This window comes from Phasianus colchicus, chromosome 17 (assembly GCF_987193195.1).
Source record: "Phasianus colchicus chromosome 17, bPhaCol1.hap1.1, whole genome shotgun sequence".
Taxonomy (NCBI): Eukaryota; Metazoa; Chordata; class Aves; order Galliformes; family Phasianidae; genus Phasianus; species Phasianus colchicus.
Genome location: NC_143452.1, coordinates 377,789 through 438,642, shown reverse-complemented (window position 1 = coordinate 438,642; position 60,854 = coordinate 377,789). Strand labels below are relative to the sequence as shown.

The window sequence follows — 60,854 nt, the reverse complement described above, 5'->3', positions numbered from 1 at the left end:
GAAAATTGCTAATGGGGTCCAACATTACTGCAGCTCATTTCTTATGCACTCCAGGGTAAATTTTATCATATCCTGTCAATTTCAAGATGTCCATGTTTTGTTATTCTTTTTTTCCCCAGTCTCTTGTTGATGGAAGTACTTTGGTCATAGTTAATGCTTCTGTAAATATTTAAAATATGAAAGATGTTGGGCAATTCAGCCTTCTCAAATATCATCTAGTATTTGCTTTACTGTCTGGCTTCAGAGTGGACCTAAAATTCCCTGTTCATACAGACTCTTTTCTTCTAGGTTTATAGATCCAGGCAGAACCAATTTTCTGCCTTAGTCTGTTTGATTTTTTTGTCTCTCTGTAGTTGATCTTTCCTTTCATAGAATCACAGAATGGCCTGGGTTGGAAGGGACCTCAAGGATCATCAGTCTCCAACCCCCTGCCACAGGCAGGGCCACAAACCTCCCCATTTAATACTAGACCAGGTTGCCCAGGGCCCCATCCAACTTGTCCTTTATATTCATCTATATATATATATACATACATCCTTGTATAACGGTGCTGCCCTAATCCTTTTCCCATCCTGAACAGGTTCTGCCTTCCTTAATGATGTACCCAGTCAGTGTTGTCCTACCAAGCCCCTGTGATGTTCAGTTGCCAGGTGACACTCCCAGGTCTTCCACTTAGTCCCCCTTTCTGGTGGGTTTTGCATCTATCCCACTCATACCTCAGGATATCTGCACCATGCTCTGTATTTCAGCCCTGCTCAGGCTTCACAGAGCCTTCCCACCCTTCCTGGGGCTCCAGGCTTTGGTCCAACTTGCTTGTGTCTACCCCTTGTTTCTCATCTCTCATCCTTTCAGATGGAAAATAAATCTTTCCTCACAGGATAGGTGCATTGGAGTTCTTGGATGCTCTTCATTCTTCATAAGGGAGGGTTCAGCTCTGGCCTGCATACTCTGAAGTGAACCAAGCCTTCCTTTCTGCACCATTTGCACAAGCTCATACATTCACCTCTGCTGTGTGAATAGCCTGCAGCAGTACCAGCAGAGCAAGAGGGTGGTGGTCATCCCACCGCTCATCCTGGGGTATGTGAAGTGCAGCACAGGTCTGTGGATGGGTAGGCGATCAGCCCAGAATAGAGTACATTACATCAGTGCTGCCATGCAGGATCACATGGGAGTATTCAGAAGCCTGCAAAGACTTGATCTGAGCAGCATTTGCATTTTCCAGATTTAAAAAAGAAAAATCTCATTTGCATCTAGATATGGAGTCCTCAGCACAAGAGAGACAGGGACCCTTTAGAGTGCATCCAGAGAAGGGCCACAAAAGTGATCCCAGGGATGGAACACCTCTCCTATGAGGGCAGGCTGAGAGAGCTGGGGCTATGCAGCATGGAGAGGAGAAGGCTGTGGGGAGAGCTGAGATGCTGCAGGGCAGCACTGAAAAGAGAGCAATAGGAAAGGGACAGGATCTGTTGTGACAGGAAAAGTGGAAATGACTTCAAACTAAAAGAGAGGAGACTTAGATTGGATTTAAGGAAGAAAACTTATTACAGTAGGAGTGGTGAGACACTGGAACAGATTGCACAGAGATGTGGATGCCCTATCCCTGGAGACTTTCAAGGCCAGGCTGGATCAGGCCTTGGGCAACCTGATTGAGCGTGTCCCTATTCATTGCAGAGGAGTTGGGCTAGATGACTTCTAAAGGTCCCTTCCAACACTAGGGATTTCATGATTCTATTCTATGATTCTGTGGTTCTAAGTTTTCATTAAGTGGAACACTGCAAGAAACAAAACAAACGTAAACAAGACAAAATAAAGTAACGCTTTCAAAAAACAATAACACTTTTTTAAAAGGCATAGTCAGCAAGGATCTCTGAAGTTGAAGGAACTGCTGATGAACAGATCCCAAACATTTACCATGAGACAGTTAAACATGAAAATTAGGTTTCTCCAGTGCAGTATCTGCTTCACTGGGGCTGGGGATCAGACGAAAAACAACCTCAGCTTACTCCTGTGATCTTCTGCATCTACTGGATGGTGCAGGGGAAGGATGTGAGAGATGCCAGGCAGAGAGTATAACTGTGGCCATCAGGAGTACATCAAGGACTGCTGTGGCAGAGGTGAGCACACAGGCTCTGCAGGCAGCATACAAGCTCTTGACAGGGACACACAGCACACTGCCTGCAGCCTGCTGGAGGGATGAGCAGGGCTAGGGAATGTTGTGCTGGGAGAAAAGTATCCCAATTTCTCCACAACATCCATCACTGAGGGAAGACCTCCCTTTGGCACTGAGGAGGGTCTGCTCAGTAAGGTCCCTCATTTCTCCAGGGCACTAGCAGCAATTTTTGAAGACAATCAGGCAGGGAAGGCACAGAGCAAGTAGCATCAGTTATGGTGTTCCCCAGATACAGTCAGCACACCAGAATCTCTGTCCCTGGGCTACAGTGCTGATCACCATTAGCCTTAAAGCTATGAGCAGGACTCACAGGAAAGGTCTTTAACCAGAGTCAGTGTCTGGTCCTATTGCAAAAATTTTCTCTCCATCTTTCTTATCAACCACCTTAAAGTACTGAAAGGCCACAGTGAAGTTTCCCTTGAGCCTTTTCTTCTCCAGGCTGAATAACCTCTACTCTCTGAGCCTCTCCTCACAGGAGAAGTACTGCAGCCCTCTGAGCATCTTTGTGACCTCTGGACTCTCTCCAACAGTTCTACATCCTCATTACATTTAGTTGAATGCAGAACATCAGGTAGGATGGAGTAGAGAATCATCTCCCAGTATAGACCCTGAGGAACACACTTGTTAATGACTCTACCTAGACATTCAGGAATTGACTGCAGCTGTCTGGATGCAACCAGTCAGTCAACATTTCACCCCCTGACTAGTCATCCATTCATCAAATCCATCTCTCTCCAGTTCAGAGACAAAGATATTGTGTGGGACTTCGTAAAATGCTTTATGGAAATTCATGCAGATGACATCTGTTGCCTTTCCCTTGTCCACTTATACAGTCACTTCATCATCCACAAGGCCACTAGACTAGTCAGGCATGAGTTGCACTTGGTGAAGCTATGTTGGTTGTCCCAAATCACCTCCCTGTTATCCATATGCCCTAGCACAGCTTCAAGGAGGACCTGCTCTTTCCAGGCATGGAGGTCCCAGGGAGCTGGTGCAATGCTCCAGGGCTGGAGAGTGGAAGAGACCATGAGCTGCTTTTCTAGGATTCAGCTAGACGTATGACTTGAGATTTAGCTGCATAGACTGCAGAGACCCAAGGAATGAGTTCTCTGCCTGTCTCTTGGAGGGCTGCAGTGTGGGTGGGAGCTCCAAAGCTGTCTGTGTTAGCACCTGCTCTTTTTGCAGTGATGCTTCTTTGTTGTTGTGGTTTTGTTTTTTTTTTCCTGAAGTGATTGCACCAGCATAACAACACTGACAAGGCTTTTTGACAGTGCTTCCTGCACGTGCTTAAGGCTCTCCACCCCCTCAGTGCAGATGGATTTAGGCTATAAAGGAATGAGCATGATGCCTGGGAGGAATCCCTGGATGTGCTACACTCAGCCTGTCAGCTACAGCCCTAAAATGCCCTGATCCCTGCTGGGGCTGCCTTTGCTGGGCACAAAAAGCACAGCAGAGGTTTCTACATGGTTCTTTTGTCCTCAGCACCAGAATTAAAAACCCTTTTCAGCTCCTATCCCTTCTCTACTTGCTGCTCATTAACATTGATGCACAGTCTGAGCCCTGGTGCTGGTTGGTTGGCACTGCTATGTCCACGTGGTGGTCCTGGCTCATGTGCCTGGCTGTGCAGCAATATCCCAATACAGAGGAACTTCTTCAGTGGTACTGAACTTCCTCTGGGGATACTCAGAGATTGCCTGTGTCAATAAGGCACCCCAGTGTACTAAAGTGTGTGTATGTTCCAGCAACTGGGGTAAAGAAGGCTGTGAGGTACCAGTGCAGCTTTGCTGTTTATTAGCACATAAGCAAGTGCTGCTACTGCAACACAGCACTGAGGGCTGATCTCCCACAGCCAAAGTTTCTGGCACCTGGGCACAGTGTAGGAGGCTGCTCAAATGGAGCTGGACATATTTTCTGCTTCCCTAAAAATGAATAGAAAAAAATGGGGCAGCAGCAACCCTGTCCCCACTGCACTGCTCATCAGCTGAACTCATCCCACATGCCATGAGTGGCTGCTAGCTGGGGAGCTGCTGCCAGATGAAGTGGGGAGATCTCCCCTGGGAACTGGAGAAGAGCATTGTCCCCTGCAGACCCTTAGGAAGGCTGCATCAAGCTAACGATGCCAGGAGGCTACCTGATGGCTCAGGCTGGCCTGGATCTGCTCATGTCTTGGCTTCTGTGGTATTCGAGGCTGGATGTACAGCTGAGCTGTGCAGCTCCCACCTGCTTCCCTGCTGCATCAGTCAGGAGGAGAGCAGTTTGCTCAGCAGCTGAACATCCAGTGAGTCATTCCTTCTGCAGGCGCCTCTCCTGATCCACTGAAGGTAGCTATAACATGCAGGGTAGCAAGAGTAAAGGCCATCTTCAGGGTATGTGGGCCATCCGGAGAGAGGTGACGTTGCAAGGAAGGACAGATGTTAGATAGCACATCAGACTTCACAGGACTCACTCTTTTGCTGTTTTCCCACAGCCTTCACTTCCTCATTTTGCTGCCAGCTTGCAGGATGCAGAGGCTGACACTGTAAGACCCTCCTAGTCCAGAGAGCTCCCGTGGGTGGATGTGGCTGTCTGGTCTGCCTGACAGCGCATCATCTGCTAGCCATCACATCTGGCCCAATGGGATCAGGAACAGTGATACAGATATAACATGGATCGGAGGATAGTTTAGAGCAGGAGAAACAGATTCCTTTGCTCTGTGACCATCCTTCCTATGCTCCATCTGAAAACTCAGTAGCCACCTCTGTTCTGTATCCAACATTGGCATGGGAATAAAAGTAACACATAACAAATAGAATCTACTCTGAGGCCATGGAAGCTAGGGAATTCAGGAGAGGGTCACTATCATTTTGCAGACATCATTTCTCTTCTGGTTTTGCCTTAGCAGCTTGTACTTCCACTGTTATTATGTCTCTGCTTCAACCTCTTGTTCCTTGAAGGCTGTTTTAGTACTGTTAGCCTGTCCTCTCTGCCTCCTTCCTTTCTGTCATTTCTGCTTATTCTTGTGTACTTGTGGTTATCAACACTATCTGCAAACACCTGACATTTACAAATGGGTCTTACAAGCTTTAGTCTTTCAAAATAGAGTTTTTTTGTTGCTGTGATTTCTCATTCTTTACCCTGGAATTTATTGCTGAGTATGATGGTATAGGATAACCCTTCAGTCAGTTTAGGAAAGAGCAAGAAATATATTGGGATGGTGACAGATGAGGAACACTCAAAAACACCTTGTCTAACCTTTCCTATAAAGTTTCATAGGAAACACATTTCCTTCTCCTTTTTAGCTAGACCTAGTTCTGCTGTGCCTGGGTTAGACCCTCCACCCTCAGCATCAGGTGGATACAGACAGAGGCAGCAGCTAGGACAGTGGGACATCTCACTGGGGCCAAGGAAATATATGACTTATTTAGAAACCTTGGAGCTTCTCCACCATACTGCTCTGTCACCAGGCCCACCAGTGCTGAAGGAAGGCAGGGAAAGGAGAACTGGGGGGGAGCCGTCCAAAGCCCTGGATAATGTCCCACAGCACCTTCATGGTGTGATGAGAGCCACAGGCTGCAGCCACCTCGTGTGGAGTAGTATCAACAGCAGTTCAGTGGTGTCAGCTCTGGGTCATGGCTCCCAAATGTACCTCCTGGGCACTGCAAAGCATTCCTTAAACTGTCGTCAACTCCTGTGGGCTGGGAAAGCACTGCTAGTGAGAATTTGGAGGCTGGAGGGTGCCAGCAGTCATGCAGTGAGCTAGGGGAATGCAGGATCCAGGGATCAAATCGCCCATTTTATGACACATCACTGAAAGGGGCTGACCTCTGATCCCCAGTGTGCTGCAGCAGCACTGTTCATCTTGAGCATGCCTTGATCCTGGAGGCTATTGACGGATACAGACAAAGTGGCTGAAGACCTCCAGCTTGAGGACTAGAGACATTTGCCACCTGAGACAGCCCTACCTTGCGCAGCTCCTGTAAGCCTGGGCCAGTCTCAGAATGGCTCTCTTTCCCCACCTTGAATCTGGTTCCAGTTTTCTCTGCATCCCAGAGCTGCTTGCTGACACTGCAGAAAGATATTCTGCTTTTAACTCCATAGTTTATTTTCACAACCTGCCCTGCCAGTGCAATGCAAAAAGTTTTCCATGATATGGAGTGCCCACTGCCCCTGGCTAAAAGAAAGCCTCGCTGACCACCCTGCTCACTGCATAATCCCCTCACATGGGCAGCAGAATGAAAGCCTCTAGTAAACTGCAGGAAACAGCAGCCTGTCGTCATTGTTTGTCATGTGTGGCCCAGGTTCTCCTACACATCAGCAGCACAGCATCTGAACTGTATGGCTGTGCCTCATGTAATCTATGCATGAGCATGTCTAAAGGTATGAATTAGTCTGTGACATTTAAATAGCTACTGTACCAGCTTTGCAATTTTAAGAACTTTGTTACTACCTTTCAACCCTTCCCAAAGCTCAGGTGAGAAGGCCTATCTGTTATTCACTGCAACAGAAGTGGGCATTACTCCCTGCTTTGCTGTGGATAGTATGTGTATAAATGCTCACAGGGCAGTTGAGGTTCTGGCAAATCAACATTTGTACATTTTTCAGAACCCACATTCTTACAGAAGGCAGGATCCAGCCACTCCCAAACCCCAGATGCAATAGGGTTACCTCCTGGGCACCTTTCTAAGCTCCACAGCACAGATCAGGGTACCTCCCCATTCTTTACTCTCCACCTCCACTGCTGCCAAGGGATATGAAATCTCACTGCATTCACAGCACTGCATTTCTGCTTACATTTTGCCAAGCAGCCAGAAACCCCTGCATACTTGACTATCCCTTGCTCCTTTCTGATAACTGAGCAGCCTGCCCTGGGTCTGCCTGGCCATCATTCACCACACTGTATGCCATGATTACAGTGAGGGAAGAGAAAGCAGCACAGATGGCACAAAGAAACAGGGAAAAGCTGATATGACTTGAACCTTTGGGAGAGCTGAGCAGAGCAGAAGGTGCAGGTCCTTGCACCCAAGGGGGTGAGAGAGAAATGGTCTCCAGCTAGGAAGACCCCACAGTACATACCCTGCTCATATATCTCCAGCCTCCTTGATGAGTCTGGCTCTGTGAAAACGACTGTAGTAGAGCCAAGAGTTTTAATGTTCTAGCATTCACTGAGTGTAAATATGAGCGTATAACCAGGTCTGCTTGGGGCTGAAAGCCTCTGGTCTGATCTATGGCTTAGCCAAATCTCTTCTGCAGTCTGTGAATTGATCTTTCATCAGTACAACAGCACAGGAGACATGCCTCTGACCTCCATCTTAAATATCAATGGAAAACACCCTATCTATGTATACACTGTGTACTCACAGGCCACAGTTCTTTTCCTTTCTAGGATATGTGCTAAAACCAGGTGCCTGGGGGTGGACTGGGCAATGGTCACAGCCATCAAAATGGAGACAGAACAGTGCAGCACCCTCAGCGTAAAGCTGCATCCTACTTAGAGAAGGCAAAATCTTGCAGGAAAGCACAGCATTGCACAAATGGACATGACATTTGGAATATGGCCATGTTCAGGAGGCTTTCAAAACTGTCAGAAAACAAGGGGGGGTGGTAAATACAAGACTTGAATGAGAGTCCATAGAAACAAAGAGAAGAGAAAAGAAGGAGATGGGAGAGAAACTGAGAGCCAGCGTCAGCTGTCAAGCTTGATATCTCTGTAACATGAAATGCAATTTCCTGCAAATAGAGACTGCAAGGCTGTAAGGCTGCAAGGTGTAGTGCCAACTCTGGGGAGCGGGTGTTAGATGTGTCCATTTGTCCCTTTTGCCACATTTTTAATTTCTCTTGTGACCCTTTTTCCCTGTAAATTTCTTCCTTACTCCATGGATGAAGTGGGACGCTCTTGGTGTTTTGTTACCCAGAAGAAGCAAAAGAGAGGGAGTTGACCATTGTGTGAGGGAGCAGGAAGAATGCATAGAGCTCTGCCATCAGATAAATAAAAAGGTAGTCAAAAGTATGTGGGTCAGGAGAAGTGGGCAGACTAATATGGATGTTGTGGGTGTCTCCCACAGATCATCTGATCAGGAAGAAGATAAGGGGAAGGCCTCAGGCAACTTCGGTCATTTGGAAGCAGCCTTTTACTTGCAAGCCCTGGTGCTCATGATGGACTTTAACCACTGAAACATCTGCTGGAGGGGCACAAGTGATCTAGAAGGCTTCTGAAGTGCAAATGCCAACTTCCAAAGATCAAGTAGCCAGTGAGGGAAAATTCTCTGATGGATCTGATTCCCATAACAAGAAAGAGCTGTCTGAGAATGTGAGAGCTGAGTGCATTCTTGGCTGCAGTGACTATGAGATGGTGGAGTTCAGCATCCTAAAAGTAGCAGGATCACTAACCTGGACTCAGGAAGTACAACTTCGCCATCTTAAGGAATCTGCTTGGAAGAATCCTGTGGGATGCAGTCCCAGACTGGAAAGGGATCCAGGAGAAGGATCCAGAGGCTAATTTCCAAGGATCAACTCCTCCAAGCTCAAGAACAGTCTGCCCTGTCAAGCAGAGAATCATGAGAAGACAACATGGTACTTGAACACAGCACTCTTGACAAGCCCAAGCATAAGGAAGTTTGTAGGACATGGAAGTGGGGAAGACAGTGCTAGAAGAATGTAGTGGATATACCCACAATTGCTGGGGGATCTGTCTGATGTCATTCACTGCAAGGTCACAGTAAAGATTACCTTTGAAAGATCATGTCAATTTGGATTGGTTTCTGAAGACTGGAAGAAAGAAAATCATCCCTATCTTCAAGAAGAGCAAGAAAGAAGGACCAGGGAACAACAGACTTGTCAGCTTCACGTTGATTCCTGGGAAGGTGATAGGACAAATCTTCCTTGAAGTCATTTCCAAACACATGAAGAACAAGAAAGTGATTCAGAAGAGTCAGTATGGATTTACAAAGGGAAAACCACAGCCAATGAACTCGATAGCCTTCTGCAGCAAAGTGACTATCTTTGTGGATGAGGAGACTGCAGAGGATATTTTTTATCTTGATTTTAGAAAGGCTTCCAACACCATGTCCCATGACATCCCCACAGGCAAACTAATGAAATACAATCTTGGTAAGCAGGCAGAGGTGCAGACTGAAAACCAGCTGAACTGCTGGGCTCAGGGAGTTGTGAGTAGTGGTGCAAAGTCCAGCTGGAGGCCTGTAACTGGTGGTATTCTCCAGGGCTCAGTAATAGGGCTGTCTGTTTAGCATTTTCATTAATGACCTGGGCAGGATTCTGGTGGATAAGGTGAACATTAGACAACAACGTGCTCTTGCAGCAGGGTCCAACAGCATTATGAGCAGGCTAAGTTAGGAAATTCTCCTGAGTGAGACCATACCTGGAAAATTATGTCAATTTCTGATTTCCTCATAAAGACTAGAGAAATAGGCAAAGTTCAGCAAAGTGTTACAAGGATGATTAAGTGCCCACAGCATCCATTATATAAGCCAAGGCTGAGAAAGATGGAAATGTGTAGTCTGGAGAGGAGAAATCTCAGGACAATCTTACTAATGTGTAAAAATATCTGATAGGGAAAAAATGAAGATGATGGAACCAGCCCCTTCTCAGTGTTTCTGAGTGACAGAACAAAAGGAAATGGGCAAAGATTGATGTAAATAACTGACATTTTTACTTTGAACCTAAGAAAGTCTGTTTTACTTTGAAGGTGGTTGAACACAGGAACTGGATTCCCAGTAAGGTTGTAAAGTCTCCATCTTTGGAGCTACTCAAAGCATCTCAGGTGCTTCCATATGCACTGAAACACAGAGGCTGCCAGAGGCAAGCCTTGGGAAACTGTCCTCTCCCTGAAGGAGAGGTGCAGGAAGCAACAGTAGCCCTTGGCAGGAAGGTGGGCTAACTGATGCTCTGGCTGACAGTGTGGATAGAAGTGGAAAATAACCAAACAGACAGAGGCTAGCCTGCTCAGATATGCTAGACCTCCAAGCTGGGAGAACAGAAAATGTGTAAGTAATTGAAGTCTATAAAAAAAAAAAAACATCCAAAAAGTCAGATCCACTTAAAGTGAGGGCAAAGAAGGTTAACTGCAGTCATTAATGAGTATACTGATGAGAAATCCAGGGAACTCTGCTAATACCAGAGTTTTAATCATTACGTGTAAATGAGATCTGCTTACTCACCATCCCTGAGCACAATGACAGTGTGTACCAACAACATGGCAGTGATATGGCAATTTGGTTTCACACACTGAGGCACAGACAGAAGTTGTGCACACTTTGCAATGGTGCCTTTAAAACACAGGTAGTTCTCCATGTCCTACCAATAGGGTCTTGCTGTCTTGCTCCAGAATTCAGTATAAGAATCTCTATTACAAAGGTTTGGCCTTCTGATTATTATATATTTCTGGTAGTTCAGGTTGCAATGAGAATGTGGGGAGAAACCTGAAGGCTATCATGAGGGTCTTCAGGGCATTAGTTGACAGTTTTCAATAGCAAGGAAACACACTGAGAGGAGCAGGAAAAGCCATCGGATCAATATATGACTAAGAGGCTGGTGCCACTGGAGGAATTTTGTTGTTGTTTTTTTTTATCATGAGGCAGTTTATTCAGCTCCAGGCCTGCTGATAACAAATGGAGGAGAAGGATACTGGCCCAGGAGCTGGCAGACCTTGTTGAGACGGCTTTAAACTAGGTTTGAAGAGGAAAGGGGATAAAACCAGGTTTGCTAGAGATGAGCCTAAGGGCAGCATGGTTGGGGGTGAAACTGATACTCCAGCTTCTTTTTGCCTGAGCTCAGTCTGAGCCTTTGGTCAGTTCTGATAAAACCATCCACTACTACAGTCAGATGAGATTGCTTGTAGAGCTCCAACTCTCGTGGATTCGCACGTCAGAGTCCAGGCCATCAAAGCCATGAATTATTTTAAGCTGAGTTGTTTAGGGACTTTTTTATTCCTTGCTATATTTCCAAGTCTGCAGTTTTAAAGTTCAAGACCACAAGCATCAGAGTGACTCTAACTAAGGGAAAATCCTCAGGAAGTTGACAGGTATTCTCCATTCCAGCAACATAACCCTTGAGAAAAAACAACAAACATCTTCAGTGGGAAACACTACTCCTTTTTCTCACTTTTCAAGAGTTTTATCTGCATTCACAACCAAAGCTGCTTCACCCATCCCTGGTTTTGAGGGATGAAGCAGTGATAAATGTCCTCTTCTGAGCAAAGCCATGAGGATCGGAGCTGGTGCTTTCAAGTGCCCTGAGCAGCAGCACATCCAGAGGACAGCTTATCAAATCAGGCAGGCAGGTCAAGTCTGAACATTAACTCCTTTTGGCAGTATCCCATCAATCTAAATAACAGATCACAACTTCCTTGCTAATTGCCTGCATTAAGGATTATTGTGAATCACTCAGCCAACTGAAGTGTTGGGTTTAATGTGGAAGAGAGGTGTGTTGTGCACATAAACATCTCCAATGTCAAAATCAACTAACAACCCCAACCTCATGTTTTCCATCTTGGGGGCCCCCACGCTCAGGAGGAAACTGGTATTTCTCCCCATGCCAAAGGAAACACCCCAGACAAGCAGGGTGCAACTCAGTGTGCACCGAGAATCCACGTGCACATAAACTTCTGCGTTAATACCAGTTTATAAAATGTCCTCAAAGAGGTCAGCGCTCCACTTCGGAGGGCAGTGACTGCAGCCCACATCATGACAATGTTCTGTGTAAGAATTTCAGCTCTGCAAAGCACATATTTTGTGTTGATTTGATGAACATGCCCTGCATTCTGTGCTGGTAGCACCCTTTGCTCTAAGCAAGATGATGAGGAGGAAGGAAGACCCGAAGCCATTTTGCCTTTTTTTAATGAATTCCATTCTAAATCAGTAAAACACTGGAAGACTGTGATGGTCTTTTTAGTAGTAACATGGGGTTAAAATGCTGATGGCACAGAGTTACAGAGAACATAAGAGCTCTTTGAAACAGCTGGACTGATGAGGTGGTACGGCAGGAGAGTCACAGACTCTTGCTGGTGCAGAACGAAGACCTTTATTGTATGCGCTCAGAACTTTTTATACCCACACAACAACCCTGTGCTCACATGGACCAACCAGGCGCCTCGTGTGTGTTTATGTCTGGCACAAGTAGCTACCAAGCTTGTTTACTCATTTACAAGGCAATGGCTTTCTTTGTCCCACAAGGTGGTATTCATTAAGGAGTCTGAAAATATTCCTTGCTCTTGAAAGCTCTGTGTTCTTGCTCCCTCTGCTTTCACTAGCAATACCTTTACCATTTGCACTTGTACTTGTTCTCTAGCTATGATGCTCATAACTGAAAGAGACCTGGGGCTGCATCCAAATTTTCTCAATAGCTTATCTGTGGTGCCCTCAATTTTCTCTGGTGCACCTGATAATGGCCAGTGCCAGTGTCAGGTTTCTGGGCTCTCCAGATCCAGTTCCTCAGAAAACTGAATTTGTGCTTGAACATTGGGGAACTTTATCAGTATTCTTTTTACAGCAAGCCCCATGCCAGTCTTACCCCTGTGGTGCTGGCAGCCCATGGAGCAGTGTGCAGTGCTGCTGCCCACAGGTGGCTATCCTCCTCCCAGCCTTCCACATGGTGCCAGCACCCATTCCTGTTCTGGGAGAAGGGAGCTTGCCTTGCACCCAGCTGAGATCAATGGATGCTGGCAGAGAGGAGGGACTTTCCCATTTGAAGAACCTGTTGCTAAAGGCAGGGGGTTAAAAAAACATTCCAATTTCATATCCCCAGGCTGCTCTACCGTACATTTCTGTACCCCTTGTCTGGGTGTCCAGCAGGAAATTCTCACCACAGATGTACTAATGAGCAGATAGATGCTTGTCCCACACAGACTTAGTAGTACTCTGAAAGGAAATTGTGCCTTAGAAAAAATAAGATTGGGAGATAGCATCCATCAGTGTATAATCAATGAAAATTATTTAAAGGAATATTATATAATCAAATAATATTAAGATGCTATAATAATGAAACGAGGGTGAGCCTCACCTGGAGACAGACAGGTCGAGCGCTCCCCGTTCTCATCCCCAGAAAATGAAAAGGACGGCTCTGCAACCACGTGCAGGGGTTCTGCTGGGTGTGCAGGGTGCCTTTGCCTGGCAGTCCCTCTTGATCAACCTGGGAATCCCCCAGCCGAGTTAGCACCACGAGGGCAGAACAGAGCAAAGACAGGCTATGAAAAGGAGCGCTGGATGGAGGTGGTGCACTGAGAACTAGTGCCTTGGGGTAGCCATCCCATGGTCCTTAGTGCAGGTTTTAGACATGCTAGGAGCAAAACTCTGGCTTTGCTAGGGTGGTACAAGCTCTGCAGCTGGATGTCAGAGCTGGGCTCCACCCAGCACCCCTCAAATGTAGCCCCAGAGGCTGTTCTGGCTCTGCAGGTATCTACAAGGGCCATCTCTGTGTATTGCTGCTCCTCTGGGTGCTGACTTGCAGAAGCAGAACTGTATTTGGGGGCTGCCTTGATCTTTTCAGCACTTTCCCAAGGCCTTACAGGCACAGTGCTGCTGTCTGTGTGAAGAATTGGAATTTCCTGTGTTTACCACTGCTGTTGCCCAGCCCAGGCTGAAACAGATCCCATGCTCCCTAGGGAATGCATCACTGAGCTCTATGCTCCCAGAGCTGCCTTCTGCCCTTCAGTCATGCCAGGACAATGTCTGTGCAAAGACTCTGTGCAGGTCTGGGTCACACAGGTTTGTAAGACATCTCATGTCAGCCTGAGTATGTCTCTCATCTGGGGACACTCCGAGTGATCTTGAGGCACCAGGATCACTGTGACACAGCACACTCACTTGCTGCCATGGCCCTGCCAAGCTACCTACCCCTGCTGCTAGAGACCATCCTGGTGATCTGCAAGCAACTGCCGCTCATAGAAATGAGAGCTAGGGAAATGCTGGAATAACTCAGGGCCTGTATGAGGAATGGTTCCCTGGGCCCCTTTGGTGTTCCCTTCCCCAAGAAGGATAGAATTGTAGAATCATAGATCCTTAATGTTGGAAGAGACCGCGAAGATCACCTAGCCCAACCATCAGCCCATCAACACCATGTCCACTAAACCATGTGCCTCATGGCCACATCTTTAACTCCACTACCTCTCTGGGCAACCTGTGCTAGTGTCAAACCTTCTTCAGAGAAGAAATTTTTCCTAATCTCCAACCTGAACCTCCACTAGTGCAACTAAGGCCATTACCTCTTGTTCTATCACAAGTTACCTGAGAGGAGAGGCCAAGCCCCACCTTGCCAAAACCTCCTTTCAGGGAGTTGCAGAGAGCAATGAGGTCTCTCCTGAGCCTCCTCTTCTCCAGACAGAACCATCCCAGTTCCCTCAACTGCTCCCTATAACACTTGTGCTCCATGCAGACCTCTCACAGATTCATTGCCCTTCTCCGATCACACTCCTGGGCCTCCATATCTTTCTTGTAATGAGGGACCAAATAGAGCACAGCATTCGAGGTGCAGCCTCACCAGAGCTGATTATAGGGGGCCCAATCACCTCCTGCTCTTTCTGACAACCCCAGTCCTGACACAAGCCAGGATGCCATTGGCCTTCTTGGTCATCTGGGAACACTACCAGCTGGCTGTCAATTAAAAGACTCAAGCCAAGCAGCTTAGACGTGTGTATAATCAATGAAGATTATATAAAGGAATATTATATAATCAAATAATATTAAGATGCTATAATAATGAAATAAGCAAGAGAGTTAGGCACAGCAAGACAAAGAGAATAAACAGGATGCTTACCCATGTCATGGACTCACTCAGGAAACTCCAGTGGCATGGATCTTCCAAAGAGAGAGAGAGATCCCTCCCCACTGGTAGTCAGCTCTTAAATGGGTCTAGGAGAGGTGGAGCCAGGCTCCACCCCTTCCTGCAGCACAGGTGAATTGCTTTCACCTGTGCTCCCAGGGCTGCCTCATTGCTCGCCTCAGGTGACTAATCAGAGGTTCAGGCCGTGACTCAGCAGTTCCCATACACTCCACCCCTTCACGGCGTGAACCAATGATCAGGTTGACTAATGGGTAAGCTTTTCCCAATACAGAGACCCACTATATCATGACGTTTATACAATTTCCATCGCGACGCATGTTGGTACAATTCAAGACAAGTGACGATTGGTGAGCATTGATATTCTTGTATGGGCCAGTGCTCGATGACGTTACTAGAGGCATGCGGTCGTCAGGTGCAGGTCCATCTTATGCTCCATCAGTCCCATATAGGCCATCACCAGGTGTCGCACGTGATCTGACTGTAACACTGGAACGCTTTGATGGCATTTTGTTCCTTCCAGTGATCCTGAAGGCTCGAAGACTCATGGGGAGTAATACAGATGTTTCAAGGGTACCAGGAGGGGAAGGTCTGCTCTCCAGGGCAAGATACAGGCCGTATTTCTATCCTGGGTCAACATTTGGGCTTGTACTGGGGATGTCCTGGCCGCTTGTACCACACCTTCTGGCCAGATACCTGTGGCTGCATAACTATGTCAGGCACCACAGGAGGTGTCCTGATCTGCCATAGGGACATGATGGGGGTCCCTTTAGCAATGAAGATCGGAGTGTTGACCACAATATCAGTAGGCCATGTACCTATTACTGGAGGAACTACTGAGCCTCCCACCTCCAACAATCTCCCCCAAGGTGCAAGTAGGCCACACCACTTGGGTCCTACCTGCACCTTCCAAGGCCATTTTATTCTATGGGTGCCTGGTTCTAAATTCTCAGGGGCAGGGAACAGAACATTATTTTCATTGCCAATCTGGGGTCTTACCTGATAATCAGTGCCCGTAATTTGGATCCTAAGCGGGGTGGCCCATGTTGTCTGCAGCATTCTCAGGGCACTGGGTCTGCCGTCTCGGGGTCTTTCATTCAGGTCCCGCAAGGTTTCATACAGTCTTTTCGTCCACCCCTGCAGGGACTGGGAGCCTGTCTTCAGGGCAGCCTTAAGAATACCATTATAACGTTCAATGAGGCCTGCCCCCGTTGGATTATATGGCAGGTGGAATCGCCATTCGATGTTGTTTTCTTCTGCCCAGCGCTGTATCGTTGCACCAGTAAAATGAGTCCCTTGGTCGCTCTCGATGACTTGAGGTGTCCCGGAGGCAGACATCAGTTTAGTCAGTGCCTTGATGGTATATGCCTGGTTTGCTTTCGGTACTGGATAGGCCTGCAGTAGCCCACTTGCAGTGGCAACGCAGGTCAGAGCATATCTCGCCCCCTCAGACTGAGGAAGGGGCCCAATGTAATCGACCTGCCATCGCTGGAGAGGGTTGTGTCCTCTAGCAAGATGGGCTGTTGTTTCCGGCAATGATTTCAGTCTCATCTTAGAGCAAGCGTCGCAATCCTGGCATGCCTGGACGATGTCAGGTAGCTGTATGGGCAGCCCCCATGCTTTAGCAGCTGCCCACATTGTCTTTTGTCCCACATGACGTAGCTTTGATGTAACCAACGGGCGATGTTCTCAGATGGTGAATTCTCGATCCATCAAACTCAGGCCAGCACGTCGGCTTCATCATTTCCCGGTGACTGTAGGGGCTGATGACCAGAAACATGGTAGACACACATAGTCCTGTGTTTGACTGTATTCCATATGTCTAACCACATGTCTTTGCCCCAGATTGGTCGGGCGTGGATAGTCCATTCCTGGGTGGCCCACTGTGCAATCCAAAGAGTGAGCCCCCGGTACACAGCCCAACTGTCTGTACAGATATTCAGGATACCATCACCAGGTTCCTTGGTTATAACCATCCACACGGCTCACAGTTCCGCCCATTGGCTGCTCTGACCATCCCCCTCATCAAACCAGATTGTCTCAGTCAAAGGATGATATGCTATCGCTTTCCACTTGCCTGGGTTGCCCTTGCTGGACCCATCTGTATACCAGACATCTTCAGGGATAGGATATTTCCCCTCCTGAACGGGGCTCTTCTCTGGTGGAGCGACCAGCGTTTCCTTTGGTGCATCACAATGATAGGTCACCGGGCCTAGGATCTTCTGAAGCTCTTCTTTTAAGGGTGATGAAGACAGACTGCTCCTTTGGCTGAGGTAAGCGACCCATCGTGCCGCTGTTTGTGCTTGGGCCACCCCTGTCTTAGGAAGGTGGGTCAGATCTTTCACCCACCCCTGAATCGGCAGAGTGGTCTTCACTATAACTTCAGCCGTCTGGGTTATTGGCTCTACTGCCTGTAATGCTGAATAGGCAGCCAATAACTGTTTTTCAATCATACTGTATCTTTCTTCTGCTCCATGCCAGACCTGAGACCAAAAACCAATGGGGGTCCGAACAGAACTCTGGTGTTGCCACAGGCCCCAACCAAAGCCATCTTGAGTAACGTGAGCATCCAACTCAGCTGGGAGGGTAGGATCAAATATACCTAATGCCTGGGCTTGTTTAACTGCCACTTTTGCCTGTTGGAAAGCATCCTGTTCCGTTTTCCCCCAGTCCCATAGCTGCCCCTTTTTTGTGAGTCTGTACAGCGGCCTTAGCAGCTGCGCGAGGTGAGGTATAAAGGAACACCAGTAACCCAGTATACCTAGAAACTTTGCAGCTGCTTCAATGTTGTAGGGACTGGGCACACCTGAACCTTATCTATGACAGCACTGGGTAGTACTTTGGTCTTTCCTGACCAAACCACCCCCAGGAATTTTACAGACAGGCCCGGACCTTGCACCTTTTGGGGATTTATAGCCCACCCTCTCTGTTGTAAATAGGCAGTTAATGAATCTGCCGCCTGCCCTACTGCCTCCAGTGAGTCGGATGTCAGCAGGAGATCATCAATATAATGATACAGATTAACATCATCAGGTTTTTTCCAATCAGCCAGGTCACGCGCCACTAGATTGTGACAATACATTGGTGAATGCACGTACCCCTGTGGCAGGACCTGAAAGGTCCACTGCCTGCCTCCCCACGTAAACGCACATTGATCTTGCGATTCCTCAGCAATTGGAATACTGAAGAACGCATTTGCTAAATCTAGGACACAGTGATAGGTTTTTAACTCCCTACTCAACGTATCCATTAGGGAGGCAATATTGGGTACGGCCGCATGAATAGGCGGTGTGACCTTATTTAATTCTCTGTAATCTACTGTCATTCTCCATGTGCCATCCGACTTCCGCACTGGCCATATGGGGGAATTATATGGGCTGTGTGCAGGTCTGATAATGCACACTTTTTCTAATTCCTGCACCATGCTCGATATTTCATCTTGCCCACCCGGGAGTCTATACTGTCTTACATTAGTAATCCGGTACGGTTTCAGCAGGCAAATAGGCCCATGTTTCGCATGGCCTCTTAATATTGCCTGCACCGCCCAGGTACTGATACATCTCTGTCAAAGTCTGAACTCTCCCACAGTTGTCTGGAGAGCCAGACCCCATGGAATATCTATGCCCAAGATGTACTCCTGGACTGGGGCAATAGATACCTTATACTCCCGGGGTGGGAGACGCCCAACCCCCAGTTTCAACCATGTTTGGGTGACAAGAATAGTTTGTCCCCCAAAGCCACCAATCATCACTCTGTCCCCATCAAATTTGGTCGGATCTCTGTAAATAATTGATGTTTCTGCTCCAGTGTCCACCAGTGCCATAACTCTTTGAATGTTTTTTCGGGACCAATAAATCGTTAATTCTACATAGGGCCTCTGGTCCCGTCTGGAGGCCCTAGGGGGACTAACATCCCTCGTCATGCCATGAATTGACCTATGTCCAATTCTTTTGCTTCCGGTGGCTCAGACATTGTAGCCTGAGACACCTGAGGCGGCTTTTTTTTCCTATTAGGAACAATGAAATCCTTTAAGTTCCATGTTTTTGTTGACATTCTCTCTATAACCCTTACCCTTGGTTTCTTAGGGTAGGTCTGAAATTTTTGGTTGTCCTTTAGTTGTTTCCACAGTTGGAGAAGGATATGATTGGGCTGGCCGTCAATCTTAGCAAATTGGACCCCAGCCCAAATTAAATCATTAAACATTTGTTTTCGGGAGACCCTTATGGGTCCCGATGGAGGAGCTCGAGTAGCCAGCATTTTGGTTTTAGTCACTGGCAAGACCTCAGCTTCTTCTAGTGACCGAACGTTGCACCTATTCCGCAGGCGTTCTGTTTCTCCTAGATCAGCCACTAACGGCGCAGCCTGCTGGACAACTGCTTCTGAGGCCACTAGGGGATTTAATATAGAGACCAGAGTGCCATACAAATGGGAGGGGGCTTGTTGTAAAATTAGGTCTCTCATCCCCGCTGAGAATTTGACCAGATCCAGGCCATCAAAGGTATCTTCATAAATCACTTCCCTTACACCTAGCTCACAGATGTAATTTTGAAGGTCCTCCATGGAGGACCACATCCCTGTAATGTAAAGGAATATCAGATTTATTGGGCCATACCATACAGCAGGCCACCATTAACCATTCTATTATAGAATGGTTTTCATCATTATATTGATTACCTGCATATAATCTTTGTCTAAGAGCAGGATGGACAGTCATTGTGGTCAATTTGGCTATTTCCAGGCCATTCACCAGAACACTTTCCGCCCCAGAATCCCAGTCTTAGTAACCAAGCCGGCACACTTTCTCTAGGTTTCTGCCTGAATCATTGGATAAAGTCCATCAGTTCTGTTGCCGTGTACGGTTGGGCTGTTACGTGCAAGTGGGTTTGAGCAGGGGGCCACTGATCAGGCGGCACCCCTGCTGGTCTGTCCTGTACCTTTTTCATTTTTTTGAGTTATAACAGGACTGACTTCTAGTGCATCCGTCAAAATTGGAGATTCAAGATCCAATTTAGATTGTTTATTTTCCTGATCAACACAGTCCGTTGATCCAGGAGCCTGGTCATTGTCTATTGAAATATTACAAACTTGACCTATTGGAAGATGTAGAATTGTTTTTTTTTCCTGTTAATATGCCAAGTTCCTGTTCTTCCTGTTCTAACTTCCCAATACGATCTTTTAAAAGTTCATTTTCATTCACTAAAGTATTATTCCTTTTTTTGGCATTGTTTAAAGCATTTAACAGTGGCCATGCCACTGTAGAAGCAGCTAGTTGTCTTTCTCTAGTGACTAATATATCTTTGCCTAGTCCCTGAAAGTAATCCGCTAGGCGATATGGGGAAACGTTTCCCACAACACATAGGAGACCCCATTTTTCAATGATAGTTGCCAATTCATAATAAGGGGATCCTGCAAATCCTGGGATCTGCCCTGGAATTATTTTATCTAGGGGGGTAGCGTTCTCCCCCTTGAACCATTTACAGAAATTCCAAAAAAAAAGGACATAGTGTAAGTTTTAGTATATTCGGCTCCTGGCTGGCTTGCCAAGTGTATAACCAATGAAAAATATATAAAGGAATATTATATAATCAAATAATATTAAGATGCTATAATAATGAAATAAGCAAGAGAGTTAGGCACAGCAAGACAAAGAGAATAAACAGGATGCTTACCAGTGTCATGGACTCACTCAGGAAACTCCAGTGGCATGGATCTTCCAAAGAGAGAGAGAGATCCTTCCCCAGTAGTCAGCTCTTAAATGGGTCTAGGAGAGGTGGAGCCAGGCTCCACCCCTTCCTGCAGCACAGGTGAATTGCTTTCACCTGTGCTCCCAGGGCTGACTCATTGCTCGCCTCAGGTGACTAATCAGAGGTTCAGGCTGTGACTCAGCAGTTCCCATACAATCAGCCTTCCCTCTTTCCCACAAGAGCTGTGATGAGTGCTAGGTGCAGGCAGGATGCTCTGTGCTCCGAAATCACCCTTCATAATCTCTGAGACTCCCTGTCCAGTGCCCACAAAGCATCTCCACAAAAGCCCTCTTCTGGGGACCAGGGTCCAGCAGCCCTATGGAGTGCTGCTGTCAGCGCACAGCATGGCAGAAGGCTCAGAGCTCTTCGGATCCTAGTTCCTCATCTCATCCAACGCTGAACTCAGCTGTGATTCCTGACCTGCTCCCAGAGGATAGACACAGTTGGGAGGGTGAAGCACCCCCATGGGGCAGCCTGCTCCAGGTTGCAGCAGGGCAGAGCTGCTCAGTGAGGCGGAGGAATCCTCTCTGTCCCTGAGCCACCATCCACAGCTGAAGGCAGAATAGAGGCCCTGGATAACCACCAGAAACAGAGGATGCATCTGACTGACTGGTGGAAAGCAGCTGGTGTGAATTTTGTGCAGTGCCCAAAGCTGCAGATGAGCCAAAATCAGAAGGTAGAATTACACTGACAACAAAGGCTGTGATCACAGCAGGCTAGGACAAATGGATGAGAGAAATGGCCTCACAGGGCTGTCAGACAAACTGGAGGTGACATACAGTCCCCAGGAAGCCAGGCAGCTGCTTTCCACCTTGCACATCTAGATTCATGGGGGAAAGCGAGGCAGAAGTGATTTGCCCAATGCAAGATGGGGTGCCTTGAGCCTCACATCAGGCTTTCCCCACTCAATTGTTTCTTCCTTTCTGATACAGCTCCCCTGGAATGCCATTTCTGACTTTGACCATCAGCCACACTGCAGCAAAGCACACAGCTCAACCTGTTCAAGCACCTGCCAGGTGATGAGGAACCAGTGGGAGGCCTGGATACATGCATGATACAGCAAATCCTGGTCACGAAGATGTGAGGTTTGCTTCACATTCCTTCTTACCAAATCTGGAGAGATTACCACATAAGAGAACTGCCAGGCACTTCTTAGGAGCCTTCAGCTTGGCCATGAGCTAACCTCCAGCCAAGATGGTTTCTGAAAGCCAAGGCAGCTCTCTGCAGCACCCTCTGAAAATAATTGCTGAAGGAGGGTCAGAAAGGAAGCTGCTCAGGGTGCTTTTTACATGAAGAATGGCTTTCCATTGGCAATATCTCCAACATCTCTGTCTTACTTGAGAGTGCTGCCAGTGGGTTGACATTTACACAGCTCTTCAAAGTCTATCATTCCTTCACAGAGCAAAGCGAAAGGCCCAGACTGGACCCTGTGGTGCCTGTGGGGTCCTTGCCAGTCCTGGTTTGGGGTGGGAAGATACAGAATGGCCAGGCTCTCCTGGAGGCATGACTGTGGAGCTGAGGTAAAAGGCAACTCTGGACACTGAGAACACACTGTTTGGGCTCTGAAAACATACTGATTTTTTTTTTTCTGAGCAGGCTCCTTTCCCAGCGGTGCCGCCCTTTGCTTGCCGGACTCTGCAGATTTTCTAGCCTGCTTATGCCTTAGTGAAGGGGAAAGACACTTTGTTTTGGATGAAAGCCCATTTGCAGGAGGAAGCAGAAGTGCTGTTCATAGGGCAGTGACTTCAGCCAAGCCACAGCAGCAGGGCCCACCTGGTGATCAGCCCACAGCACTGCTCCTGAGGGCTGTGCCTGGGCCAGGCTGGGCTGGAGGCTGATCTGCTGGTGGGGTTTCACACCAAAGTGATAGGCCATGGGCTACCCACTCTCTCCCTGAGAGAGGCAGTGGGCCCCCTGCTTGTACAGGGCCCGGAGGCATATGAAGTCCCCCAGGAACACAGAGGATCCCTTAGGATCTTCATCAGATCAATGCTGCAGCTGCTACTTGAGCCCTGCCGTTGTACTCTTGGCTTCTAAACAAAACTGTGAAAGCTCTCCTAGCACAACAGTCAGCAAACCAGGTGACTGCAGCTGTAATGTCTGTGCAAAACAACAGATCGCTGCTGGGGTTTTTTAGTTTAAATTTGTCAGAGCAGGGAACCAAAGGATCCTGTTCTGTGCCATCCTCTTACAACTGCTGCTTTGAAGAGAAGCAGCATTGCTGCCAATGGTGTGCTGAGCTCTGTGGCCCCAGCAGCAGTTTGCAGGAGGAGCCAGGTGGAGTTGTGTAAAGGCAGGTGGGAGGGAGATGGATAGAGAGAAAGATAAGCAGGAACAAAGCAGGAGGTTCTCATGGACAGCAGGCAGAGATGGATGTTGGCTCTGCTCATGTCTGTATTCCTCCACTCCTTCATTTCTCCAGAGGCAGAATGAAAATAATGCCCAGGTCAAAGGGTTTTGACAACATTAAAGCACAATGATCCTTTATTTTGCCCATAGGGCAATCAAAATACCTTCTTGCAAAACTGTTAGTCTTGGTGTTCAGAGATCCTGTGCCTATTTTGGTTTCTCTGTGACACTCTCAGAGCTGAAGTTAGGAGCTTAGTTAGACTTGTGTCCATTACTGTGTATGACAGAATAAGCTCAGGCTTTTCCTACCTTTGTGGGGGAATATGCCCTGGAAACACTGAAGGCCAGGCCAGATGGGGTTGTGAGCAACCTGGTCTAGTGGCAGGTATCCCTGCCTATAGCAGGGTGGTTGAAACTAGATGATCTTAAAGGTCTCTTCCAACCCAAACCGGTCTATGATTCTATGACACAGAAAGCAGGCATCATTCATCATACTGGACAGCCTTAAATATCTGTAAAATTTTCAGATAAGATAATACTCATGAAAATCATGGGTGGCCCATTTGGATGCAGCCTGAATATCACATGTGATCTGCCTTTCTTGGCTTTGCTGTGTTTGTCTACAAAGGCTCCCAAGACTTCCCAGCTCTCACTGACCTGGATCTTGGCTCCAAATGAAGGCAAAGCTCATTCTCTCTGTTGTACAGGGAAAGAACCTGGAACATCAGAAGATACAGCCCATATTGTAAGTAAGATCCGAGACTGTAGATACCCCTAGATATGGTTACCTGAACGAAAACTCCCATGGGGAGATTTTCACTGAGCTAGACACAGCAAGGTGTGTAAGAGGTGCTGCACCATAGGCTCAGATGGAGGCAGATGACTGGGAAAGGCTTTGCCCCCAGGCCTAAGCAGCTCCTTTAGACACTGAAGTGATTGTGAATGTGGTCCCTAGACCTGGCTCTCCAGAAGTGTGTGCTGAATCCTAGTGTAGCTTCTGCCAGCTGCAGCTCCAGCAGTCCCAGACAGACCATCTTTGAGAGTCACTTCCAAAAACACAGGCAAACCCTCTGACTTGGACTGCTAGCAGTGAGCAGCAGCAGCTTGAAGCCTGTGTTGTGGCTGTGCAACCCAAGGTGCTGCTCATGGGTTGCTGCTGAGTTCTTAGGTACAGAGCCTCCCCTTTGAGCAGACAGGATGGGTGCTGCTGGTTGCATCTGCTGCACAGCACTGGGCAGATGTGCCACCGAAAGACAGGAGTGGGCAAAGTGCACCTGCTGTCAGCCCATGTGCTGACAAGAGCTGCTACAACTCCACAGAGAATTCCAGCTTCACCCTTCTTTCCAGCACTTCTGATGTTCCTCCATATCTCAGGAGGCCTAGAAATGCTTTCCACATCCATTTTCCCTCTGCCAGAGGCTGACCTTAAATCTCAGCCTGGAGGTCTTTGCTAACAGAAATCAAACTGACACAATTGCAGGGTTCCTCTGCCTCTTCATTGGCAGTATCAAATTCTCAGATATTCACATTAATTATGATTTTATTGTATTCTACTGAAGTCAGACATTTTAATAATCTCAATAAAACACCAGAAATTACATGCACACTAGAAAATAACTAAATTGAAGTAGAAAAGAACAATAATGATCTCCAGGCTCTTTCTGTAAGACTGGAAGTTTGTCTAGGTGGCTTTTCCCAAACTTCTCCCTGCACTTCCAGGTGTGATACTGCTAAGCAGCTGAGTCCTGTGCTCCACTGTAAAACTGCTGTACCTCAGTGCTGCCCACATCTGCAGGTCACAGGAAGGGCTGGCATTGTGATGACTCTCATTTACTACTAGTAAGGGGAAACACTTATAGTCCAAAGTAGAAAAATTTAAACCACAATGATATTTAGTTTTCTCTTTTTCAAAGACAAATTCTTTGTTAAGAAACAACACAGACACCAATCTTCTCTGAAGAGCTGGGTCTGTAAAGGTTTGAAGAGCATTAGCTGTAGAAGAGAGCTGCCTTTAGGACAGGCTGGATTTCCTGATGTCCGCAGGGCTGTGCAGAAGGGTCAGCAGTGGTGAGAGGGCAGCAGGAGGCGGAGAGGCACACGCTGCACAGGAGAAAAAAGCCAGAGGACCCACGCTGGGCACTGTGCAGTGGCAGTCCCAGTCTGGCTGTGCTCTGCAGAGCAGGGCTTCTGCTGCCAAGTTAACTTCAGGCCACAAATATTATTTTTCTCTTTCTTCCCTCTTTTTATTTCACACTGACAGCCCCCATCAATATCCAGAACTTGAAACAGTGGCAAAGCAATGGGATAGTTGGAGGGAAAACCACACCAGGGTTAACTCCCTCTTCTGCTCTCTTATGTCCTGACCTACAGGGTATTCTACAAGACAAAAACAGCACATCTGCACCTTACTTCTTACAGCTATGGCATATGAATGTGGGTAAGCAAGGGATGCTGCAGCCACAGAGCAGTGGTGCTCGCTCAAAGCTCCATCGATGCTCATTCTGGATAAGTGTACGGCAATCTACAGAAAAGAACCTGCCAATGATCCTTCCTTTGGCAGCGTATCCAACAATCAACTGACCTCATCACATCCCTTCTCTGATCATTTTTAATTTTTTTCTCATACTGATATTCTTCCAGAAACAACCATTTATCTGACTGCACGGCACCTGGCACAGGCAAGTCTTTTCAGGTCCTACTGCAACACAGCAAATGACATACAGAGGGAAAAATATCTCTGTTCAAAAGGAGATGCATTCAGGAGAGATGGGGAGATGGAAGAGACAGAGGCAAGGCAAGGTGTGTAGGCTGCCCAGCAGCAGCATGGTAGCTCACCCATGGGAGACAATGCATGAGGCGTAGTGGCAGAGGATGAATGATTGTGCATATATTTGGAGGCTATCAGCATGCACATATAATGAAAGCCAATCAAATGCATATGACAGATTGTAAAGCTTTTGTGTGTTGTTTAAAAACCCACGTTTTCAGATTATCTGCCCTTACAGAGCATCTCAATAACATAGTTTTACTCTGGCTGAGAAATTACAGGCATCCTGCCCACACACAAAGCCTGACATTTCCAATCACATCATTTCCCCTTTCATTTTTAACAGGAAAAAAAAAAACAAAAACACAACGCAACTCTCAACATGACATATCATTTACCCGTGGAGCCAGTTGTGGTTTCATCTACAGCTGCCAGAGCATGACTACAACAGCTACAGATGAGCAGGCTGAGAGGCTGTTCTACATAAGCTTCCAAAGTTGATCGTAAGTTCAGCAAACCAGCTACTGAAGTGGATTAGTGATATTATGATTTGTGCTGTGTCTTCATGCAAACAAAGAACCAGGAAAGAAAAAGTGACATTTATTGTTACAATAGAGACATATAGCAGAATTGGGGTATCAAATGTGACATTACAAGGACTTGGAAGGGCAAGGTTCACTGAGACTTAATTCAGAGTAGTGGGTGTTTCTCAGATTTGTTGCAGGCCCAAAGATTTTGCCCTGTTACAGTGCCATAGTTACTCTTTCCAATTATGTAGTGCTGCCATCAGATTTTTGTTGAACCCTGAGAGGTATTCCAGCACAAAGAAAGATCAAGGATCACAGTTCACTGTGGCAGTGGAGCCCTACAAGATTTCCCTCTCTCCCTTTTCCTGTGCTAAAAGTGTGTTATCAATAGAATGGCTCTCTCTCACGTGTGATAGAATGTAACTGCATTTTCCTGACACAATGATATAGATACACAACCCTGTGGGCATACTCTGCTATGGAGACTTGTGGTGGCACTGCCATTCTGCCTCCTATTCCTACTTGTCACAAACAAGTGTGACAAAATGATGCTTGTACTTTTCCCATTCTCATGAAAAGGAACACCTTGATGTCTCCAATCCCCTCCCACTATTGTTTCTCCTGTATCAGGTTTGGAAATCAGTTGCGTGCAATTTGTTCACAAACAGCTATGCTTTGATTAGAGCAGCCTCCTGCAGCACAACCCATACAACTGCTACGTCTGGGAAGAAAAGTGCTCCGCACCTTCTTAAAGTGTTTGCAATGCCAGATGAGGCAGCAGTGTGAGACCTCTCTTTCTGTCATGCACTCTGTTGTGCTACAAATCCTGAAAACACAAGGAAAGGCACCAATCCAAAGCGTGTGATGACAGCGTTCTCACTAATTTTAGTATAGGTTGGATTTGATCCCTGCACAGAATGGCATTTTGGAAGACAATTGATCTAAGAATGGTCAAAAACACGGTATTTACATGAACAGCTTGTCCGTGAAGGTGCCCAAACTAAATGTGCGCTGCCCCATCCATTTGGGCTGGGAGGGGCAGGAGTAGGAGGCCAATCTGAGGCAGCTCCCACACTGCCAGCTCACGAGTGCTCTTCAAGGTGGGAGCAGCACCATGCTTCCATGAGAAGATGATGAGTGGCAAACCAGGAGAGCAGCTGAGCCAGCCGTGGCTATGGGGAAGGGGAGGCATGGGAAGACCTCTCTGCCCAATTCCCACCACAGCTGACACCAATGGCACCCGCTGCCCCAGTGTTAGGACAGCATTAGGACAAAGAGGCTACTTCCCAGAATGGGCAAAAGCCCAAAAGCATCCAGAAACAAAGAAGCACCACGGGCACCAGGAGACCCTCACTGCTCAGGGCTGTGTCTACCTTCTACAGCTATGCTTGCACGGAGGGCTGCAGGGCAGTACTTATGGGTGCTGCAGGTGCTGTTGCAGTGGTTTTGGCTTGGTCTGGAGAGGAGTCTGCATCCACAGCCCCTGTGCCAACCTGCAACAGACAGGCTGGGAAGGAAAGGGTGGGGAAACTCCTGCTGCACGCAAATTAGAGGTACTTCTCTGGCCAATGCAGGTGTCATTGACACTGGAAGGGAATAGGCTGGGTTATTTCTCTTTATTTTACATGCAGCAGATAGTTACAGTGCTAAGGGTTCCTTGTTTTCACAGATACTGCCTTTGGTCACTGGTGGAAATATGTTAGGAAATGGAGACTGAAGGGATTCATTCTCCATTGCTTACTGCAAACTACTGGCTTAACAGCAGGGAAATGTGAGTGCTTTGCTGGTGAGAGATGACTGTCAGGACTGAAGTGGGTAAGCACTGGTCTTTAAAAACACAAAGAAATGGGAATTTTCTGTAACTCTTTCTGTAGCTCTGCACAAAACCATGGCACCAGAGTCTTAGAGGCTTCAATAGAGACAGCAGAAAGGAGGAAAACAGTCTGGCATTCAGATCCTCTTTTATTATATTTGCCAATTATATTTTTACTCTATTTCTTGACATCTGACTCAGAATTTTAGAAAATTTTGTGCTGTCATTACTGGAAAAGAAATGTGACATGAAGACAATTTTAGTTTCCAAAGAGCCTGCTTCAAATGGCTATAATTTTTCTTGTAGCTAGTGCAAAAACCTGGACTGACACTTTTTGTTGAATAATGCATCTGAGATAACATCCTCCTTTGCAAGGAGGGGGCCTAACACACAGCCCTAGTTCTGCTGATGCCCTGTACAATTGCTATTTAGTGGCTTCCATGGGACTGTAAACAGGGTGAGAGCTTTGTTTTGTCTCCCTGCACAGAAAAGTTGTCATTGTGCCCCAGGACAGCCATTCTACAGATGAGTCACAGTATTATGCCACACAAATAATCTTCATCTGAAAGTAGCTGCCATTCATAACATCGATTCTAATGTTCAGTTAACAACTGCAGTCGATATCTGACAAACAAAAAGAAAAAAAAAAAGAAGGAAATCCAGAGGTTGAGGGAGTGCTGTGTCATTGGAGCATCCCTGTATGGCCTTGGCTGTGCCCTGCTCTGGCTGTGAGGCTGCACTGCAAGGTTGCTGTGCCGAGGCACTGACTTTGTGTCAGATGAGACCCCCAGAGTCCCTGTGTAAGAGCAGATGTTGGCAGACTGTCCCTGTGCTTTATCAGTGCCTGTCAGCATCCATTAGGGAATGGGTGTGGGGATGGACTTGCTGTGGCTGCCTGGACTACATCCCTACCTACCATGGCAGCTGTGTGGTGCCAAGCTGCCCTGAAAAGATTTTACACACCTAATCATCTTGCATCTTCCAGCAGAATTAGCCCCAAAACTGCCAGACTAAGCATTCAATATATGCATGGCATCTCATATCTTTGGCCCACCTAGCAGCTCTGAAAGTGCTCCTTAAGGGGAAATATCCACTTACTAATGTAAGTACTGGGTAATGCTGATGTTGTTAGGTGTCACATCTCCCACTGGCCAGCAGCCGTATGAAAATACAGAACTGGCCCTCAGTGCTGGCCACACAGAGGGGCAGCCTCCTGCAATGCTGGAGAAACATCGGCACCCACTGCAGTTCCCATGGGAGTGATGGGCAGCATCTTCTTTTTTTTTTTTTTTTTTTTTCCGAACACTTTGAAATACAACTGCAAAATGCTGTGTAGGTACACACATCTGACACAAAGCCACTGTTTCACTGCTGGCTGCTGGAAGGTAGCAGAGCTGGATCAGCACTATATCCCCTGGAAACAGCCATCAGGCAGTCTGAGCAGTGGCAAGAGCTGCTGGGACAGATGGCTGCCCTACTCCTCTCAGCTGTAACCAGATCACCTGACGCAGCTTATCTGCAAGGAGGACAGCCCTTACTCCAGGGAGGCCCTGGGATGCTGGGGGAGCCAAGTCCTCTGCTTCGGCACAGCTACTGCTGGCTGCAGTATCCCTACACTGCAGCCACCCATGGGGCCACCACCACCTTCACCATTGCATAGGGTTGGCAGCAGCATCCATGAGGCCCTGTTCCCTCTGCTCCCACTGTGTGAGTCATATAATGTTTGATATCAACCCACCCATCCACCCACACAGTGCTGCCCTCTCCCATCAGCTCTTCTTGGTGCTCCACTAGACTACAAGGAGCTGGAGTCAGATGCGATGGGGCAGAGGTGCAGAGCTCCTCTGGTGCACAGAAAAGAAAAAAAAAAAAACAAGCAAAGAGCCTGCAGAAAGGCACAGGATGGCTGGGGTTGTTGAGCTATTGCACTCTAAGGGGCTGCATATTCTGATCACACGCAGGGTTGGTCCAAACACTTGGAGCAGAAGGCAATGGATGTGGCATGGAGTTATTAAATGCTGATAAGAGGAAGAATTTGAGGAAAGATGAAAGACAAAGGATGCAATAAGGCGTAGGATTAACTCATGCTCATTAATTGGTTGGTATCTTGTATTAAACATACATTCTGGGAATACAAGAAAAGCTGTTCAGAGCAGGAGCTGTGGAGTAAGATAAAAAGCATGAGAACCAAGGACACCTCTAGAAGAAGAAAGAACGTCTGATGGCTCTGACTGGATAGGTGCCTGCGTGAACAGTTGAAGAGTGTTTATAGAATGCTCTGCTGGCATGTAAAGGTGGATGGGGAAGTTGTAGGGGTGGATGGGAAAGCTAGAAAAAGAAAACTTGTGGAAGTATATAAGTGATGTGGGAACTTGTGATAAACGATTTGGATCGTTCACATCTGGGTCCGTGCATCAGACGCTGCAAATGGCGCCCGCCGCGTGGGGCAAATCACGCCGAGGCTGAGCGAGCCCGGCCCGGCAGCGCCACCCGACTGAACAACAGAGAGATTGCTTGGCGCGCGCCCGCAGCGTTCTGCGGGACAGAAGGTGAGCAGTCAGGAACTGTGGGGAGTTCGCTAACGAAGGAGCAGCAAGTAAATCTTGCAGCATTACAGTTAGTTTTAACGTTTCAGGATCAGCCTGTATCTACCTCAGCATTAGCTACTTTTCTCAAATGGATAAGCAAAAATGTCCCTGAATTTCCGAAAACTGGTTTCTCTTTTGATGGAGAGCTTTGGGACAAAATTGGCGCAAAACTCCAGGAGGCTTCTATTACTAAAGACAGAATGGCTGCTAAACTTTTACCTGTTTGGCAACAAATCATGGAAGGGCTTAAACAAATTCGACAAGGAATAGTCGGAAGAAACTCTTCCTTGTCTGCCCCTCGGCCCGGATTCGATACGCGGCTCCGACCCCTCCCCTGTCCGCGAAAAAAAGAAATTGCCACCCCCGCCCCCGCTGTTGCCTTCGGCCCCGCCCCCGGCGCTCATTCCGCTCCCGCCCTCGGCTCCGCCCCTGGCGCTCGTCGCAGCCCCCGCCTTCCGCTCCGCCCCCGACGCCCGCCGCGTCGCTCCCTTCCTCCGCCCCGCCTACGTTGCCTACTGCGTCTCTGCGGCCTGCGTGTAGCTTGGTTGAAGACAAGGACGGACCGGAGCTAGAGGAACTTTTAAATCCTGGTCCAGTAGGTCCGGAAGACAAACCGAGCATTTTCCCTCCTGATGATAATTTGAAGGGTGCAGGAAAGACAAATTCTTCTACAACGCTTTAGACAAGTGCAGAAAAGAAGCAGTGTTACGGGGTGATGCTGGTACGATGCAAGCCTTTCCTGTGATGTATCGACCAAATCAACTCCCCCAGTGGAAATCCCTGCCGTATGAGGCAGTAAAGGACTAAGGAAGTCAGTGAGAGATTATGGAGTTCAGTCTGCCTTTACATATAACCTTTTTGTTGCAATTGGTTACAGTTATGTTATGACCCTTCATGATTGGAAAATTCTGTTATGAACGATCCTGTCTACCATGCAATTTAGCGTGTTTATGACTGAATACCGAGAACAAGCTATCATCCAGGCTATGAATAATTTGAATAACTTAAATTATATTGGCATGGAGGAACTCATGGGGGAGGGGGTCCGGGCAACACCTCAGGCCCAGGCACAGATGGATAAGCAGTGCTTTGAACAAGTGAACACTTTGGTGTTACGTGCTATCTGTCAGATACCTGATACTACTTTGCCTAATTCCTCATTTACATCAGTTAAACTGGGGACTGCCAAGCCCTACATTAAATTTCTTGACTGTTTACAAAATACGCTAGAGAGAGAAGTAGAAAATCAAACCGCCCGGGATGTTTTGCTTAAGCAATTAGCAATAGAAAACAGAAATGCAGACTGTTGAAAGATTTTACAATCCTTAAAGAATGCAGATCTATCCATTACTGACATGATTAAAGCCTGTCAAAATACTGGCACAGAAAGTCATAAAATAGACTTGCTAGCAGATATGCTGGCAGCTCAACTCGATGCAAGGTCAGCTGAAAGAATGAAATGTTACAATTGTGGGGAATCCGGTTATGTACAAAGGGACTGCAAAAAGCCTAAGCAAGCAAATGTAAATGCTTGTGCTGTTCCAACTCAACCCTGTCCCCGGTGCAGGAGGGGGTTACACTGGGCAAGGGAATGCCGAGCTAAACTCCCTGTTGCTGCATGGCACTGCGATCCGCTGGGAAATGGGAAGAAGAGCGCAAGACTGCGTGCCATGACAGTAAATACAGTCCTGAATCTACCGACCACTGCCTGGCCGGCTCACTCAGGCCAGCCACTGCGGCAGCACAGGAATAGATTTGGCCACTGCCCAGTCAGTGACGCTGACTGACAGCACCGGGACTCTCATTCCAACAGGTGTCATGGGCCCTCTTGGGGATGGGTGTAGTGCCCTCTTATTAGGACTTCTTCTGTTACACAGATGGGACTTTTTGTTTTACCAGGACCATACTGGGGAAATTAAGCTAATGGCATGGACACCCTCACCTCCTTTATACCCAAAGGCCAAAAAATAGCACAATTAATCCCTTTTCATTCTATGGCTGAACCTGGCATCGGGACCGAACTGGTGGATTTGGAAGCACGGACAAACCTACCATGCTATGGACCACACAAGTGTCAAAAGACAAACCATTATTAAAGTGTTTAGTAAATGGCCGACAGATATTAGGACTAGTGGATACTGGAGCGGATGTTGCCATCATTAAGTCAAGTGAATGGCCCTCTGAATGGCCACTAAAAGACCCTAATTCTGCTACTGTAGGAGTTGGAGGTTTGCAGCAGCCCAAACAAATTGCACCTTGAAGCAGGGGTGCCCTGCTGGCACTGCCTATCATATTCACCACCACCATGTTCTTTCTCTCTCTTTTTCGGCAGGTTGTTGTTTCTTGAGGGTTAGTAAGTAATAATGTCCCTAGTGATACTCTAGCACATTTGCCTACTAATATTGATTCTATCTGACATGCAAAAAGCTGTACAACCATTAATTTTCTATTAGCCCTAAGGAGTGATCATGAGCACTCTAAAAGCATCTGTTGTACAAATTTTAGTGATCGTTCAAAATCAGTATAGCAGAATATACGAAAGTTGAAGACCTCTTTCTAACCAGTTAGAGATTAACACAGAACAGGATCTTCAGGGATTTATTTCCAGGTTGCAGAAAACTTGAGTTGCAGGCCAAACATGTATTTGTTCTTTTTAGTAGGATAACAGTATTTCTTGTCATTATGATGTTTGTCTTTCTCACATTCAGAGTATTGTCAATCGAGGCCTTGATTGAATTATGATTATGTTATTAATATAATTAGTGTTATTATTTTATAGTATGGTAGTAGTTTGCGAATAAACTAAAAAGGGGAAATTGTGGGAATACAAGAAAAACAGTTCAGAGCAGGAGCTGTGAAGCAAGATAAATAGCATGAGAACCAAGGACACCTCTAGAAGAAGAAAGAACGTCTGATGGCTCTGACTGGATAGGCACCTGCATGAACAGTTGAAGAGTGTTTATAGAATGCTCTGCTGGCATGTAAAGGTGGATGGGGAAGTTGTAGGGGCAGATGGGAAAGCTACAAAAGGAAAACTTGTGAAAGTATATAAGTGATGTGAGAACTTGTGATAAACGATTTGGATCGTTCACATCTGGGTCCGTGCATCAGACGCTGCAGTACATGTATTTACTGATGAAAGCTCTGTCCCTAGGAATATTTGATGTGATTCACATGCAGTGTTAAAAGACACTGCAAGATGAGAAGCAGGGTCTTTGCCTCATATTCATCCCTAAGCCTTTCTCTTCAGAGCGCTGGTGGAAAAAGGGACAGTCCATCCCACAGAGTAAGAAAGACAGGACTGGGCAATGCTGCCATTTTCTTCTCTGAAGTAACTTTAGGATAAAGAAAACTTCAGGGCTAGTTAAACCTCAGCTGGCTGGAAGGGCCCTCTTGAGAGTAGAGCAAATGTCCTTCTTCCGGCATGATGTGGACCCAGCGAAGCTGGAATTAAAGTGGTCACAGACCTTCAGGAGGGACAGGCAGGGAAGGAAAGTGGGGGGTGGCAGTGTATGTGAGGAGGGGCTGGGCTATATGGAGCTTGCAGTTGGTGATGACATGGTTGACAGCTGTTGGGTAAAGATTAAGGGAAAAGAAAATAATGCAAATGCTGTAGTGGAAATCCACTGTAGGCCACCCGGCCACAATGACAACACTGTCAGAATTACTCCGTGAGGAACTGAGACACATCTCTGGATCAGCTGCTCTTGTCCTTCTAGGTGACTTCAATTTGTGAGATGTTAACTGGGAATGCCACAATGTTGATATAAACAAGTTCAGGAAATTCCTAGAGCATATTTAAGATAACTTCTTTGCACAGGTAGTAAGAGTACTAAGGGAGCTGACTAGGAAAGATGCAGTCCTAAAGTTGCTTGTAAAAAGAGAAGTCAGTGGCTGTGGGAACAATTAACTCCTAGCCAATGCCGAACTTGCGCAAGATTTCCTGCTCCAGCTGGGTGCACAGAAGTTTTCTGTATTGGAGTGACAGGTTTGGTGGACAAGGAAAGGGCAACTAATATAATCTGTCTGGACTTTTGCAAGGCCCTTGACATGGTCCTACACCACATCCTTATCTCTAATTTGGAGAGGCATAGACTTGAAGGTTGGACTATTTGATGGATTAGAAATTGGTTGAATGGCCATAGCCAGAGGGTTGTGGTCAATGGTTCTATGTCCAGATGGAGGCAGGTCATGAGTGATGTCCTCCAGGGATCCATCCTGGGACCAGTGCTTTTCAACATCTTTATCAGTGACAATAGACTGGGGTCGAGTGTACCCTCAGCAAGTTTGCTGATGACATCAAGGTAAGTGGTGCAGTTAACACATCAGAAGGGAGGGTCACTATCCAGAGTAACCCGTCAGGCTTGAAAAATGGGCACAGAAAAAGCTAATGAAGTTTAACAAGGCCAAGTGTAAAGTTTTGCACTTGGGTCAAGGCAACCCCAGATACGAGTACAGACTGGGACAAGAACTCATCGAGAGCAGCCTAATGGAGAAGGACTTGGGGGTCCTGATGGATGAAAAGCTGGACATGGGCCAGCAGTGTGTGCTCGCAGCCTAGAAGGCCTGGGCTGCGTCAACGGAGTGGGGGCAGCAGGGTGAGGGTGGGGATTGTCTCTTTCTGTTCTGTCCGCATGAGGTCCCATCATGCACACATTCTGGACACAGTACTGTGTCCAGGCCTGGGACCCCAACATAGGAAAGATGCAGAGCTGTTGGAGTGGTTCCAGAGGAGGGCCAGAAGAGGGCTGGGAACACTCCTCCTATGAAGAAAGGTTGTGTGAGTTGCGCTTGTTTAGCTTGGAGAAGGCTGAGGGGAGACCTCAGTGCAGCTTTCCACCACTCTCATCAGAGCTTATAGGTGAGAAGGAGACTGACTTTTCACACGCTCTGATAGTGATAAGACAAAGGGAAACTGTTTTAAACTAGAAAAGGGGAGATTTGGGCTACAGATTAGGAAGAAATTTTTTATTCAGATGGTGGTGATGCACTAGAACTTGTTGCCCGGAGAGGTTGTGGATGCCCCTTCCCTGGAGGCATTCAGGATCAGGCTGGATGGAGTCCTGGGCAGACTGACTTTGTTAGGAGCAACCCTGACCATGTCAAGGGGGTTGGAGCTCAATAATCTTTAAGGTCTCTTCTAACCAAAGCTATTCTATGATGATAGGTGGTACACTGGGATTCACCCCACGGTACTCTAAGACTGGTTTGATGTCACTGTGAGTCTCAATTATTTCTGAACAATTCTGGAACCTGAAAAGGTTCCAGATGACTGAAAGCTGGCAGACCTTGTGCAAATTTTCAAGGAGGATAAAAAAGAAAACTGTAGTAAATATAGACCTTTCTGTCTCACTTCAGCATCTGGTAAAATTAAAGAGGATTGTTTTGGAGTTGTCAAAAACACTTGAAAGAAAATGCAGTCATTGGTCATGGACAACATGAGTTCAAAAGGGAAAAATCCTGCTTAATTAATTTAATTTCTTTTTACAGCAAGTTTCCCTAGTTGACCAAGGGAAGACAGCTGATGTAATCTTTTTGGATTTCAGCAAAGCTTTTGATACTACTTCTCACAGAATCCTTCTAGACAAAATACCCATCAAACAGCTAGACAAATGCATAAAATGATGGCCTGTTCTTCTTACTGTTTTCATAAATGGCCTAGATGCAAGACTCAAATGCATTCAAAGTATGTCTGCAAATAATAGTAAATGGAGAGGAGCTGTTGACTACCTGAAGGGCATAGAAACTTTGCAGAGATCTTGACACATGTCATGGTTTTGAGATTTTTGGTTTTCGGTATTCCACATCATAGCATCATGAAGGGCAGTGGGAGTTTAACTGTTAACGCTCAAGTTCTGTGTACCTGCCTGGACGAGAAGAACTACATTCCCCAGGGGACCTTGCGGTCACAGAGAGGAGATATAACTCCTGGCAAGGTCACCTGATGCTCTTCTTCACCTGCTCTTCTTCATCAGCTCTCCTCCTGTCTCCCTGCAGCTCAACTGGACTGCGCATCTCACCTCAGCATTGTGGTGAGGCCTATCCACGTTTTGGACATTCTCTCATTATATTTGATTTATTAGCTTCAATTCTAATTATATTGTATTATGGTGTGTTATCTTGCATTCCAATACTGTATTTAGCAAATTAGTTTGTTTCTCCTCAGATCGTTGCCGCTGTTTTTAATTATTTTGGGGTCCCCTGTTCCCTTTTTTCCAGAGGTGCGGATTTTGCAAAATCCCTCTGCCCCGCTAGTCATGGAACCGGGCCGAACCAGCCTGTAAACATTAGAGGGTGATTACCAACTGCATGAATCTTAACAAGAGCAGGTGTCAGATTCTACGCCTAGAACAGGGCATCTTCTGCTGTATGTACAGACTGGAGGATGAGTGGCTGGAGAGCAGCCCCACAGAAAGGAATCTGGGGGTTCTGGTTGACAGAAAATTGAATCTAAGCCAGCAGTGTGCCCTGGCAGCCAGAAGGGCCAATGGTCTCCTGTGGTGCCTGCCTGCTGCAGCCTCACCTCCAGCACCGCATGCAGGTTTTGGTGCCACAAGATAAGAAGGACATAAAGCTATGAGAGAGCATCCAGAGGAGGGTTACAGAGATGGAGAAGGGTCTGAGGGCACGGTGTGTGTGAGAAGCGGCTGAGGTCGCTGGGTTTGCTGGACCTGGAGCAGAGCGGCTGGGGACAGCCCTCATGGAGGCTGCAGCTCCTCACAGGGAGTGGAGGGCAGCGCTGAGCTCTGCTCTGTGTGACAGTGACAGGGCCTGAGGGAACGGCATGGAGCTGTGTTAGGGGAGGGGCAGCTGGGGGTCAGGGAAATAGCCCGCACCAGAGTGCGGTGGGCATGGCACAGGCTGCCAGGGCAGCAGGCATGGCCTGAGCTGTTGGAGCCAAGGGAGAGAACTCTGAAATATGGCTTGTATTTTGAATGGTCCTGTTTGGAGCCAGGAGTTGGACTTGGTGATCCTTGTGGGTCCCTTTCAACTTAGGATATTCTGTGGTTCTATGATACAGAGTGTAAAGTATGGACAGAGATGCAGGACAGAAGGTAGAAAAAATGCCTGCAGTGTGAGAGGGGTTGTGTTGATCTCCTTTGCATATTTCAAGAATGGACTAAAGTTGCATGCAAAAATTGTGATTTTTACCAGCAAGGAGCAGAGCCCAGGCATCAGATCATTTGAGTCCAGCCCTGGGAGTTCTCAGAAGAGTGCAGCAAACATGGAAATACAAGTTTTCAAGCTGGCAGGATGCTTTGGGACTGCAAAACACCTGAGCTCCCCTGGGGAACATTTCTGCTCAGCAGTCTTCAAGTGAGACATAACAAGGAGTCCCAGGCAGGTGAGCTGAGGAGATGCACAGGAGCAGCACATGAGATATCTCTGTCCAGCTCCAGCCCAGGGCACAGCCAGCAAGCAGTCCTGTGAGGATTTATCATCTTGCAAACTGAACAATCTTGAGGATACCTTCTTCTAGGAACTCACAGCTGTTTGTATCTCGTCTGATCCAGTTCTACCTCACTAGTTTCTTCCCATACTGTGACTATGGGCACTAAGTGCATGGCAGCAGCCCAGAACACACTACCATGTCAGCAAACGTGCAGGATGGTGCTTTGCATTGCCTTGATCCCAGCTGGCAGACTGCCATCAGCCTGTGACCTGCAGGCACGTGCCATGTCCATGCTCTTGTCACACCTCGGCCCCATCAGTGCCAACCCCTACACTTGCTAAGGAGTTCAGCTCCCAGACTCCAGGTTTGTCCCCTTGCCAGGGTCCAGGCGTGTGAAACAGAAAGCTTCATTTGAGCAAAATCAGGGACTTAAAGATACCCATGCTGTCTTTCTCAGAGAGTTGCCTCTAAGACCAGGCAGCCAGAGACATGCCCCAGTTCTCTGCATCTGTCCCTGCCTGGAAACTAGAGAGGAGACTGGCTGGTGTGCAGCACTGCTTTGCTGCGGTCCTGAGCCTGCTGCTTGGTGCTGGTGTTTTCCTCATATGTTTTACCAGCCCACCTGCATTATCCCAGTGTGGGAATCAAATGTTGTTTCTGCATTAGAATTGGATAATATTTTTTATCTCATGATCTCCGTTTTCATAGTTCTTTTTGGGAGTCTTTCTACTTAACTTGAGGAAGATCTCTGATAGTTTACATCGCTTATCCTCTAGACAAACCTTCCCAGGAATGCATACTCTGTATATAGGTGTATATATGTATATTTTGTCACACACATTGCAAGAAGATCCTGCAGGAGATCAAACCAGAGAACAAAGCATGGTATACCCAAGGAAGCGCCAGAAGAGACATCGGAAGGCCTGGCATCAGATAACACACGAATCAACAAAAGTAAACTGATAAGATTGTGAACCTGGAGTACCCAGCCAATGGGGAAACAGGGCAGGGGGATGGATAAAGGGAAAAACAGGGTATAAAGACTGTCATCTTGTGTCCATAGGCGCGCTCCTGTTTGTGGGACGCCCTCTATTGCAGTCGTGAATAAAATCTGCTTTTATCAGAGATACCGTCCTGACAGAAATTATTTGGATGTTTCCAACACCAGCCACATGCAGATGCTTTTATTCCTCCTTGTTTGAAATGTATCATTCACTTGAAGAAATTTCTTTATGGAATACAGAGGACTCAGCTTTCCAGCATGAAATGCAAAAGCAGGGCAGTTCCACATATCTTGGTCTGAGGGATTTAAATACTTATTTCTTCCTCAGCCCCACTTGGATGTTGCTCATTTATTTAGCAATTAGTAGCTTTGGAAGCAATTGGATCTCACACCCTATCTTCTCAGCCCTTGACAGTTGTTTAATGACAGCGCATATCCCTTTGCAGGTCTCTATCCTCGGCCATGCTGGTACTGTGCACACAATGCAACATGCACCCAGACTCCCTGGGACAGGTGCTTGATAGCTGGGGTGTGCCAACAGCAACTGGGGGTTAGGGACAGGGCCTGCTAGGGATGGTGCAACTTCCCCAATCCCATAGGAAAGTGGCAAGGAATACTCGCAGAACTGAACAAGGAACAAGGCAAAAAAACACTTGTGTAGCACTTCTATCAGTTACCTTAACCCCCAGGGCAGATTAAATGGCCCTGGTTACGAAGGACAGAGGATGGGAACGAAGTGAGGAGCCAACGGGAGCATTTCTGGGCCATTTCTGTGGGTCCTGCTGCCTCCTGGGGACCAGGTGAGGCAGGGCAGCCCCTCTCAGCCCTGTGCAGACCAGGAGCAGCCCATACATGCCCCTGCCCTTATTTTCTGCCAAGGACAACAGACATTAACCAAGTCTTAGTTAAAAAACAACTGTGAAGCAAAAATCACAGTTAATTGCCTTTTGAATGCAGACCAAAGGTCGTTTGTCTGCCTAATTACATTGTGAAAATGAGAAAAATTTAAACAGGAATTATAAGTTATTGCACAGGCAAAGAAACAGGAGTGAATGCCTACAGAAATCTGAATGTGTGCCTGAGCACAAAGATATGGGCAACAGCCATAAGAGTGAGATGACAAGGAAAGCATTTAAGACCCATTATATGGATCTAATCAGCTGCTCTTCAAGTGCTTCCCAGGCATTCCTTCTTCATCCTGGTGAATGGAAGCTCTGCAATACTCCAGAGAAGTCCTAGGGATCAAAATAATGTGAGTTTTTTGGCAGATGGGGAAATGTATTGCTAAGCAGTGGAACCACTAACTCACAGAGCCCAACAACGCCAGAGTGCAGGCCCCACTCAGGGAAAATGGCACTTCGTCTGTCTCCTCTTTCTCTCTGAACCACAGCTTGTATGTTCTGCAGGACTTAGAGACCATACAAGGTCTCCTGAGAACAGAGCATCCTGACAGATGGGTGCTGCAGGAGATCTGAGATAGGCCAAGATTAGGTTCTTGATGCAAACCTGAGACCTGCAGCTCACTTCATCCAAATCCCAGGGTTATTCAGTGGCTCAAGCAAGGTGAGCCCATCTCTGAGACAGGCCATCAGCCTGGAGCACATATGGGTAAAAGGAAAAAAAAACCAAAACTATTCCTAGTGGGAAAGAAAGGATGTGAGGAAACAAGATGAAAACAAGTGATGTGAAAAACATCTGGGTTTGTAGTGGAAGTGTGAGTCCTGCACTCCTATGGGGCTCCTTTTATGGAGACAAAGGTTGGGGAAGGTGGAAGAAGTCAGATTTCTGCACCCAGAGGACCATTAACCTGCAGAGATCCATGTGCCAGGAGGTCCTTCCATCAAGTACAACATGTCTGGAAGACCTGGGCATGCCACATGATAAAATAAAATGCGTACTGTCACTGAGGCATAGTGTAAGACCTGACCTGACCCCACTGAGGAGAACAAGAATCACTATTGTCCCAAGGCCCTAGACTCTGGACAGCCAGCTCAAGAGAGCAGTGAGATGGTAGACTTGGGAAAGAGGTGGTATTTCCCAATGGCTGAAGCACAGGATTCTATTAGCACAGACAGCTGTGAGCCTTTGCACATGCCATTTTTGCTCAGTCACCTCTTCTAGAGTGCCCACGAATGTGGCTCCCATAGCCAGTGAGGGGCAGGCAGAGCACATTGGAGGAGCTCGATGCAGTAAGGGCTCTTATTGTTGAGTGATCATTTGCTGGGCTACTGGGAATCTGCCCTGTGGGCATTTGCTCAGCTCCAAACCAGCCCCTGATGCACAGTCCACCAGCCATAACATTTAAGTCTGATTATTCCCATTTTCCATAAAGGACTGAAGAGACCTCTCATTTTGAAATGCCGAGTGAACCGATTGTACATTTCTTTCTCTTATCAGATGGGATTGGGGAGGGAGAGATCGTTAACATGAGGAAAAGAAAGAAAATGGAACTGACATGGTAATAAGCTTATGCCTAAGTGAGCCCCGTGACAATAGCTGGAGGTTGTTCACATGATGGCTTAGGCATGCTTCATGAAGAGTGCTGAGAGTCTGCCACGTCACTATCAAATTCAAAGATGCTGGGAGATATTAAAGGCAAAAGCAAAATAAATAAATAAATAAATAAATAATTGTAAGCACAGCTTTGTGCTCTAGTTGACCAAGAAAGAAAGAGCACTGGTGTGATGCTGCATTGAATGTGCAACCTGAAGCCACCAACATGGCAAGGACAAACTGCCCAATGGCCACAGTGCAGCCTTGGCTCCCTACGGCCATGGAAAAGGAATGGCAGGGCATGTGCCATGTGCTGCACGTATTTTATGCATGTATGTATGTTACTGGGGAGCAGATCTTGCTCCTGGCCAAATCCAGCAGGCCCCTGCAGAGTTGGCTGCATTGTGAGGATTAAACTCAAGCAATAGTCTGTTGTAGTGCTGGAGACTGAGCTGCCTAGACACCAGCCTCCTGGGACCATGGTGCTGCTCTTGGTGGCTTGCATGGAGACATGTCCCTGTGCAAGATAGTGCATACCATACTCAAGCCATGTGATACCCTGCCTATTCTATAGCTCCAATATTAACACCTTGCAAAGAGCCCAGACAAATGGCTATAGTGCTGCCAAAGTGCACCTTGCTCTAGTGCAGTCTTTTTCTCTACAGGAATGATCTCACCTTTCATAGACAAATCCCTGCAATTTGTAAAATATTGCAATTGCATGAAAATATTCTATCTCCAAAAACAGGGATGGGAACATCACTAGCCTGTCACTTTCTGTGGTAAAAGCAACATCACAAGATCAGGGATAATCACATCACTCGACCTTGAAAGTCCCCAGTTTGCAACACAGCAGCAAACACGGGCAGCAAGCACCAGCAGATGCTGTTCAAAGACTGTTGTGCCCTTTGGCAGCTGGGGAGGTGTCCATACATGCTGCTGAAGCATGTCCTGCTTGACCACCACGCAGTGGGGCCACCATGCCCAACCAGTGCTACCAACAAAGGTTCCAGCCATCAGCCTGTTCTGCCAGCAGGTGTGTTTGGCTCCTGTAGGTGAGCCCACCAAGTCTTTACTTCAGGAAATCCTGGCCACTTCAACAGCCCAGTTAGCCACTCCAAGAAGTTATAAACCCTTGGTGCATGTTACGCACATCACTGCTAGCCCACTGTGCCATGGTGATTGCCTGTGTCACTGTGTTTTGTGAAAGATACTGGAGGGCAGAAGGGTGCACATGAGAAACAATAAATATGTTTATACTGAAGAGCTTTTTCTACAGAAAAAAAAGAAATGTTCTTGTCGGAGAAAGGACCACGGGAGACAAGTCTCATGCTATCATGATCAACAGGTCTCAACTTTATTAAGTACAATGTGGTTATTTATTCATGAGATAATTAGCTCATACATATTGCAAAAGCGAGGCTCATGATTGGAAGTTCCTCAACTGTGAGAATCGGCCTTCGCAGCTAGCTTTGCGGTTTCTACTCCCTATATCTACAAACTCCCAGCCTCATGACAGCCGGTTTCTGTTTCTTCTTTCAAGGTAAAGGCACAGTGTAAGGGCACAGTGTCCCTGCCTGGAATCCCGTACTGATTGTTACTGCTTCACCAACTTGATCATATCGTGGCCCTTGTCTTGCAACCATCCCTCAGTCAGTCTCTCCACATTTCCCCCGTTTTCTTTTTGGACCAGGAAAGAAGCATTCCATTTTGCTTCAACAAGATTTGCAAGTGCTTTTTGCAGGCAGCGAAAAAGGCACAGTAAAACAGCAATGATGATTTGAACCCAGATTATGGTACTCTGCAAGAGCTTCAAGTAGTATTATTCCTTGCTCAGGCATCTGAACGTTCACCGATCTTGGCCCAAGGATGTGGCGCAGGAATTCCCGGTGCGGTCGGACCAGTAGCTCCAAGTGCAGTGGTAGGTTCCTGACGCTCTCCAGCTTGTGGAGCTGTGGCTGGTTTAGTCCAACGTGCAGGAATCCACTCCGAGCAACCGCTGCAAGTTCGAGGGTTTGCAGGCTGTCCGCTGGCACAGCTTGAACTATATGCTGTCGCCAGATTCCCTTCTCTTGCCAGGCAATAGCTGCTCTACGTGTTTTCCTTCCAGCATCCATAAAGGCTGTCACAGCTCCGGGGATGGGCCCGTCCCTTCGCAAGGGCGTCGTGATCCAGTTCCATTCACCGATCCATCGTAGGGTTCGCGGAATCAACGGTCCCGTTTCCACGAGAGCGCCAGAGGCCAGCAGCAATTCTGCTAGCTTAGGAGAATTTAGTAGATACCAATCTAATGTCACCTTGTCCATGGGCAGATGAATCCATGTGGGCTCTGAGCCACTGATCTCCAGAATCCGCAAACGTCCTCTTTGAATTAAGGATGCCAAATTTTCAATTTTTGTGGTTATGGTTTTTCGTTTCTGCAAAGGTGGTGCCATCCATTCCAGCACCCTCAAGTCCAAGCAATGGCCGTCACACTAAAGGGTGCTCGTTAGTAAGAACAAGGCCGAGCTGGGCCAATATGTCCCTGCCAATCAGACAGGGAACCGTGGGCGGGAGCGGTGCAGTAGAGAACACTGCTGTGGCTCTTCTGCCATCTATTTCTACTGTAAGGGTGGGGGCTCGGTTAGCCAATGTCATTCCCCCGACCCCAGTTACAGTAGTCGTTGAAGACTGAAGTGGCCAGTTAGACGGCCACTCTCCAGGAGTAATGATCGATGTATCCGCACCTGTGTCTAGCAGTCCCATCAAAGTAACGTTATGATCCTTGTAGGATATTTTACACAACTTTCTGGGATGGGATGCAAGATCGATGGTGAAAAGGGTTAATCCTCCAGTAGAGCCGAAACTTCCTTGGACCCTTGGCAGACAGCTCACCGGCGTTAGTCCTTTTGATAACTGTGGTAGCGGAACGAGTTGAGCCAATCGTTGACCTTTCTGTATCTTTATCGGAGGGTATAGAGTATATACCATTATCACAATTTCTCCTTGGAAATCAGCATCAATCACCCCAGGTAATACGAATAACCCCATCATGCTTGCAGATGATCTTCCTAACAAAAGTCCTCCTGTTTCTCGGCCCTGGATGACGACAGGACCAAATACCCCAGTGGGCACTCGATGGGGCTGACTTGTCAGGATAGTAACATCTACTGAGGCTGCCAGGTCCAAGCCGAGACTCCCTCTGGTGGCTGGTTGAAGTTGCTGTTGGTGGGAGTTGTCGATGCTGCAGCGGCCATTTGTGTCCGGGCGCGGCCGCTGCTCGCGCTGCTCCTCCCGTTTCCCGACTTCCGACGGCAGGCAGTGGCGTTATGCGTGTTTGACTGACACTTGCCACACCAAATCCCAGTCGCTCGGCACTCACGATGAACGTGTCCCGTACCTCCACAGCGAAAGCACTTCATGCGGGAATTGTCGGAGGAGCGAGGGACTGCCGTGGCTGCCGCTTGGAGGGGCGCAAGGGCTGCTAACACCTGTGAGTGTGCTGATTGTGACTGATCCTGAAAAACCCTTGCCTGCTCTCTCAGCCCTTCCCCTAATGACTGCAAAGCATTGACTAAAAGGGCTTGTGATCCCGTCGGGATAGAAGCAGCCTTCTCTAACAGGTCTGGAAGCGTCCAATCCCCCGGCATAGTGCTAACAAGGGATCGGGTTGAAGAATTACCATTCTGCAATACACATTGTCTAAGCAAAGCTCCCTGCATGTGCTCGGACACATTAGCCCTTTTTATGGCCTCCATAATCTTGTCCACAAAGTCACCTAACGGCTCATCCCGCCCTTGTTTTATGCCCATATACATAGGCGTACCTCCAGGGGCTTTTATCTTATTCATGGCTCTCCTGGCTGTATCCATACTTTCCCGACAAATATCAGGGCCTGCGCCTCCGCCCGTACCCATTGACCAAGACCCATCAAATGATCCACTGTGACCCCTGCTAGCGGATCCCCAGGACCCCTTTGCACTGTGGCGGATATTGTAGCCTCATGCTGCCAGTGGGCGTTAAACAAGAGCAGCTGATGGGGGGTATATATTAGTCTAGCTACCGCCTTAATATCTGCAGGCAGGAGAGTATTTGCACTAAAGATGTAGTCTAGCATTTGTTTAACTGGCTCACTCGTCACCCTGTAGGACCCCACTGTGGCTCGCAACTGAGACAACATCTTCCAATCCAGATTCCGAATCTCAGCCTGCATTCCTCCTTGTGGCAAAGGTGCATACACCCCCGGGAACGGTAGCTGCTCCATTGCCGCCTGTAAGAGGTCGGCATCGCCTTCCTCCATTCCCTGTTTGGCTAACATGGACCACATCTCCCGCCTTCCCCGAACTATAGCCTCTGCGAGGTCTGACTCAGCCCCCGGGACGGGATCAGAAGGTTCCCCACCCGTGGCGGACACGGAACTGCCAGCGTCCGTGGGCTCGTCTGGGGGTGCCGAGGGCCCAGGTGCGGATGGTGGTATAGTTAGCACCGTGGAGGAAGGAGGGGGGGGGGCGTAGTGACCGAGACCATACTCATTGTTTTGCTGCTGCGCTGCCTGAGCACCCTGCGCTGCCCTCCTTTCAGCTTGAGACATCAATAACTCGTTATGCACAGCCTTCCACAACTTACTCATCTTTTTTGCTGGCTTATCTTCCTCCAAGACTAACTCCCACAACTTATCCCCATAACGTCTCCACTCTTCCAAAGTATGTACTGAATGGGGATTCGTAAACAACCCAAAAGAAACTGCATGACTTAACAACACAGGGAGATCCTTATCTAAATCTATTCCCTTAAACTGCCGCTTCCTTAAGAAGACGGTAAATAATTCATATGCTGCTTGCCTGTCCATACTCACGTCGGTACCGTTGCAGACCTCCAAGCTTCGGCAGCACGTATCGGCCGAGTCCCACCGCTGTGGTCGCTCGGGGTGCGGAGTTCTACAAAGATTTTTTCTCTGTCGCCGTCCGTCTAGCTGCGGGACCCGAACCCAACGTAGTCCCCCTCTCTTAGCGTGGTGTCCGGAGAGTATCACGTCGGGGTCACCATTTGTCGGAGAAAGGACCACGGGAGACAAGTCTCATGCTATCATGATCAACAGGTCTCAACTTTATTAAGTACAATGTGGTTATTTATTCATGAGATAATTAGCTCATACATATTGCAAAAGCGAGGCTCATGATTGGAAGTTCCTCAACTGTGAGAATCGGCCTTCGCAGCTAGCTTTGCGGTTTCTACTCCCTATATCTACAAACTCCCAGCCTCATGACAGCCGGTTTCTGTTTCTTCTTTCAAGGTAAAGGCACAGTGTAAGGGCACAGTGTCCCTGCCTGGAATCCCGTACTGATTGTTACTGTTTCACCAACTTGATCATATCGTGGCCCTTGTCTTGCAACCATCCCTCAGTCAGTCTCTCCACATGTTCTCTGTTAAAAAAAAAAAAAAAGAAGAAGAAGAAATGAGGATGACAGCGACCAGCCAACCGGGCTGTGGCCATTACTTGGAGCCCCCCTAATACTCTGGGTACAGTTCAGCACCTTGTTTGGTGACTTATCATCAGCTGCAGTACTCTGATATGGGAGATGGCTGATGGAAAGGCATTGTCCCTCTTGCTATTTTGCTGTGACACCTCTACCAAGATGCTCTTCAATAAAAAACAACAGTGAGGAAGTGCTGCAGGCTTCTCAATTCTGCAAGATTTCTGTGCATGGTTCCTCCAGTGCTGGGCCAAGTGAGACCTCAGATACCACAGTGCAGCTTCCCACACATAAATCCCAAAGTGGCCTGTGGATGTGCAGGGAGAGGACAAGGAGCACTGTCCTAATCCCACTGTAGACAACCACAGTCTTCCTCCTGGGCAGGAGGAGCTGGAGCTCAGCAGATCCGGAACAATGAGGGCAGCAAGGGAAAAATCAGAAGGATTGGGACAAAGGGCTGAGGACAGAAGAGTCAGATCGTGGTACAGGAGCCCTCAGTGCCAAAGTTTGCAGCACAATTTCCCAAGCAGAGGAACAACAGTAACAGCCACACTGCAAAGCTTCTTCCATGCTTTCCACATACACTTTTGAGAAAAGATAGGATCAGATTTTTAGCTGTGTAACTGTTTTGCAGATATATTTCAAAGAGAAGTCGTACTCTAGAGAAATCGCCTCAATGCAGAAGAGGAACAATTGGAAACAGAGAAGCTGCCAGGCAGTGCAAGGCTGCCTGAGCAAATCTGTGGGAGACTGCACAAGCCTCAGATAGTGAGGAGTCTCTAGGGACGCTGGCGTTGCACTTGGGAACACACAGCCCACATGGCCTCTCGCTGCCACAGTGACAGTGGCACTTGTTGGAAACATCCAAATAATTTTTGTCAGGACGGTATCTCTGATAAAAGCAGATTTTATTCGCGACTGCAATAGCCGGCGTCCCACAAACAGGAGCGCGCCTATGGACACAAGATGACAGTCTTTATACCCTGTTTTTCCCTTTATCCATCCCCCTGCCCTGTTTCCCCATTGGCTGGGTACTCCAGGTTCACAATCTTATCAGTTTACTTTTGTTGGTTCGTGTGTTATCTGGTGTAGCCATCCTGTTGTTTCCAAGATGTCTTGGTGCTCTTCTTGTCGTATTGATATGGTGATTGTCTCCGAAGTCTTCCTTAAACAAAGAGCACCGGGGGAGATGATACCAGGCCTTCAGATGTCTCTTCAGGCGCTTCCTCGGCATACCATGCTTTGTTCTCTGGTTTGATCTCCTGCAGGATCTTCTTGCAATGTGTGTGACAAAATATACATATATACACCTATATACAGAGTATGCATTCCTGGGAAGGTTTGTCTAGAGGATAAGCGATGTAAACTATCAGAGTTCTTCCCCAAGTTAAGTAGAAGGACTCCCAAAAGGAACTATGAAAACAGAGTTCATGAAATAAAAATATTATCCAATTCTAATGCAGAAACAACTTTTGATTCCCACACACTGGTTTGGGGCTGCCCTGCTGGAGCTTACGAAGGACTGATCCATCCCTGCCCTCTGGCACTGGGGAGGCACAGGTCAGGGAGCATGGTGGTGTGATGCCACCAAGTGCTGGCAGGCCTGGGGCACCGGGGCTTTGTTCTGCAGGGGTGTGTGATGTGAGAGAGGACATGGGGTGGATAAAGGGGGCAAGGTTGTAGTTAGGGGCAGCTCTGCTGTCTCTCCACCAGCTGTGTGGTGGAGGCTGCAAGGTCCCCAGAGATGGGGATGGCTGCTGGAGGCCAGAGGGGAGTGTTAGCATAGTGGCTGAAGAACATAGGCACTGACACTCAGCTGAGTCCTCCCACCCGCCTCGAGAAAGGAAGCAGGTCTCAGGGACCAGGTTGTGTTCAGAGGTGAGTCACAGCCCCTGCTGAGCTGTTTGCAGGGCTCTCCTTGCAAAGAATGCCGCTTTAGTAGGGAGATGCTCTCTGAGATTTGGGTTCACCTCAGAAAGGAGCAGTGCTATTTCTCATATTTCTTGCAGATGTTCTTCTGTCTCTGCAAACCATCACTGACTTACATAATAGACCTCAGGGATCTTTGCAATAGGCAAAGGCATTTGAGCATGCAGGAGGGGAGATATGTTTTGTAACATAGCATATGACTAGGCAGTGGGGAGGGGAGGGGAGGGGAGGGGTAATGGGTGTATAATAATAGGCAGTTGCTGGAGTGTGGACCTCTTAGAGGTCAGTGTCCCTCCCTCTTCACTGGGAAGGGAATATCCAGGAATATCCAGGCCAGCCTTTGAGACTGCTTGTTTGATCTGTTCTTTGGACCCTTGCAGTTAGTGGCTTCCACAAGGCTCTTTGGCACACTGAGATGTAACAGCTATTTTGAACCTGCAGTAATGTCCAACGGTTATAAGCTGGAATCTGTAGACTAGGGTTGGGATGCTTGTTGGCACAGTCTTCTGCAGTGCCTGTAATTTTGTAAACAACAGTGGGAGTGGTCTTTCAGGCTGTGGCAGTTGCCCTTGCCTTTGGGATCACCTCATTTCAGGACTACATAAATAGGACTTGCAGCCAGAATAATGCATGTAGGTGGTGGATTACTTATGCAGATAAAGTCAGGTATGGTACCACAGCTGAGGTGATGATTAATTGCTGTGTATCTTCCAAATGCTTTGCTGTTTCTACACATAGTGAACTAGCTTTAAAATCATCATGTTTTTAAGGTGAGCAGGAGCGTTTGCTGAGCAAGTAATCCTGCTGTAACAACCACTTGAACTCACTAGAAAATGTTATAGTCCTTGCAGCAAGTCACACAGATTGCTATCCTGCCAACCCTTTGCCCTGTCTGCTTTCTTCCCTGTGCTTCTCCACTTGTGGCATACCTTTCCCATCCAGTGTCAGAGGCAGCACACACTGAAGCCTTCACAATATGCTGCACTGTGCTTTATGTTTGCATATGCCTCTTAGCATCATAGATTTGGCCTTTGTCTTTGTTATTTGTGTCTTCAATTCTTTCCCCACAAAGTACATTAGTTGCTATGGAAACAATTATTTTGTTGGTATGAGTAATCTTCATGACAGCAACAAAAGCAGCAAAAAGTCAGTTTGTATGCTGCACCTTCTACTTAATTCCGTTAGTTGCTAATTAGATATTCCCTTGAAAGTGATCAAAAACCCTGCCACCAATAATCTGTAGGGAAAAAAAAATATTTTTTGTTGTCTGCTTTGATCAGTTTTGCTAACTTTGCATTAATCAGAAAAAACTGACAGGTATTAGCTGAAGCATTAACCACCATCCAGTCCCTCAGTGTAGGACGACCAGAGGATACAGGCTGTGTGTAGGAAGCCTCCAGCAAATCATAGCATCAGCACCTGAACCACTGAGCAAAACAGAAGAGCCTAGCTAAGTCCCAACATTATAGAGATCACCAAAATAATACCAGATTCTGAGCTGACCCAATGGTCTCTCTGCACTTATCTACAAGATGTCTAGTGTAACCCAGTGCCTGGAGGATGCAGCATCCCAGCAGGGACTCCACATGAAACCTTGCCTAGGATCCACTAGACCTAGTCCGTGTCTGTCCATTTCTAATACACTGGAGTTTTTCTGAGGCTTTGCATTCATAGAATCATAGAATTGTAAAATCATAGAATCATAGAATGGCTTGGGTTGGAAGGGACCTCAAGGATCATCAAGTTCCAACCTCCCAGCCACGGACAGGGTTGCCAGCCCCTAGATCAAGTACTAGATCAGGTTGCCCAGAGCCCCATCCAGCCTGGCCTTGAACACCTCCAGGGATGGGGCATTCATAAGGTCTCTGGGCAACTTGTTCCAGCCCCTCACCACCCTCTCAGTGAAAAACTTGTCTGACATCTAATCTAAATCTTCCCTCCTTCAGTTTAAAACCCTTGTCATATCACTATCTACCCACAAAAAAAGTTGCTTTTTTCGCCTGTTTGTAATCTCCCTTTAAATACTGGAAGCACGCAAAGAGATCTCCATGCAGCCTTCTCCCTCTCTGCAACCTTCCAATCAATTCCTTGTTCACTGAATAGTCTACCCTTCAAATCTGTATCTCTCCAACTCAGAGATAGGGATGTTGAGTCCAAGTAGATGGCATCAATTGCCTTCCCTTTGTTCACCAATGCCATCACTCCATCATACAAAGCCACCAGATTGGTCAGGCAAATTCTGTGCTTGGTGAAGCCACGCTGGATGTCTTGGATCAGCTTCTCATCCCTCATGTGCCTTAACATCTCTTCTGGAAGGATCATACAATACTGCAATAGCAGGTAGGGGTGGTGTGTCTTGTGGCAGGACACGCGAGTGTTTCTCTTGTTTCCTTTGTCTTTGCTCAGGAGACCAGCTCTCCTACGGACAGTCTCTGAGACCACTAGTTTGATCATGGTCTCTACCAGGCAGCAGGCTTGCCCAAGGAAGGCTGTGGCGATCCAGACAGAGGGCCTGCCCAGTAATATGGCCATGAAGGTCTCTGGCTGCAGGGAGTGCCAGAACCTACTGCTACTGAGTGAAGATGGGAAGGATGCCACCTGTGTGAGATGTGAGCAGGTAGATGAGCTGCTCAGCCTGTGGTGGAGCTCAGGGAGGAGGTGGAGAGATTAAGAACTATCAGGGAGTGCGAGTGGGAGATTGACTAGTGAAGTGACTCTCTGCGAGAAAGATGCAGAGATTGCACCCCCAAACTGTAGTGGACCCTCTCCCTTGCTGCACTCGAGCACAGAGAGCCAACGCGAGAGGAGAGAAGGAATGGCAGCAGGTCCCAGCTTGGAGATGCAGGTGACCTCTACCCCAACCTATGTCAGTTCCCCAGGTGTCTATACGTAATAGGTTTGACGCCCTGAAACCAGAGAGAGAGGTGAGTGAGGATGAGGTGGGGAGACTGCCACCAAGTGTATCTAAGGTGGGGAGGTCATCTCCATGCTTGAAGACTGCCTCTTCCAGAAAAGAAAGAAGGGTGATAGTCATAGGTGACTCCCTCCTGAGAGAAACAGAAGGCCCAATATGTTGGCCTGACCTTATCTGTAGGGAGGTGTGCTGCCTCCCTGGGGTCCGGGTCAGGGATATTTCTAGAAAACTTCCTAGTCTGATCCACCCCTCTGATTACTATCCGTTATTGATAGTTCAGGCCGGCAGTGATGAGGTTGCAGACAGAAACCTGAGGGCTATAAAAATGATTTTAGGGGACTGGGGAGGTTAGTTGACAGTGCAGGCATACAAGTAGTAATTGCAGATATTCCTACAGTGGCAGGGAAAGACAATGCAATGACCAGGAAAACCCATCGCATAAACACATGGCTGAGAGGCTGGTGCAAACGCAAGAATTTCAGGTTCTTTAATCCTGGGGTGATCCACTCGGCACCTGGCCTGGGGTCTGCAGATGGGTATCACCTGTCTCAAAGGGGGAAATGGATCCTTGCCCGTCAGGAGCTGGCGGGACTTGTAGAGAGGTCTTTAAACTAGATATAAACTAGATATAAAGGGGGAAGGGGATAAAACCAGGCCTGCTAGAGATGAGCCTGGGGGAGCAATAATGGGGTTAGGGGTGAGGCGAGGGGCCCAGCTAAAATGTGTCTATACCAATGTACGCAGCATGGGCAACAAACAAGAAGAGTTGGAAGCCATTGTACGGCAGGCAAACTATGACTTAGTTGCCATTATGGAAATGTGGTGGGACCACTCCCATGGCTGGAGTGCTGCAAGGGATGGCTACAAGCTCTTCAGGAAAGATAGACAGGGAGGGAGGGGGTGGTGGCGTGGCTCTCTATGTTAGAGAGTGCTTTGATGTTACTGAACTTATGACTGGGGATGATAAAGTTGAATCCCTATGGGTAAAGATCAGGGGAAGAACTGACAAGGCAGACACTCATGTGGGCGTCTGTTATAGACCGCCTAATCAGGATGAAGAGACAGATGAGGTGTTCTATGAACAGCTGGCGGAAGCTGCGTGATAGCCGACCCTTGTCCTCATGGGGGACTTCAACTTCCCTGACATATGCTGGGAATACAACTTAGCGCAGAAGAAGCAATCTTCTGCGTTATTAAGGTTTCTGGAATGTATGGAGGACAACTTCTTGATGCAGCTGATAAGAGAACCTACGAGAGGAGCTGCCCCATTAGACCTGCTGTTCACAAACAGAGAAGGTCTAGTGGGAGATGTGGAGGTTGTGGGCTGTCTTGGACAGAATGACCACAACATGGTAGAGTTGTCGATTCTTGGTGGAGTCAGGTGGGGGAACAGCAAAACTGCTACCTTGGACTTCCAGAGGGCAGACTTTGAATTGTTCAGGAGACTAGTAGGAGGAGTCCCCTGGCATTCAGGGGACTTTTGAGAATAAAGGGGTACAAAATGGCTGGTTGCTCTTCAGGAAGGAAGTCTTAAAGGCGCAGGGGTTGGCTGTCCCCCTGAGCTGCAAAATGAGCCGGTGAGGAAGAAGACTGACGGAAGAAGAAGGGAGCTATTCTTGAGGCTCCAGGAGAAAAAGAGAATCTACCTCCTTTGGAAGAAGGGACAGGCAACCCGGAAAGAATACAAAGAAGTTGTTAAGATGTGCCGGGAGAAAATCAGAAAGGCAAAAGCCCAGCTTGAACTCAACCTGGCCACTGGGGTAAAAGGGAACAACAAGAAATTCTTTTACAAGTATATCAACAGTAAGGGAAGGACCAGGGAGAATCTTCATTCTTTACCGGATGAGGCTGGGAATGTGACCACTGAGGATAAGGAAAAGGCAAAGGTTCTGAATGCCTTCTTTACATTTGTCTTTAAGAGTCAGACCAGTTATCCTCAGGTACTCTCTGACATGGTAGTCTCGGCTGGGGAGCAGACTAAACCCCCCACAGTCAGAGACCTGCTACTCCAACTGGACTGCCACAAGTCCATGGGACCGGATGAGATTCATCCGAGAGTGCTGAGGGAACTGGTGGAGGTGACAGCCGAGCTGTTTTCCATCATCTATCAGCACTCCTTGTTGATGGGGGAGGTCCCAGAAGACTGGAGGCTTGCCAATGTGACTCCCATCTACAAGAAGGGCTGCAGGGAGAGCTACAGGCCTGTTAGCCTGACCTCAGTGCCGGGGAAGATTATGGAGCAGATTGTCTTGAGGGAGATCACGCGGCATGTGCGGGACAACGGGGGAATCAGGCCTAGCCAGCATGGGTTCACAAAGGGCAGGTCCTGCTTGACCAACCTGATCTCCTTCTATGATCTAGTGACCCGCCTGGTGGATGAGGGAAAGGCTGTTGATGTAGTCTACCTAGACGTCAGTAAAGCCACTGTTTGACAGTTTGACACTGTCTCCCACAGCACTCTCCTGCAGAAGCTGGCAGTCCATGGCTTGGACAGATACACTCTTGGGTAAGGAATTGGCTGGAGGGCCGGGCCCAGAGAGTGGTGGTGAATGGAGTTAAATCCAGCTGGTGACTGGTTACGAGTGGTGTTCTCCAGGGGTCGGTGCTGGGGCCTGTCCTTTTCAATATCTTTATTGATGACCTGGATAAGGGCATTGAGTGCACCCTCAGTAAGTTTGCAGATGACACCAAGTTGGCTGGAAGTGTCGATCTGCCTGAGGGTAGCGAGGCCCTACAGAGGGATCTGGACAGGCTGGATAGCTGGGCTGAAGCCAATGGAATGAGATTCAACAAGACCAAATGCCAGGTCCTGCACTTGGGCCACAATAACCCCAGGCAACGCTACAGGCTTGGGGCAGAGTGGCTGGAAGACTGTGTAGAGGAAATGGACCTGGGGGTGTTGATTGGTGCTAGACTGAACATAAGCCAGCAGTGTGCCCAGGTGGCCAAGAAGGCCAATGGCACCCTGGCTTGTATCAGAAATAGTATGACCAGCAGGAGTAGGGAAGTAATTGTCCCCCTGTACTCAGCTCTGGTGAGGCCGCACCTTGAGTACTGTGTCCAGTTCTGGGCCCCTCGCTGTAAGAAAGACACTGAGGCCCTGGAGCGTGTTCAAAGAAGGGCAACAAAGCTGGTGAGGGGTCTGGAGCACAGGCCTTATGAGGAGCGGCTGAGGGAGCTGGGATTGTTCAGTCTGGAGAAGAGGAGGCTCAGGGGAGACCTTATTGCTCTCTATAACTACCTGAAGGGAGGCTGTAGTGAGCTGGGGGTCGGCCTCTTCTCTCGTGTAACTGGTGATAGGACTAGAGGGAATGGTTTCAAGCTGTGCCAGGGAAGATTCAGGCTGGATATTAGGAAATACTACTTCTCTGAAAGGGTGGTTGGGCGCTGGAATGGGCTGCCCAGGGAGGTGGTGGAGTCACCAACCCTGGAGGTGTTCAAGGAACGTTTGGATGTTGTGTTGAGGGACATGGTTTAGCGAGAACCATTGGTGATGGGTGAATGCTTGGCCTGGATGATCCTGTGGGTCTTTTCCAACCTTAGTGATTCTATGATTCTATGATCTGTTCCATGATCTTCCCAGGCACAGAGGTGAGGCTCACCAGCCTGTAGTTCCCTTCCTTCCTCCTTCCTCCTTCCTCCCCTTTTTGTAAATGGTTGTAAATGTTTCTATTTTTCCAGTCAATGGGGACTTCACCTGACATCCACAACTTTTCAAATGTGATGGAGAGTGGCTCAGTAACCACATCAGCCAGATCTCTTAGGATCTTGGAATACACGTCATCCAGCCCTTTTGACTTGTACACATTCAGTCTCATGAGGAGGTCTTGGACTTGCTCTTGTCCTTAAAGTGGGCAGGGAGTTTGCTCCCCCAGTTCCCATCAAGAGCTTCAGGGATGTGAAAAATGCAAGAACCCTGGCAGCCAGTGAAAACTGAGTCAAAGAACTCACTGAGTAGCTCAGCCTCCTCCATATTTGTTGTAGCCAGTTCTTCCTTCTCATTATCAGTGTTATTCTCTATTTGGACTCTATCTCCTGAATAATGTACCTATGGAACCCCTTCTTGTTGTTTTTAACATCCCTTGCCAAATTCAGTTCTATCTGTGCCTTGGCTTTCCATCTCTGCAAGTTCAGACAGCATCCCTCTATTCTTCCCACGTGACATGCCCTTGCTTCTACTGTCTGGACTTGCTCTTCTTTTTCCTCAGTTTAATCAGAAGGTCCTTGCCAAGCCATGCTGATCTCTGCCTTCTCTGCCTGCTTTCTTATTTTGAAGGATGGAGAGCTCTTGAGTTCTCAGAAAAGCATCCTTAAAGAGTAGCCAGCTTTACTCCACTCCTTTGTCTGTAAGGACAGCTTGCCAGGAGATCTCGTCCAGCAATTCCTTAAACAGCCTGAAGTTTGCTCTCCTGAAGTTCAGGGTCCTTACTCTACTCTTTTCCAGGTACACGCTCCTGAATGAAGGTCAGCCAGTGTATGGTCACTGCAGCACAGGCTGCCTCCAATCTTAGTGTCTTTAATGATCTCCTCCACACTGGTGAGCACAAGGTCACCTCTGGTCAATCTGTCCAATACCTGAACCAGAAAGTTATTGTCAATGGACTCCAGGAGTCTCTTGGATTGCTTGCAGCTCACCATGTTGTTTTCTCAGCAGAAACTAGAAACATTAACTAGAGATAATTTAAACTTCCAAATCAGGTTCTGACATCATGTCTGATGGCATGCCTGCAGCTGGCCCCACATCTCCAGGACACCAACAGAGCCACCCAAAATACAGTGAGTACCATGTAGCTGCTCCAAGCTTTGCTTATGCCTGCCTCACTGATGCTGCAGGCCTATTGTGCAGAATGATTCAGCTGCCCTGGCTAGAGCAAGCTTGGTGGAAACCACACCTTGAATTGAGTTCTAGCAAGATTTGTGGAAGCAGGTTTAGGTGGATACAGGAGTGAGACACAAAGGGGACCGTGAGCAGGGACATGTCCTCTGATCACAGACAATGAAAAATGGCTCAGCTGAGGATGCTCCCAGATGCTAGACTCTCTGTATTCGCCAGTCCTGCTGAATGTGAGATGTCAGCTGAGCACTTCTGGGTCTCCAGTAAGAGTTGATTACACAGAGCCAGGATAATAGAAGCAATCAGACAAGCTCTTTGGTGTGAAAAGGGGCAGAGGCAAGAAACAGATTTGAAAGAAATGATGTGATCCCAAATAACTCCCAAAGGAGTTGATGCCTCCAGTGACCCACCCAGGAAGAATAAACCCAAGGAAATCCCTAGACTGTGATAAGCCATTGGGAGACCAGATGCACCGCTAGGATGGGACATGCTGAAATATTATATCTATACATGGAAGATTTATTGCAGCTCAGATAACAACACAACCACCTCAATTACTACTTACTGCGTTCTCTGTTAGGTAGTCACTGTGTGAGGGGATTGATACTGATACTTCTGAAGGTTAGGAGCTGCACTATGCTACTCTTCTCCTGCCCCAGTACCTCTCTCCTTGATCCACACGCTAAACTTCAAAGGCATCCCACTGCTTCCAGTAGAACCCAGACTATGATCACAAGGATCGATGTTCCTTTTCCAGAGGCTTTCACCCTGTGGAGCTCCCACTGGATGGTGTAGAACTACTTACTGCTCAGTGCCATACTCAGGCACCTTCAGGCCTAACGTGGCAGAAAGTGTGGCATGCAAGGTGCTGTGTGAGTGCCTACCTGAGCCGATCTGAGCCGAAAGCACTACTGAGCCATGGATGGTGCTAAGTTCTTCAGAAGGGATAGGCAAGGAAGGAGAGGTGGCAGCATGACTCTCTATGTTAGAGAGTGTTTTGATGTTGTAGAGCTCAGTGATGAGAATTATAAGGTTAAGTCTCAGTGCATAAGAATAAAGGGAAGGGCCAACAAGGCTGACATGGGGATCTGTTGTAGACCACCTAACATGGATGAAGAGACAGATGAGGTGCAGATGGCAGAAGTTGTGTGATTGCCAGCTCTTGTTCTCATGGGGGACTTCAACTTCCCTGATATAATCTGTAAATACTGTGCAACAGAAGCAGTCTAGGAGGTTTCTAGAATGTATGGAAGACACAGTTGGTAACAGAGCCTACCAGGGAGGAGCCCTGCTAAACCTGCCGTTCACAGAGGACTGTTGGGAGATGTGGAAGTGGGGAGCTGTCTTGGGCAGCGCAGCCACAAAATGAGCTGCAGTAGAGTTCTCTATTCTTGGTGAAGTCATGAGATGGGCCAGAAAAACTGCATCCTTGGATTTCCAGATGGTGGACTTTGAACTGTTCAGGACTCTGATAGGGAGAGTCCTTTGGAATTTAGTCACGAGTGGTGTCTCCCAGGGGTCAGTACTGTCACGGGTTATCCTTAGCTATAAGTCCGTGACAGGGGGGCACAGGCCCTGGGAAGAAGAGAGGGAAAAAAAAAAACGTATGAAAGGTTTGCCGCGACCCGGCCGGCCCCGAGCCACGTGCCTCCGGGAGAGGGGGAAGGGCAGAGAGCTGTTTTAACAAAAAGAAAACACAACGGCAACGATCTGAGGAGGAAGGGTAATTTACTGAATCTAACTAAATCAAACAAAACGGGAGAGACAAGAGTATCAAAAAATGAGAGTCAAACCACGATAGTGGGAGGGAAAGCACGTGCTTTCTCCGCGGCGAGCTGAGACGGCTGAGCCGCGCCAGTCGGGGAGAGGCAGCCGCTCCGGGTCCCGTCCGCAGCTCCACCCCACCTCCTCTGCCCGCCAGCTCCTCCGGGGATGCCGCCCCTCCCATCAGGATGCTCAAAGAGTCGACAACAGTAAACGAACCAGCACATTAACTCATTAACTCCCACTGGTCCACATGATGTGCTGATGTGGAATACTGACAAGAAAAAATCACAAAACCACAACAAGTACTGGGGCCGGTCCTGTTTAATAGCTTTATTAAGGGGATTGAGTGCACTCTCAATAAGTTTGCAGATTACACCAAACTGGGAGGAAGTGTTGGTTTGCCTGAGGGTAGAAAGGCCCTACAGTGGTGTATGGACAGGCTGGGTAGCTGGACCGAGACCAATGAAATTAAGTTTGACAAGACCAATTGCCCAGTCCTGCACTTTGGTCACAACAACCCCAAGCAGCGCTACAGGATTGGGGAAGAGTGGCTGGAAAGCTGCATGGAGAAAAAGGATCTTGGGATGTTAGCTGACAGTCGGCTGAATGTGAGCCAGCAGCGTGCGCCTATACTCAGCTATGGTGAGGCTGCACCTCAAGTGCTCTGCTCAGTTTTGGACCCCTCATTACAAGAAAGACATTGAGGCTCTGGAGTGTGTCCAGACTAGGGCAATGAAGTTGGTGAGGAGTCTGGAGCATAAGTCTTATGGGCAGAAGCTGAGGGAACTGGGATTGTTCAGTCTGGAGAAGAAGAGACTTAGGGGAGACCTTATCACCCTCTACAAATGCCTGGAAGGAGGTTGTAGTGAGGTGGGTGTTGGCCTATGTAAAAGCAATAGGACTGGAGAGAATGGCCTCAAATTGCACCAGAAGGGGTTTAGATTGAATATTTGGAAAAATTTCTTATCTGAAAGAGTGGTCAGGCATTGGTGCAGGCTGCCCAGGGAGGTGGTGGAGTCACCGTCCCTGGAAGTGTTCAAGAAATGTTTAGATGTTGCACTAGGGAACACGGTTTAGTGGGAAATAATGAAGTTAGGTGGAAAGTTGGACTAGATAATCTTGGAGGTCTCATCCAACCATGGTGTTTCTATGATTATATGATTCAATCAGAGAGGGGTTGTATTCAGCCACAAGCACTCAGGGAGGACTGAGGACCAGTCCAGGGATCAAAGGAAAGTAAGTGGCAGCTCAGGTGGGACTGGGGTGCAGCCTGCTCAGAGAATCACAGAATCACGCAGGTTAGAAGGGCCCTCAAGAGATCATTGAGTCCAACTCCCCTGCTAAAGAAGGTACTCCACAACAAGTTGCAGAGGTAGGCATCCAGACGTGTCCTGAATATGTCCATAGAAGGAGACTCCACAATCTGTCTGGGCAGCCTGTTCCAGTGCTCAGTCACCATTATTGTAAATAAGTTCTGCATGTTAGCACAGAACTTCCTGTGTTCAAGTTTTAGGCCATTACTCCTTGTCCTATTGTTACACAACACTGAGAAGAGCCTGGCCTCATACATGTGCATCCCACCTCCCTTTAGATATTTACAAACATTGATCAAATCCCATCTCAGTCTTCTGTTTCCCAGGCTGAACAGAACCAGGTTACTCAGCCTTTCCTCATATGGGAGATGCTCCAACCCCTTTATCATCTTTGTGGCCCTCCACTGGAGTGGGAAACACTCTGCAGCATATGTGGCATTCTAAGCTCATCTCCATCCCAGGAGAGCCTTCTTGCTTCTCTTTCATGTGGAAAACTCTGTTAGCCAGATGGCATGGGTAAGTGTGCCTGGAGTATACTATAGACTTTTTTCCACATGCTAGGAATGCAACTTCTTAGGACAGTAGGTGGGCTTATTTCCCCACTGTGAGAATTATTCCCAAACCAGCTCCTGAGCCCTGCTGGGAAGAGCACAGCAGTTTTAGGCAAGTCAAAGGAGAAGACCAATTCAGGCCCAAAGCTACTCAGCACATCTCACAACTTCTGAGTGACTGAGCTTTAAATCTCATGGATGCCCACAGAGAGAAGCTTGACAAGAAGAAATCCTAAACCTGTTCTTTGCAGCAGTAAAAACACTTACATGTGTGCATGGAAGCACAAGACCCAGGGCACCGTGCTGGGAGCTCCCTGGTGCATGCTTCACCACCCACTGCTGGCACTGAGAACACTGTGTCCACCTCTGCTGCAAGAAAACAGACAGGACCAGTCTTTGCTGACATTCAAGTGAGAACCTGGGGTCTTGAAGGGGTGTTTGTTCTCTCCCCCTCTGTCCCCATCTCAGTGTCACTTGC

At 47.7% G+C, this 60,854-nt stretch overlaps 2 protein-coding genes across 2 annotated transcripts; both read right to left on the bottom strand.

The window, feature by feature from the left end:
- Positions 1-18,856: 18,856 nt before the first annotated feature.
- On the bottom strand, positions 18,857-19,900 carry LOC149915571 (uncharacterized). The gene has a single exon (XM_090152369.1). It carries the CDS (start codon positions 19,508-19,510, stop codon positions 18,857-18,859), a length of 654 nt encoding a protein of 217 aa, XP_090008495.1. The 5' UTR covers positions 19,511-19,900.
- A 23,045-nt stretch (positions 19,901-42,945) lies between these two features.
- On the bottom strand, positions 42,946-47,147 carry LOC149915570 (endogenous retrovirus group K member 8 Gag polyprotein-like). Its single transcript, XM_090152140.1, is given in 2 exon segments — positions 42,946-45,489; positions 45,492-47,147. Coding segments are annotated over 2 exon segments (1,680 nt in total). The 5' UTR covers positions 46,444-47,147; the 3' UTR covers positions 42,946-44,761.
- Positions 47,148-60,854: the final 13,707 nt, after the last annotated feature.

Bases quoted from the DNA above. Each gene is read 5' to 3' on its own strand.
- LOC149915571 (XM_090152369.1), bottom strand. From the start codon at position 19,510: ATGTGGTCCTCCATGGAGGACCTTCAAAATTACATCTGTGAGCTAGGT.